The sequence below is a fragment of the Microcebus murinus genome, chromosome 28 (assembly GCF_040939455.1).
Source record: "Microcebus murinus isolate Inina chromosome 28, M.murinus_Inina_mat1.0, whole genome shotgun sequence".
In the NCBI taxonomy this organism is placed as follows: Eukaryota; Metazoa; Chordata; class Mammalia; order Primates; family Cheirogaleidae; genus Microcebus; species Microcebus murinus.
The window spans coordinates 1,713,896-1,780,062 of record NC_134131.1 but is presented as its reverse complement, the minus strand read 5'-3'; the positions used below and the strand labels follow the sequence as shown (position 1 = coordinate 1,780,062).

General features: G+C 60.2%; 4 protein-coding genes and 1 long non-coding RNA gene across 13 annotated transcripts in view; 3 read left to right on the top strand and 2 right to left on the bottom strand.

Annotated features, from left to right (window-relative positions):
• Nucleotides 1-9,885, top strand: part of PDLIM7 (PDZ and LIM domain 7) — a 17,535-nt gene extending 7,650 nt beyond the window's left edge. For 4 of the 7 annotated variants that reach the window (XM_075998511.1, XM_075998510.1, XM_075998508.1 and 1 more), the window contains 6 exons: nt 256-326; nt 488-725; nt 1,950-2,130; nt 9,118-9,238; nt 9,332-9,447; nt 9,547-9,885. In XM_075998511.1, the coding sequence (XP_075854626.1) occupies nt 256-326; nt 488-725; nt 1,950-2,130; nt 9,118-9,238; nt 9,332-9,447; nt 9,547-9,633 (814 nt within the window). In that variant the 3' untranslated portion in view covers nt 9,634-9,885. The remainder of the gene's footprint in view (nt 1-255; nt 327-487; nt 726-1,949; nt 2,131-9,117; nt 9,239-9,331; nt 9,448-9,546) is intronic. The other 3 variants (XM_012787346.2, XM_012787344.2, XM_012787342.2) reach the window with 1 other exon arrangement.
• Nucleotides 9,886-10,771: 886 nt separating this feature from the next.
• On the top strand, nt 10,772-11,632 carry LOC142865018 (uncharacterized). The gene is made up of 2 exons (XR_012915314.1): nt 10,772-11,246; nt 11,340-11,632. It is a non-coding gene; the product is annotated as an uncharacterized LOC142865018 (long non-coding RNA).
• Nucleotides 11,633-15,724: 4,092 nt separating this feature from the next.
• On the top strand, nt 15,725-31,241 carry DBN1 (drebrin 1). 2 transcript variants are annotated; one of them, XM_012787333.3, is made up of 15 exons: nt 15,725-16,006; nt 20,464-20,519; nt 21,149-21,261; nt 21,434-21,508; nt 21,646-21,792; nt 22,056-22,133; nt 22,341-22,492; nt 22,568-22,631; nt 27,198-27,257; nt 27,344-27,467; nt 28,145-28,282; nt 28,615-28,785; nt 29,157-29,836; nt 30,135-30,237; nt 30,390-31,241. In XM_012787333.3, the coding sequence occupies exons 1-15, from the start codon at nt 15,921-15,923 to the stop codon at nt 30,458-30,460; spliced, it is 2,118 nt and encodes a 705-aa protein (XP_012642787.2). In that variant the 5' UTR covers nt 15,725-15,920; the 3' UTR covers nt 30,461-31,241. The 2 variants fall into 2 exon arrangements, with proteins under 2 accessions (XP_012642787.2, XP_012642789.2); XM_012787335.3 differs by lacking the exon at nt 28,145-28,282 and having other exon boundaries at nt 15,764-16,006.
• Nucleotides 31,242-31,502: 261 nt separating this feature from the next.
• PRR7 (proline rich 7, synaptic) lies at nt 31,503-40,612 on the bottom strand. Its single transcript, XM_012787352.3, has 3 exons — nt 40,453-40,612; nt 32,278-32,921; nt 31,503-32,076 (listed from the first exon to the last, which is right to left on the bottom strand). The coding sequence occupies exons 2-3, from the start codon at nt 32,681-32,683 to the stop codon at nt 31,679-31,681; spliced, it is 804 nt and encodes a 267-aa protein (XP_012642806.1). The 5' UTR covers nt 32,684-32,921; nt 40,453-40,612; the 3' UTR covers nt 31,503-31,678.
• Nucleotides 40,613-44,562: 3,950 nt separating this feature from the next.
• On the bottom strand, nt 44,563-61,278 carry GRK6 (G protein-coupled receptor kinase 6). 2 transcript variants are annotated; one of them, XM_012787338.2, is made up of 16 exons: nt 61,061-61,278; nt 56,417-56,512; nt 55,331-55,443; nt 55,136-55,213; nt 54,728-54,828; nt 54,314-54,406; nt 54,129-54,192; nt 53,858-53,998; nt 53,433-53,623; nt 52,321-52,358; nt 52,151-52,240; nt 50,909-51,117; nt 50,683-50,820; nt 46,569-46,706; nt 46,353-46,487; nt 44,563-45,696 (listed from the first exon to the last, which is right to left on the bottom strand). In XM_012787338.2, exons 1-16 carry the CDS (start codon nt 61,110-61,112, stop codon nt 45,625-45,627), a joined length of 1,749 nt encoding a protein of 582 aa, XP_012642792.1. In that variant the 5' UTR covers nt 61,113-61,278; the 3' UTR covers nt 44,563-45,624. The 2 variants fall into 2 exon arrangements, with proteins under 2 accessions (XP_012642792.1, XP_012642793.1); XM_012787339.2 differs by lacking the exon at nt 44,563-45,696 and adding an exon at nt 45,721-46,175.
• Nucleotides 61,279-66,167: the final 4,889 nt, after the last annotated feature.

Sequence of the window (66,167 nt, the reverse complement as noted above, 5' to 3'; positions counted from 1 at the left end):
AGCCAGCTCTCTGGCATGAGGGGAGCCCCACGAGCTGCCCCACAAGTGGGACCCTACTCTATCTCCCGGCTCCAGACAGCAGTCCAGCTAGCTAGTGTGGCTAGGAGAAGCTGTCCTCCCCTCCTCCCCTGGGGGCACCTGCGGTCCAGCCCAGCAGCGCTCCTGCACCGGGCATCTCCCGTGGGGCCAGCTGGACCCAGGTTGGGGGGAGGGGCCATGTCAGGAGCCTCAGCCACGCAGGGCCTTGAATGGCAGATCTTGCAGCCAGGTGCCCAGGACGGAAGCCCCAGCCCCTGCCTCAGCTACACCCCAGGAACCCTGGCCTGGTGAGAGAGGGTGGGCTTGGGCTTAGGGAAAGGTATGGGGGGGCTGGGCTCCTCAAAGGGGTATGGGGGTGGTGTGCTCCTCAAAGCTGCCCTGGGCTCCACCCCCTGCCCTTTGGGGTCCCTGGGCACCCCTCTGGAGCCACTTTCCTTGGCCCTGGCAGGCCCTACCACCCCTAGCCCCACCAGCCGCCCGCCCTGGGCCGTGGACCCTGCGTTTGCGGAGCGCTACGCCCCAGACAAAACGAGCACAGTGCTGACCCGGCACAGCCAGCCAGCCACGCCCACACCGCTGCAGAATCGCACCTCCATCGTGCAGGCGGCTGCGGGAGGGGGCGCAGGAGGGGGCAGCGGCAGCAACGGCAAGACTCCTGTGTGCCACCAATGTCACAAGGTCATCCGGTGGGTGGCCCCTTCCTTTCCTACCCTCGCCTTGCTTGGCCTACAGTCTGGTCCTGGACTGTCTGCCCACTTGTTTTGCCTCAGCTGCCATGGGGGGAGAATAAGGATTCAATCCCCAGTTGGAGTGGGGGAGGGTAGGGACCTGGCCTGGGTTCCCAGATTCTTTTTTTTTTTTTTGAGACAGAGTCTCACTTTGTTGCCCAGGCTAGAGTGAGTGTCGTGGTGTCAGCCTAGCTCACAGCAACCTCAATCTCCTGGGCTCAAGCAATCCTCCTGCCTCAGCCTCCCGAGTAGCTGGGACTACAGGCATGCACCACCATGCCCGGCTGATTTTTTCTATATATATTAGTTGGCCAATTAATTTATTTCTATTTATAGTAGAGACGGGGTCTCGCTCTTGCTCAGGCTGGTCTTGAACTCCTGACCTCGAGCAATCCTGCCCCCTGGGCCTCCCAGGGTTCCCAGATTCTTAATCCCAAACTACATTAAGCAGTGGCAGCATCTGCCCTTGTGAAATGGCAGAAGGGGCCCCCCACACCGAAGCTGCACCCACAGACTTGCTGCTTGGGGCAAAGAAGGGCCTGCCCCAGCCCCTCTGTGCCCTCACAGCAGACCGGCCAAAGGTCCCGCCCTCTGCACTGCTCCCTGGGGCCCAGCAGGGTCACACGGACCTCTGGAATGAATCACTGCCAAATTCTAGAGGCTTCCTAGCTCTCAGCCCTGGCCCTGGCCCTCAGCCCTGGCCCTGGCCTGCTCGTGACTTTCGCCAGTTTTTAGGCAGAAGCTGTGCAGAAAATGTCCTCTTTCAGACACCCCTGTTGATCTGGGACATGCAGGCCCCTCCCCAGGCTGGGTGGGACAGGCGGGCAGGAACAGGGCGGGCACCAGGGTCCGCCCAGGTGTCCTAGGCACTCTGGGCCTCCTGCCCCCCAGGTGCCAGTTCCTCAAGGTTGTCTCCTTAGGCTCAAGTTGTCCGCCCCACTCAGTCCTCCCTCCTCTAAAACTGCCTCTCCTGTCTTCAGGCAGTACAGTGGGACAGAGCTGGCTCTCTGCAAGCTTCGTCGCTCTCACTGTCCCTCCCCACGCCTGTCTTGGACAGTGGGAGCACGAACTTCCCCACCCAGAGCTTCCTACGAGGTGGTGGGGAGACCCCCCTGGGCTCTGGCCAAAAGCCCGGCCTCACCTGCACCTGCTGCTCCCTGTGACGCCCTTGCCTCCCCGCAGGGGCCGCTACCTGGTGGCGCTGGGCCACGCCTACCACCCGGAGGAGTTCGTGTGCAGCCAGTGCGGAAAGGTGGTGGAAGAGGGCGGCTTCTTCGAGGAGAAGGGCGCCATCTTCTGCCCCCCCTGCTACGATGTGCGCTACGCGCCCAGCTGTGCCAAGTGCAAGAAGAAGATCGCTGGCGTGAGTGGGGCTGGCAGGAGGGTGGGAAGGCGCGTGCCCTGCCTGCCGGCTCGGGGGAGTGTTGAGCAGCTCCCGGCCCGGGGCTTTCCTTGCATAAGCCCTTCAGGGCCTTAACGGCCGATGAACAGGCTGCTATATTGGTCCCACTTTATATTAGACAGGATCCCCTTAGCCAATTAGACAGGACCTCTTAGCAAAGTCCCACGCAGAAGGGCTCAGTGGAAAAAAACAAAGGGATTGGCTCAAATGACTGTGAAGCCCAAGGCGCTAGTTTCAGGCCCAGCTGAACCCAGGCACTGAGGCCATAGGACGCTGTCGCCTGCTTCTGCTCTCATCTGCGTTGGCTCCTTCCCAGCACGCTTTGCCCTAGAGAAGGCAGCAAAGATGCTGCAGTATCTCCAGTGTCACAAGTCGCCGTAGTGCCACGGGCTGAAAGGGATCACTCTGTCCCAGGTGATGCCCCAGAAGTCCCTGTACCCATGCTCATGGGCCTGGCTTGGGTCACATGACGATCCCTGAACCGAGCGTCCGATCACCAGGCCTCGGTGAGCCCTAGCCCTGGAGCTGGGGGGAGCTGCCTGAGCCCAGAGCAAGAGTGAGGGAAGGAGCGGTTCCCTGTAATAAAAGCAGGGTGACACTGCTGTAAGAAGGGACACGCTAAACAAGTGAGAGGTGGCTGCTGTGTCCATTGGGATTGCATTCATCTGCGACAACAGAAAACCCCACTGCAGAGACTTAAACAGAGAGGCTTGTTTATTTCTTTTTCTTTTCTTTCTTTATTTTATTTTAATTTTTTTTTTGAGACAGTCTTGCTCTGTCACCTGGGCTAGTGTGAGTGCCGTGGTGTCAGCCTAGCTCACAGCAACCTCAAACTCCTGGGCTCAAGCGATCCTTCTGCCTCAGCCTCCCAAGTAGCTGGGACTACAGGCATGAGCCACCACGCCCGGCTAATTTTTTCTATATATTTTTAGTTGTCCAGCTAATTTTTTTCGATTTTTAGTAGAGACGGGGGTCTCGCTCTTGCTCAGGCTGGTCTCGAACTCCTGACCTTGAACAATCTGTCCGCCTCAGCCTCCCAGAGTGCTGGGATTACAGGCGTGAGCCACCGTGCTTGGCTGAGAGGGCTCTTCATTTCAATCACAAGAATTCCAGGGCTAGAGCAGCAGAGCAGCATGCCCTTGGGGGCCTAGGCTCTTCCCACCTTGTTGCTCCGGAATCCCGAGCATGTAGACCTTTGTTCCCAACCTTATCATGTAATGGTTACCAGATGGCCGCTCAAGTCCCAGGCTGCTGTTCTCACTCCAGGCAAGAAGGAGAGGGAAGGGGCAATGGCATTTTTTTTTTTTTTTTTTTTTTTTTTTTTTTTTTTGAGACAGAGTCTGGCTTTGTTGCCCAGGCTAGAGTGAGTGCCGTGGTGTCAACATCAGCAGGCGTGAGCCACCGCGCCCGGCCAATGGCATTCTTTTAATAGGTTTTACCTCTGCACTCCGGAACGGGCTTCCATCTTTGTGGCTTTGGCTGGAACTGTCATCCTGTGACTGCCCTGGGCTGCGAGGGCAGCTGGGAGATGCAGTACTTAGCTGTCCAGCCTCAGCGACAGGGAAAGCCAAAAAGGAAGAGGGTTGAGAAAGGCTTCTGAGAGGCCAATCCTCAGCGTCCACTGCACCTAGTGCTGGAGAAACTGAGGCTCCGGAAGATAACTTGCTGGGCTTTAAGTATATAAGGCTATTGAGTGGCAAAGCCAGAAATTCAGACGCAAAAATTTGTAACTGAGAATCCTCTTCGTCCCACGGAGGGTAAACACAGAGCGTAGTCTGACCAGGTTTCCTGTGGGAAAACCTGCCGCCAGTCAGGACTGGGCTTGGGACCTGGGTCAGTGCGTGTTAAGAGCTAAGAGTGGGCTGCATGTGGTGGCTCACACCTGTAATCCCAGCACTTTGGGAGGCCGAGGCAGGAGGATCCTTTGAGGCCAGGAGTTCAAGACCAGCCTGGGCAACATAGCAAGGCCCTGTCTCTACAAAACTAAAAAATAAAATAGCCAGGTGCGGTGGCACGTGCCTGTAATCCCAGCTACTCAGGAGGCTAAGGCGGGAGGATCGCTTGAGCCCAGGAGCTTGAGGCTACAGTGAGCGATGATCAGGCCACTTCACTCCAGCCTAGGTGACACAGTGAGAACCTGTCTCTAAAAAGAGCTAAAGCAATGGGCTGTCTCCACCCACTTGTTCTCTTTATTAGACGTGGACAGCATGCCAGGAGGTGTGCCCCACACTGGGCACACATGGACAAGATGGATGTGGGCCCTGCCCCCGGGAGCTCGCCCTGGGGAAGGGGACTCGGAGTGTGACACAGGCTGAGGGCAGAGCTGGCCATTGTCCCTTACCCTGGGGGACAAGGGGGCAAAGAGTGTGGGGTTGACAAGCTGAGTAGGGTTCCTGTTGGACATACATGGGAGCCAAGGCCCAGGGAGGGACAGAAACTTCCCGAGGCCACACAGAGCCTGGGGGCTGAGCCAGGAGCAGCCCCAGGCCCTCCTGATGGCCCCCCCATGCTCTTCCTTCCTCTCCCTTCCTCTTTATTTCTGCATCTAGAGGCAAGGTTTCCAGATGTGGCCAGAGAGCTCTGTGACGGGGCTGTCCCTATCAGTGAGGGTCACCTTGACCGAAGGGCGGGAAAACTCAAAATAGTGGCTACTTGTTTCTTACCTGAAATAGCCCAGGCGTGGACAGTCTGGGACTGGCATGGTAGGGTCCTGCATCCTGTTGCCCAGCTGTCGTCTCCTCCTGCTTACTATGCACAGTCCAAGGTGGCTCTTGGGGTTCAGCCAAATCGTCCACGTCCCAGCCAGAGGAGGTGGGAGGGAAAGAGAGGGGCCAGAGCCCCCCTGGCATCCACCTTCATAGGAGGCTGCTGCCCTGACTGTCTGCTTCCACCCCATTGGCCAAAACCCAGTCACGACCACACCGAGCTACCAGGGAAGCTGGGAAATAGGGTCTTTATTTTGGGCAGCCATGTGCCCAGCAAAAAATGGGGGTTCCATCAGTAGGCATGAAGAGGGGAAGGGACATCATCTGGGTTTGCTTCCTTAGATCAAAGTCCTCCTGTTGTCAGACTGCTCTGCTCACACTCTAGCTGCTAGCCCGGCCCAACCCACCCCGGCCAGGAGGGCTCGGCCCGCCACAGTTGAAGAGGTGAGGCGCACAGGGCCTGGCTGGCTTCTGGAGGGAGTAAGCCTTGGGGGGCAGGCCCTGCTGCCCCAGCCAGGCCCGTGTATCCACCTTCACCTCAGTGGCAGGAACTGTTGTCACGACTTGGTGCAAACAGCCCTATTTTCTTTTCTTTTCCTTTTTTTTTTGAGACAGAGTCTCACTCTGTTGCCTGGGCTAGAGTGAGTGCTGTGGCGTCAGCCTAGCTCACAGCAACCTCAGACTCCTGGGCTCAAGCGATCCTCCTGCCTCAGCCTCCCGAGTAGCTGGGACTACAGGCATGCACCACCATGCCCAGCTAATCTTTTCTATATATTTTTATTTGACCAATTAATTTCTTTCTTCCTTTCCTTTTTTTTGAGACAGAGTCTCACTCTGTCGCCTGGGCTAGAGTGCCGTGGAGTCAATCTAGCTCACAGCAACCTCAAACTCCTGGGCTCAAGCGATCCTCCTGTCTCAACCTCCCAAGTAGCTGGGACTACAGGCATGCGCCACCACGCCCGGCTAATTTTATATATATATATATATTTTTTTTTTTTTAGTTGGCCAATTAATTTCTTTCTATTTTTAGTAGAGACGGGGTCTCACTCTTGCCTCAGGCTGTTTTCGAACACCTGACCTCGAGCCATCCTCCCGCCTGGGCCTCCCAGAGTGCTAGGATGACAGGCGTGAGCCACTGTACGTGGCCAACAGCCCTATTTTCAACCCCTGGAGTTCACTCCTGTGGCAGTGAGATGGGACGAGAGGAAAGGCCCGAGGTGGATGTCATGAGCCCCCCCCCGCCCCCAGGCAGGGATCTAACCTTGCGCCTGCCGGTGTGGCTGGGCAGTCCCCATGCCCTTGCTCAGGCTGGAGCACAGGGACAGCAAGACGGGGGACGGGAACGTTGTGACGAGTTGGAGGGAAGTTTGGGTAGGGGGACACCTCAGGGACGTGGCCCAGTCGGGATGGCCTGGGGGTCCTGTGCTCTCGAGTCGGGTCACCCACCCCCAGGGCACGCACCTGCGCTCCCGCCGCGCCAGCCCCTTCCCTGAACCTCGGGCCTTCGCCCAGGCCGCCCCTGCCAGGGACGTCTGCACCACCCTCCCTCCTTGCTTCTCTTCTGTGACTTGTATATCACCTCCTCAGGAACACCTTCCCTGACACCCGCCTCCCACCGGCCCGGCCCGGTCCCCCACGCCGCCGTGCCCTTCCATTCCTCGCGGCCTCGCTTCCGCAGGGGTGGCTCCCGCGGGTTGAGAGCAGCGCTCCGTGTCCCACCAGCCCGTCAGGGGGGGTGCTCATTAAACACCCGAACGGGTGGCTGGAAGTGGAACACCAGTAGGAAGCAGCGAGGAGAGGGCAACGCTTGCGTCACGAGGTGACACCTGGGAAGAGTGCGAGATGAGGCGAGAGGCGGGCAGGGCTGTCAGGCTGGAGCTGGCGGCCGTGAGCCACATGTGCCCCGAAAGCCGCCTCTGGGGCGGGTGGAGCTGGAGCGCAAGGCAGGGCCTGCAGGGGCAACTTCAGTGGGTAAAAGGGAAATCGATAGCTGGGCCGCGGGTTCTCCTGGACAGCAGCAGAGCCCTGCGGCCCAGCTCGGCCCAAGCCCAGCAGCCCTCAGCCCTGCCAGACCCCTCCTCTCCCCCCAGCTCGGAGCCCAGACTCCTGCACTCCCTCTAGGGCCAACACTTCGCTCCTTTAAAAAAGGCATCACCAGGCCTGGCGCGGTGGCTCACGCCTGTAATCCTAGCACTCTGGGAGGCCGAGGCGGGCGGATTGCTCGAGGTCAGGAGTTCGAGACCAGCCTGAGCAAGAGCAAGACCCCGTCTCTACTATAAATAGAAAGAAATTAATTGGCCAACTAATATATATATAGAAAAATGTTAGCCGGGCATGGTGGCGCATGCCTGTAGTCCCAGCTACTCGGGAGGCTGAGGCAGAAGGATTGCTTGAGCCCAGGAGTTTGAGGTTGCTGTGAGCTAGGCTGACGCCACGGCACTCACTCTAGCCTGGGCAACAAAGCGAGACTCAGTCTCCAAAAAAAAAAAAAAAAAAAAATCAGATTTCATTTTAGTACCTAACCTCAGTTTCAACCTAAGCTTTCTAGGCAGGCCTTTCTGAGCGATCCTGGCAGCACCACCTAAAGAGGCAGAGCAGGGGCCCCTGTGACAGGAGGCTCTGCCTGGCCCCTGCAGGCGCTGGGTGTGGGACCCCTGGCTTTAATCACGGGGCCGTTCTCACAGCAGCCCTGCAAGGCTGGAGTTAGGTTCCCAGTTCACAAGGGACGGAACCAGGTCTCGGGAGAAGGTAAAGCTATTGGCCAAGTCACTCAGCTAAGAAGCAAGTTCTGGCCCACAGATCTCTGACCACCTCCCACCCCAGGCCCACACTGCCCCGAGCCTGCCCAGATCTGAATGCTGCTGGCCCTGGCTGTCCTGGCATCCTGGGGGTGGCCACCTCGGCCCTGGGACCCTCTACTGCCTCCTTCCCACAGTGAGCCCAGTTAACTGGCCACCGAGGGCCAGGCACCGTTGGGCTAGATCAGTTACTAAAACAGTGGAGGCCGGGTGTGGTGGCTCACGCCTGTCATCCTAGCACTCTGGGAGGCCGAGGCAGGCGGATTGCTCGAGGTCAGGAGTTCGAAACCAGCCTGAGCAAGAGCGAGACCCCGTCTCTACTATAAATAGAAAAAAATTAATTGGCCAACTAGCATAGATAGAAAAAATTAGCCAGGCATGGTGGCGCATGCCTGTAGTCCCAGCTACTCAGGAGGCTGAGGCAGGAGGATTGCTCGAGCCCAGGAGATTGAGGTTGCTGTGAGCTAGGCTGACGCCACGGCACTCACTCTAGCCTGGGCAACAAAGTGAGACTCTTTCTCAAAAAAAAAATAAAATAAAACAGTGGGTGCTTCATGCCCTCCTGGACTTCACATTTTAGCAGGAAGAAGGGGAGACAGGAAGTTACAGGCACAGTAAGTGGATTATCTGGGGGCCTGCTGGGAGGACAGGTGTTGCAGAGGGAAGCGCAAAGTGAGGAGCTGGGAGCACAGCTCAGGGAAGGCGGCTGGGGTGTGGACCCGCGCGGTCAGAGTGGGCTTCCTGGAGAAGATGGCCTCTGAGCTGAAACTTGAAGGCGGTGACGAGTGAGGCTGGGATACCTGGGGTGGAGTGATCCAGGCCCAGGGGAGGGCGCACCTGGCACGTCCGTTTTGGGCAGGATCCACTTGAGTGCGAGGGACAGCAGCAGCGACAGTTGCAGGGGGGCAAGAGCACACCGGCCAGCCTCTCACACCAGCCTTTTCCTCGGAGAAGCACTACGGGGTTTTGAGCCGGGGATGCGATGCAGCCTGGCTTGGGGCCGGAATCTTCAGTAGGGCAGGGGCGAGAGCACACAGGGCGGTTTAGCGTGGTCACCCAGGCCGGAGCTGGCTGTGCTCACGGTGCGCAGCAGGGGGGCCTGAGCAGCAGTCCGAATCCGGATGCAGGTGGGCACAGCAGGATTCGCAGGTGCACCTTGCTGGGGACCGTGAGCGAGAGCAGGTGCGGCTGCAGCCATTGGGAGGGGGAGCGGCCATCAGTGAGGGGGGCAGCCGCGGGGGGAGCAGACCGGGATGAGATCTGGAGTTGGGTTTGGGCAGTGGCAAGTCTGAGACGTGCCACTGCCCAAGTGGTGACCTCAGGCTTGCAGACGGAAGTGTGGGAGCTGTGTGTTATCAACCGTGAGAAGAAAGGGGGCCCAAGGCCGGCCTTCCTGTGTCCAGGGGAGGGGGCGGAGCTGCCGAGTGACTGCCTCCTCCTCCCAGGAGATCATGCACGCCCTGAAGATGACCTGGCACGTGCACTGCTTCACCTGCGCCGCCTGCAAGACGCCCATCCGGAACCGGGCCTTCTACATGGAGGAAGGGGCGCCCTACTGCGAGCGAGGTACGGGGCGGCCCAGCCAGGGCGAGGAGGGACAGGCGGGGGGGGGGGGCAGGTGCAAATCCAGGCCCTCTTCCTCTCTGCCTCCATCCCCAGACTACGAGAAGATGTTTGGCACAAAGTGCCGTGGCTGTGACTTCAAGATCGATGCCGGGGATCGCTTCTTGGAGGCGCTGGGCTTCAGCTGGCACGACACCTGCTTCGTGTGCTCGGTGAGAGCCCCACCCCCACCTCCGCGATGCATGACAGGTTGGGAAGGGGCCTCTTCTGCTGCCCCCGACCCCATGTGACTGGGCCTTCGCTGTTCCCAGATATGTCAGATCAACCTGGAAGGAAAGACCTTCTACTCCAAGAAGGACAAGCCCCTGTGCAAGAGCCATGCCTTCTCCCACGTGTGAGCCCTGCCGCTGCCATGGCTCCGCCGCTGCCATGGCTCCCCGGCCCAAGCGGCCCGGAGTCACGCCCAGCATTTCTGGGTCGAGCTGACAATGGTCGCTCCAACCCCGACTCCCGGCCCGAGCCCAGGGTTCCCTGGGCCCTGCCCCACTCTGCTCACCTCCCCCCACTTCCCCCACTACCATCACACACCGGTGCTGGCCACACCACCCCTGTTCACCTCCAGTGCCACAATAAACCTGTACCCAGCTGTGTCCTATGTGCCCTGCCCCCATGCACCAGGAGTGCGGGATCTGAGGCGTGTGGCAGGGTGGGGATTGAGACGGTTCTCCCGGGGCGGGCCATCTTGGTGGTCCTCATGATGGGGACGTGGAGGGTGCATGGTCAGCAGGAGGAGGTACAGGCAGGACCCTGCATGCTGGGCCTGGTGCCCACAGACCTGCAGGGAGCCCCTGGTCTGGCCTGACCTGGAGGTTGGAGAAGTTTGGGATGGATCTGCAGGGAAGAGAGTGTGGCGGCCAGGAGGGGGCTGTCCGCCACCCGCCATCCACCACTCGAGAACTGGAATGGAAGAAGGATGCTGGAGAGGGCAGTCTGCAGGTTCTCGGAGGCCACAAGTGCCAGCAAGGAGCCTGGACTGTCTCCCGAGGGCAGGGCAGGGCACAGCAGAGCTGAAACAGCGAAGGGACCAGTTCAGATCCGTGTTGTACGGAGAGGCCGCAGAGCAGCCGGGGACAGAGACAGGGAGAAGGGAGGGCAGTGGGAGGGCCAGGAAGGGAGGAACTGACACTGCTGTGGCAGAGGTGGGGGCCCAGGGGTGAGGAGTGGGGAGAGGAGGGGCGGCAGCTCTGCGAGGCCTCCAGTCCATGCTAGGCTTGCTCACACGGCTGTGTGGGACACTCCCAGCACCCCTGCGAGAGCCTCATCTTCCAGGTGAGGCTCAGAAGCGTTAGGAGGCCTGAGCGAGACCGCACGGCCACTGAGCCACAAGCCAAGCTAGGAGCCAGGCCTGGCGCTGGGTGCGCCATCCTGAGCGCCATTCCCCGGCAGGCGCCCAAGAGGCTCACTTCCGCCTGGTCCTCAAGGACTGGAGGCTTTAGGGGTGGCTCCATCTTCCTCGGGTCTTCCTGCTCTCCTCCACTGCCCTGGAGAGAGTGTCATCTCCCTGTCCCAGGCCTGGACTGGAGAGGAAGTGAAGAAAGGGCCCAGACTAGGCCAGGACAGCTCAGTGTGCCGTGGCCACCTGTCCTGGGGCGGTCCCTGGCCTGAGACCTCCAGCAGGTCCTCTGGCCAATCCCCTATAAGAGGTGAGAAGGGCTTCTCTCTTGTGATCTCTCTTGGCTTCCCCGGAGCATGCACGCAGAGCTTGGCCTGCCATGTTCAGCGTGTCTTGCCAGGCCCTAGAACCGGAGCTGCCGTGCGGTGGGTCCCCCATAAACGCGTGTTGCATGACTGCATGAGGTGCCTGTGGGACATTTAGGAGACAAATTCAGGAAGCAGCTGAAGAGTCAAGTCTGGATTCACCTCCGATTCAATTTGGACATGAACTCGGGACAGGTTCAGGGTGGTCAACGCGATCGATGTCCAGTGAGAGCCGGCCAGCGGGGCCACGCAGGTAACAGCAGTGGCAAAGCGGGTGGGATGTGGTTTCCTTTCGACCTTGACTTCCTTGGCGTATTAAGCATAGAGCATCTTTCACTTCCACAAGGAACTGTGCTCGCTCCCACTTCTCTTGAACCATGAAGCCCTCTCAGTCCGTCCTCGGTTTCCATGGATACAAGCGAGCAAGAGCACGGGGGATGGCAGTGGCTGTGGGGAGCCCATCTGGGGGCAGCCGCCCCTCAGCCTGCACAAGGGCTGCCCCTGACAACGCGAACGGCGTGGCCAGATCTGGTTTATCGGCAGCATCTAGAGGCTCAGATCTTTACGTGAGATCCGGCTTTTCAATATTGGCAACTACATTCAATTTTTAAAATCCTATTAAAAAATAATAAATATGAATCAGATCCAGCATGACGACAGCAGGCCCTCAGCACAGGGAAGAGAGGAGAGCAAGAGCATCACAGCGCTGGGCAGGGACCAGGACGACAGCCTCCTCCGGGAGCTCTGGGGTGGGGATGGGGGGCCAGGGCAGGGCTGGAGTGGTTTAAGAGGCTGCCAACAGTGTCACCCAGGCAGATAAGGCCAAGGAGTCCCCTTGGCATTTTGCAACAAGGTGACATTTGCCAGATCAGTTTAGCAGAGAGCTGGGGCGAGCTGGAGCAGCTGCCAGGGTTAAAGAGGAAGGAGGGGGGAGGCGGTGAGGATGTGGACTGAGAGAGTGCAGACAGCTCTTTCAAGAGGCTTGGCTGGGGTGGGCCAAGAGGATGGCCAAGGTTAGCTGAGAGGCCAGGATGTGGGTGGGGAGAGCGAGCTGGGAAGTGCCTGCCCAGGATGGTGGCTGTGAGTGGGGAAGGAGAGGGGAGGGAGACGAGCAGAGAGCAGGGGCCGGGTCCTGCGTGCAAGGAGCAAGCATCATGCACCTCCCCTGAAGGCCACCTCACTCTGGATGCCGGACACACAAGTCACTTCAGTGTCATTTAATCATCATAACACATTTAGGAGAGATTTTATGGGAGGCAACAGTGTTTCAGAAGAGGGAACCGAGGGGTCAGAGAGGACAAGTGACCTGTCCAGAGCCACCCAGCTGGAATGGCCTGGGGCTGCTGCTCCAAGGATCCAAGACCAACGCACCCCCCCCACCCCCCAGCCACTCGTGTGCCCCCATCACAGAGCTGCAAGGATCGCAGTGTTCCAAAGCTGGGGTGCAAGTCTGTGTGGGTGGAGGCCATGGAGACTGGGAAATGAATGTCCTCCTGCCAGGCAGGGGAGGCCATTAGCATCCTTGGGGGGGTGCAGGCTCCCAGCCGAGGGGGCAGAGCCCGTGGCAGGGGGCTGAGTGGGCAACTGCAGAGGCAGCAGGCCCGGGAGCGGGGGGAGGCCGTTCCCAGCTCAGGAGCAACTTGAGCTCATTTGGAGTCAGCAGGGAGAGAGGCGGTGGAGGGCGAGGGACCGTTTCGCCCGAGTACCCAGGAAGGAACTGATGATTCTTGCGCTGCCTCCTCAGTGCTGGCCCCACAGGGACTTGGTACACACAGAAGGTACACGCACAATTCCGGAACTCTCCTAGCAGCCCTGCTGGAGGCAGGAGCTGATGGGCTAGAGGGCTGGCCGCAGGTCGCCCAGGGAGTGGGGAGGGCTAGGACTCAAACTTGAGTAGGCCAGAATGCAAAGCGTGCCCCATGAGTGGAGGACAGGCCCCTCCGTAATTCGGCCCTAAAGGGAGGAGGGCAGGGGCCAGGGCTCTGGGGACATGGGGTCAGCTTGCTAGCTGAGAGCCTGGGGGAGCAGCCGGGAGCCAGGGCCAGCCGCCTGGGAGATTGTGCAGGGAGAGTCACTTCCTGGCGGTCAGCAAGCACCCCAGGACCAGGCTGGGTCCTCCTGCTCGGGGTCCAGGCACTGGAAGATCAATTCAGGTTTCACCCATGTCCCCCTTGTCACTGACAAAACTGACCACTACTTGGGGACCAGGTAGATTAGGAAGGACTCTTTCAGCTGCAATTCAGGCTAGTGTAGGCAAAAAGAGCTCATTTGACTGAGAGAGTTACTGGCTCCAGACCCGGCTGGACCCAGGCACCCATGGGTGTCACTGGGAATCTCTCGTTCTCGCTGCATCTCTCTGCCTTCCTGGGCGCTGGCTTTGTTCTCAGGAGGCTGTCCCCATTATTGGTAGGGATGTTCCCCACCAGCAGCAGGCCCTCACTCCGCCAGCTCAGCAACCTCAGTGGACAGAGAGAGCCTTTCTTAATGGTCCCAGCGAAAGTCCCAGGGCCGACACCCGCTGGACTGACTTGGGTCACGAGTCCATCCCTGAAGTAGTCACTGGGTTGGACCCAACCAGGCCTGGGCCACATGTCCCATCTGGAGCCAATCGCGGGAAGTCCACCAGAAGACAGGCGAGGCTGAGCAGGCCCTTGCGCCCAGGGCCCCACCCCTGCTCCCCCTTCCTGGACCTCAGGAAATTTTCCTCACCGGACTCCAGGCCAGCGTAGCCCCTGGGTGTGGAAATAGGGGTGTGTGTGGGGGCACCGGGGAGGGTGTGCAGTGTACTAAAGTGACATGGGACAGACGTGGGTTCCCATCAAGACATTGCCACTCACCAGCTGTGTGACTCTGGGCAAGTCGCTGCCCCTCTCTGAGCCTCAGGTGTCCCATCTGTAAAACAGCAGTAACAACCAACACATGGACAGCACCTACTAAGGACTGTTGCCATTTTAAGCACTTTCTAGACGCTTTTTTAAAAATCCTCAAACTGACCTCAGGAGGTAGGTCCCCTCACGGCCATCCCCATGTTACAGTCCAAGACGAGCATCCGGGATGGGCCTGGGCTCACACCATCAGCAGCAGGCTTGTGGGAACAGAACTGACGTGGTGAATGCGAGTGCCCGGCCGGCCGCGGGGCCGCGCCCTGCGCACCTGGCGGTGAGCTTGGCGCTTGGCGGGATCTTGCAGAGGCAAGATGAGGCCAGAGAAGCTCCATCAGCTGGTGCTGGAAAAGTCTTGCAGCCTCCCCTCAGCCTGGAAAGCTTCCCCAGAGGTGTGGGGGAGCAAGAACAGGAAGGTGGGGGTGGAGGGAGGAGGGTGGGGCCGTGAGGAAGAGGAGGGGGGGTTCTCCTTTCTAAGCCTCCAGCCATGGTCATGTTTTACCCTCACAACAGGTTATCAAAAGGAAACTCAGAGAGGGGAAGCATTTTAGCCAAGGTCACAGAGCAAGGGATCAGTTTCTGCACCTGCATCCTCCCTGGCTCTCGTCTTTCCTACGCAGGGGATCCAGAAGCCACTGGATCGCAGCGTGTGGGATCCCAGCCTCCCAGGGTGTGGGGGCAGACATGTCAGTAGCTTGAAGGGTGATCAATCCTGGGGGGTGGCAGACATGAAGGCATCGTGGGAGGCACCTACCAGTCACCTGCCCACCAAGGAGGCTGGGTGGATGGGTTTCTGGGGCAGCCGGTGGCTGAAAGGAGGCAGGCTCTCAGGGGACAGAGTGACCGGTGGCCACCCACTCCCACCAGTCAAGGTACATGGGAACTACACGCGTCCACTGAGTTTGCCAACTTAGGGATCCCTGGTGATCTTGGCCCCAGAGCAGGTCCAGGGAAATGGGGATAGGAGGAGACAGACGTCTCTATACATCCTGTGGAAATGACAGGACAAAGATGATGGTGGAAAGGGAAGGGCGTGAAGACCGATGGGGAGCCCCCTTGGTCCCCTGAAAACAGAGTTTATTTTAAAATATTGGTGGCAAGGGGTGAGAGTGGGTGTGGCTGGAGAGTTTCTAGGTGGCTGGTGGGGAGGCAGGAATTTGAGGAGGAGTCTACTTAGGGCTTCTGTTTTTTGGGGGATGTGAGATGGGGAGCTCAGGAGGCTGGCGAGGGAGTTGGACTGGCCTGAGGTGACAAGGCCATGGGGCAGGGATGGAGGAGGGTGGTTAGCAGCTGGATCAGGCCAGGCCTAGGACAGGAGGGGGGTGCAGCCAGGGACGGGGCGGTGATGGGGGAGACCTTGCTAAGCATGGGGTTGGGAGTGGGGCTGAAGCTGGGACTGGAAAGGAACTGGGATGGATTTGGGGTTGGGACTCAGATGGCAGTGGACAGCGATGGGACCGGCCAGGAACGGACCTTACTTACTTTCAGGGCCAGAGATGGGCTGCAGACAGGCCAGGAGTGGGCTGGCACGGGATCTGGGTTGGGGTTGGGGGTGGGGATGGACCGGGCGATGGGGTGAGGTCAGGGTGGAGGTCAATGAGGCAAGTGCGTGGGGCTGGACCAGACTGGGGCTGGGTTTGGGGCCAGGAAGAGAAGGAGCCTAGGTTGGAGTCAGGGCCGGGCCGGCCGGGCAGAGGAGGGTTTGGGGCGTGGGGGGCACGGGCCCGGGCAGCGGAGGGGGAGGGGCGCCGCGTGCGGGGCGCGTGGGCGAGGGGGCTGGGGGCGCCCGGGGCAGGCCGGGAAGGGGGGGCGGGCCTCCCCCTGGGCCGGCCCGGGCGGCGCTAGGACCGAGCGGGAGGGAGCGAGCCGGGCGGAGCCAGCGCCCCCCGCCCCCCGCCGGCCGGCTCCCCTCCCCCGGCCCTGGCTCGCGCGGCTCGCGGCGCTGCAGAGGCTCAGAGGCGGCGGCGGCGGCGGCTCCCTCGTCCCCTCCCTCCTCCTCGGTGCGTCCGTGCGTCCGTCCGCTCGGCCTCGGTCCGGCCCGAAGCATGGCCGGCGTCAGCTTCAGCGGCCACCGCCTGGAGCTGCTGGCGGCGTACGAGGAGGTGATCCGGGAGGAGAGCGCGGCCGACTGGTGAGCCCCCGCCCCCGCCCCGGCCCCTTTGTCCCCGCCGCGGCCGCCGCGCCTTTGTCTCCGTCCGGCCCGCCGCGGGGCGGGGGGGAGACCCCGAAACGCCGCAGCGGGCCGGGGGGCCGGGGAGGGGCCGCCTTTGTGCGCGCCGGGGGAGGGGCCGGCCGGCCGGGCGGGGCGCTGCCGGGGACCCTGGCGCCCCGGGCGCCCCGGGCGCGCGCGCGGTGGGAGCGGGCGGCCGGACGCGCGCCGGCGCGACGCGGGGTCCAGGTGTGTGGCCCCGCGCCGCGTGGCCCTGCGGGGGCCCATCCCCCACTCCCACCGCCTCCCTCCTCTCCCGGGCCCGGGGGACAGGTGTGCACGGGGCGGCCAAGGGCACCTTCGCCACCTTCCAGCGTGTGCGGACCGGGCGGGGACGGGGCGGGGACCGAGCTGACGGAGCCGGCGCAGCCTCGCCTGGCTTGGCCGGGCCGGGCCGCAGCACAAAGGAAAGCCAGGGCGGGGGAGGAGCGCGGCGGGCCGGGGGCCGGGGCGCCCCGCCCACCGGGGACCTCTCGGAGTTGGCCTCCTTCCCCCCAACCTGGCTGGAGTGATGGAGGGCTGCCCGCTGCCACATGGCGACTGCAGAGTGGCCCCCGTGCCTCTCCAGGGTTGCTGAGGAGGCAGGGATGAGCGCTCTCTCCCCGACCTGAAGGGGGACCTGAAGGGGACGGCAGCGACTGGGCAGCTGGGCTGGGGGGCCGAGGGGACCCAGCTGCTTGTCTAGGGGCCAGCCGAGGTCCCTGGGAGAAAGCCTTACGGAGAACAGCGGAGGGAGCCCCCAAAGAGGGATGAGGGGGCCGAGTAGATCCCTTGGGTTCCTAGCAAGGGTTACTGGGTCCCTGATGGGGGCGGAGCTGGACTGCCCCTCTCCTCCCTCCCCAGCTGTTGTCTCCCCCCCCCAGGGGGAGGAGGAGGGGGAGGATGCGGACCACCTGCTCTGGGGCTGGAGCCCCTGGTGTGGCAGGGAAGGAAAACCAAGGGGTTCCACAGTGCCCCATCCTGGAATCCCCCCAAAATACTCTTCTTAGGGAGCAGGTGCCCATTCCGTTCCTAGGCCTGCAGGCAGACAGGAAATAGGCTCTTCTCCTGGAGGAAACCGAGGCACAGAGTAAAGGCAGGCCTGAGGGACCGCACTTGCGCTGGTCTCACCCTCACGCTGGGAGGGCAGCCACGCAGGGACGCTGACCTGGGGGCTGGAGAAGGGGACAAGATGGCCAGGCGTCCATGCCACGGTACTGCAGCACTGGCAGGCAGCCAGCCTGGAGGGCTGGACTGGGAGACGAGCTCTCGTGTCCTGCGGGTCAGTCACAGAGGCCAGCGCAGGCTAAGCAGATAGGCGGCCCACCCGTTGTCCCAGCCCTCTCCCTGGGGTGCTGAGATCATGGGAGGAGTTCTGGGCAAGCGGCTGGCTTGGCCCGATGCAAGAGCTGGCCTTGGGATAAGGCCCTGCTGGGGAGAGGCGCAACTCACCCCCGAACACCTCCCTCAACCTCTGCGTCGGAGGGTGTTGTCTACCACGACCCTGTTTCCTCCTTGACCCCCCAAAAGCAGAGCTCTGGCAGCCGAGTGCCAGGGCCACACGCCACTGCTGCCCCACATCCTGCTCAGCAGAGGCCTGGGCTCCCAGCACCCAGCATCATCCATGTGGCCAAAGCAAGCTATTCATCACTGGCATGCGTCACCCCCATCTGGGTTGTGTGTGGGACCCACACAGACGCACACACGCACCCCGCACATGTACACTTGCTCACTCCCAAAGGCCCAGATCGCATTTGAGGAAAAGGCCGTGAGGACCACATCCTTAGAAGGGGCCCACGTGTCCCCGGCACCCAGCGCAGAACCAGAGGTGCCCGTAAGGTCTCCAGACTCGAGGGGTAGACCCTGCGCTTCGGGTCTGCCCAGAGGGAGGGGCATCTTGGGTACAATTGCTAGCTGCCCTTCCATGCCCTGCTTTGAACAAGGGAGGGGGTGATTGGGGGGAGCTCACTCCCAGGTGGCAGGGTCTCTGGAGTGAACCCCTGCCCTGGCACTGGGAGCAGGGGACCCAGAAAGTCAGGCTGTGCAGTGAGAAAGGGCACCGTTGCCCTCGTTGTGCTGTTATTCACTGTGTGACCACAAACAAAGTCTCTGGTCTTCTCTGGTCCTCTTGGAAGGAAGAAGAGAAGATTGGGCTCAACCATATCTGGGCCACCCACGGCCTTCCCAGCTGTAACATCCTGGGGGTGGGATTGTCCCGAGGGGTCTACCTGCTCTCAGCCCCCACTCGCAGCTGACCCCAGCATCTCCCTGGAACTGCCGCCTCACGCTAGTCCGGTTTCTCTGGCCTGGATGGTTTCTAAGAGTGTCACTGTCACAGACACATACTGGCGCTGCTCCGTGCCGGGCCTGGGGCGCAGAGAGCAGCGTGTTTGTTGGCCAAGTCAGAGTTCCTGCCTTCAGGAAGCTTCCAGTCTGGGGCGTTATCTGTCCCCAGGAGTTGGAGCTGGAGAGATGTGTAGATTCCTGGTCCTCCCTCCCTGCCCCCCAGAGCCCCCCCGGATGCCCAGCGGATTCACCGCCAGGCCCAGGGTGCCTCGGGCGTGTTTGAGAAGCACTGGCCTCACGCCCTGCTGGGTGTGGTGGGTGCCCGGGGGGAGGTGCGGCTCGGGCAGACTGCCTGGGGAGCCGGCACTGGGCCCCGAGGATGAGGATGGAAGGATTCCGTCGGGGCAGAGAAGCAGACCTGGCCTTCCGTGTGAGAGAACCACACGCAAAGCGTCCGGAGCGGGACCTCTCCGGGCTCGGGATGGGGAGCCACCCAGGGTGGCCCAAGTGTGTGACGTGGGTGCAGAGTTCCGACGGAAAGGCAGGCCGGGGTGGAGCCGAGGGAGGTGGGCTGCTGAGGGGTTGGACTGCGGGGTGGGAAGGGCTGTGGCCGGAGCGGGAAGAGGTGACAGGAGACGGGCGGGCAGGGAGTGAGGATGGAAGGGGCTGTGGAACCTGCGCAAGGCAAAGACAAGTCGTCCCAAATTGGGGTCATGTCTAGAGCAGTTCCTGGGAACCAGGATCCCTGGGCTCTGCCTCAGTTTCCCATCTGTGAAAGGAGAGGGGCAGACCCTGCTTGTGTGAGGGCCCTTTGTTCCCAGGGGTGGGAGAGGGCAGCCAGACAGGTGGTGGGACAGCTGTGCTGGGAGGCAGCTGGCGGGGCCGGCCGGGCTGGGGCGACAGTTGGATCGGGAGCTCCCAGCCCACAGCCCACCTGCGTCTTTCTGGAGGTGGGGTGGGGTGTTGCTGGGGGCCCTTTGGTCCTGGCAGTAACCTCCTGGGGCTGGGGCCAGACATCCTCCTCCCCTCCCCTCTTCATTTCCTCTTCCTCCCCCTTCTCCTGTTTCTCTTGTCTTCCTCTCTGCTTCCTCTCTCTGCTGCCTCCCCTTCCCACAGCCTCCTGTCTTGGCACTGGGGGATAGTTTGGGGAGGGGTCTGAGCCCTTCTGAACCGCAGGGACAAGGCCCTTCCTAGGTGGCAGGGCCTTCCCTCCCTCCTAGCGGGTCCTCAGCCCTGCCTGGTCCGGGTGGGAGGCGTCTCCTCTGCACTCCACTCACTGCCGGCATGCGGAGAAGGAGCCAAGGAGCCGGGCCAGACAAAGCCAGGGAGGAGGAGGAGGAAGGAGGAAGGCTGCTGGGTCAGCTTTCTGGCCAAGCTAAGGCAGACGGAGAGGGGCAGTCCCAGGAGACCTCTGTGGGTTGGAGGCAGCCTGGGGGCTGGAAGGCCAGGAGAGCTCAGCTGCCCCGGGGCTAGAGTCTGGGCAGAGTGACTGCAGTGACCTCATCCCCATTTCAGAGAGGCGGAGATTGAGGCTGAGGGCGGGTCTCCAGGGTCCTTTGTGTTCCAGGAGAATGCAGCTGGGGTGGGCCAGTCGAGTGCCAATTGCCAGGTTGCCATGGTTACTGGGGGATGCCCAGAGCTGTGGGTGCACCAGGTTCTGTCTCCTCCCCTTGTCTCCCCGTGGGGGGAGGAGCAGTGGGTACCAAGACACGTGCCAGGTAGGTTCCTGGCACTGGCCAATGGGGGATGAGGATCGTGGTAGCCAGGGAACGGTAACCAAGGAACCGTCGCCTTGGAATCTCCATCGCACACCCGCTCCACTGGGTTGTAGGCTGCCAGGGCCAGGGCCGGGACGCGCTGAGCTCGACCAGGCAGCAGTTTCTCCTCTCAGTTCCTGCTCCCCACCTGCCCCAGCCCCCCACAGGGCTGCGAGTGTACACCCTGCGCCGGCTCTCACATGAAATGGTGCCTGGCCCTGTTGTCACAGCAACAGCAGGAGCCCCCCCCTTCTGTTCTCTCCCCTCTGTGTCCCTCCTCCTCCCCAGAGCCATCCCCACCCAGAATTGGTGGCCTGGGCCCTGACAGTTTGATGAGACGTCCCCCTCCCTTCCCAGGGCTCTGTACACGTATGAGGATGGCTCGGATGACCTCAAGCTTGCAGCCTCGGGGGGTAAGAATTCCGGCCTCTCCCTCGCCTTCCTCTCCGCCCCTCTGGTCGCTTTCTTCCCCACCCGCCCGGCTGGGCCACTGGCCACCTTCCCGCCTGCATCCAGCAGACCCGCGCTGGTCTGGCGGGTGTCCTTCCTCCTTCCTCTGGTCATCCCTGGGGTCCCCAGTGGGGATGGGGGGGAGCCTCGTCTAACATTTGACTTCTGAGAAGACCGAGCTTCGGAGAGGGAAAGTGACTTGCCCGGAGTCATGTGGCTGAGAGGGGAGGGGCCTGGCAGGGCGGCGCTGGACCCGCGCCACCTTCTCCAGAGCTGGGAGGCTTTATTTTACCCCACTGGGCGCTAGCACCTGGTGAGGTGTGATGATGTGCGAGGAGGAGACAGGAGGATGTGTGAGATACAAGCGCTCCCCCAGTCCTACCCAAAGCAGGCCCTGGGGGTTCTGAGGCAAAGCCACCGTCTGCCCCTGACTGCACTGCACACCAGCAGAGAACTAACTCTGCAACCTCTGGCTCTCGGGGGCAGCCGGAAGCCCCCCCTTGCGTGTGCCTGCAGAGCCCACGAGGAGTCTTTAGGTTCCAGGCACTTTCCGGGGTAAGGTTTGGTCCTGACCCTCTCCCGACTCCCCCAGAAGGGGGCTTGCAGGAGCTTTCGGGCCACTTCGAGAACCAGAAGGTGATGTACGGGTTCTGCAGCGTCAAGGACTCCCAGGCTGCGCTGCCAAAATACGTGCTCATCAACTGGGTGAGCAGCTTCGGGCTGGGGAAGGGAGCTGAAGGCCCAGAGCTGTCACCCTCCGCCCGCCACCGCCCTTCGACACCTGCCGGCCCTAGGGAAGGTCGTGGGGGGCCTGGCACCTCGTCATGCAGGGCCCCTCACGTCCTCTCCTGACCCCTCTCTGCTGGGCACTTTGCAGGTGGGGGAAGACGTGCCTGATGCCCGTAAGTGCGCTTGTGCCAGCCACGTGGCCAAGGTGGCCGAGTTCTTCCAGGTGGGTATGGGGCCGTGGCTCGTAGGGGCGGGGACGGCCCCCCGGGGCCCGGTCTGCGTGCGAAGGGCGGTCTGCGAGCGAAGGGCCGTCACGGCAAGGAGCTGTGATGCCGCCTGAACGCTGCCTTCTCGCGGAAGGGTGTCGACGTGATCGTGAACGCCAGCAGCGTGGAGGACATCGACGCGGGCGCCATCGGGCAGCGGCTCTCCAACGGGCTGGCGCGGCTGTCCAGCCCCGTGCTGCACCGGCTGCGGCTGCGCGAAGACGAGAATGCCGAGCCCGTGGTCAGTGTGTGCCCAGGCCGCCCGCGTGTCCCCGGCCCGCGTGTCCCCGGCCCGCGTGTCCCCGGCCCGCGGGACCCCGGCCCGCGTGTCCCTGCCCCGCGTGTCCCTGCCCCGCGTGTCCCTGCCCGCGTGTCCCTGCCCGCGTGTCCCGACGCCCGAGTCTGGCCCGCCGGATCCCTCCTAGTGCTCGCCTTTTGCATGTGGGGCTCCCGGGGCGCCCAGCCTGCTTCTCCGTGCTCACGCCAGCCCCGTGGGCCCTGCAGGGCACCACCTACCAGAAGACGGACGCAGCCGTGGAGATGAAGCGGATCAACCGTGAGCAGTTCTGGGAGCAGGCCAAGGTATGGGACCCCGCGCCTGGCCTTCGGGCCGCACGGGGAAGCCCTGAGTCCCTCCCTTGGGACAGCAGGAAAGAACAAGCCTTCTTGGCCTTGTGCCCGCGCTCCCTCCTGAGCCCTCAAACTGCTGGCTCCCCAGCCCTGGGCTAGGGAGGGCGAGGGCCAGGCCAGGCCCCAGGCTCAGGGCCTGCCTTGCTCTGCGGCCTGCAGAAGGAGGAGGAGCTGAGGAAGGAGGAGGAGCGGAAGAAGGCCCTGGACGAGCGGCTGCGGTTTGAGCAGGAGCGGATGGAGCAGGAGCGGCAGGAGCAGGAGGAGCGGGAGCGGCGCTACCGGGAGCGGGAACAGCAGATCGAGGAGCACAGGTGAGCCCGCACACACGGCCACTCGGTCCCCAGGCCCCCTGCGGGGGTGCTGGCTGCTTATATCTATTGTTCCAGGAGGAAACAGCAGACTTTGGAAGCTGAAGAGGCCAAGAGGAGGTTGAAGGAGCAGTCTATCTTTGTAAGTTCTTTGCCAGGGCTCCTGTCTCCTGATCCAGGAATGAGGGTGGTCCCTTTGCTCCTGGGCCTCGTGGGGAGTGGCCTGGGGACAGCACGGGTGCTCCGGGGACCTGCATGGGCATGGGGCGCCACGGAACATCCAGGCTGGGTCCCCATCGTGTTGGCCTCTGGCCTCTGGCTGTGCAGCAGCTCATGCTCTAGATTGAAAGAGAAAATGCACCTTGGCCCAGACCCTCACTGACCAGCCTCCCCGTCCCCTCCCCAGAGGGGCCTGGGGGACCCAGGTGGAGTAGACACACTTCCTGCACTTGGGCCGGAGGCCTGGTCCCCGCCGGGAGAGCGCGGCAGAGCCGCAGGTGCGCGCCGGGCGGTGCTCTGAGCACCTGTGCTCAGCCTGCAGCGTCCCCTCCGGAGCAGCCCCTTCTTCCAGGGGTGCCGTCCGAGCCTCCAAACCCTGGGAGTGGCCCGTGGGTCCTGTGGATTGGTCCCTGAAAAATCACAGTGCAGTCAAATGTTCATGCTGTACACTGAATTTAGTGTTTCAGAAATAGCTGCTGTCGTTGAGGGCTAAACGTGGTTCGGTTCAGGAGGGGAGGTAGCGTCAGACTCCCCTGGGTTGGGACTGTGAAGGGCAGGTCTTGGGCCACGGGGACTCAAACAGGCTTCACGGCCACACTCACAGGAGGCTAAAAGGGAGGAGGCAAGACGGTCCTGTAGGCCGGGCGCGGTGGCTCACGCCTGTCATCCTAGCACTCTGGGAGGCCGAGGTGGGCGGATTGCTCTAGGTCAGGAGTTCAAAACCAGCCTGAGCGAGAGTGAGACCCCGTCTCTACTATAAATAGAAAGAAATTAATTGGCCAACTAATATATATAGGAAAAAATTAGCCAGGCATGGTGGTGCATGCCTGTAGTCCCAGCTACTCGGGAGGCTGAGGCAGGAGGATCGCTTGAGCCCAGGAGTCTGAGGTTGCTGTGAGCTAGGCTGATGCCACGGCACTCACTCTAGCCTGGGCAACAAAGCGAGACTCTGTCTCAAAAAAAAAAAGAAGACAGTCTTGTAGGCACCAGCATGAAGTGGCTGTCGTGGGTCACTCCAATCACATCAGCCCCTGGACGGGTGGAGGTGGCGTGTGGTTGGTACCTTAGCCATCCATTCAGCAGACACTTGCCACCTGCTGCACCAGGTGTTAGAAGTGAGGTGGAGAGCAAGATGGGCAAGGTCTTTTTTTTTTTTAAATTAGTTGATTCATTTATCTGTGTTTAATTATAAAATATGCATAACATAAAACATAGCATTTCAACCATTTTGAAGTGCAGAGTTCAGTAGCATTAAGTACATTCACAGTGTTGGGCGGCCATCCCCACCATCTATCTCCAGAACTCTTCCCTCTCGCAAAACTAGAGCTCTGTACCCACCCAGCGATGACCCCTCAGGCCCCTACCCTCCCAGCCCCTGGCGGCCACCATTCTACTATCTGTCTCTACGAATTTGATTACTCAGGGTACCTCATATAGGGGCCACCCTCTGTGACTGCCTTATTTCATTTAGCGTGTTTCCCCAAGGTCCATCCGTGTTGTAGCACGTGTCCGAACGTCCTTTTTAACAGCTGAGCAGTATTCCATTGTGCGTACATACCACATTTTGTTTATCCATTGCAAGGTTTTTCTTTTTTTTAAACAGTGTCTCGCTTTGTTGCCCAGGCTAGAGTGAGTGCCGTGGCGTCAGCCTCGCTCACAGCAACCTCAAACTCCTGGCCTCAGGCGATCCTCCTGCCTCAGCCTCCCGAGTAGCTGGGACTACAGGCATGCGCCACCGTGCCCGGCTAATTTTTTTGTTTCTAATTTTAGTTGGCTGGCTACTTTTTTCTATTTTTAGGAGAGACAGGGTCTCACTCTTGCTCAGGCTGGTCTCAAACTCCTGACCTCTAGCGATCCTCCCACTTGGCCTCCCAGAGTTCTAGGATTACAGGTGTGAGCCACCATGCCTGGCCCATTTCAAGGTTTTTTGAAAAAGCTTATGCTAAAATCAAAAACACACGCACACACACGTATACACATATAGGTAGAACAGTATAGTGAACCGCTGAACTAACTGCTCATTTCCACCAATTATCAGTATTTCAGGCAAAGTTTGAGGGGCTCACACCATTGTGTCATAGTCCCATCTGGCCCGTCAATGTGGTATCCCAGTTTCTCTTACGTGACAGTGACAGTGGACATTCCAGGTCAGTGTGTTGGCCTTGTAATAATTTCAGGTCCTCTAAGGAAGTTCCCGTGTGAGGGACTTTGAGATTTAGCACCATAAAATGCTTTCTCGTGGTTTAAGGACCTGTTCTGCCTTCTCTCCCCTATTAATAAGAATTGTGTTCCTTGTCTGGGTTCTCTTTTTGCCTGGGCTGCCGGGGAGCTCCCATGTATCTGAAAATGCTTAGGCACAGCAGTGCTCTTGACCTGCATAGTTCGTGTATTGATCTCTCTTACCCACAGCCCTCGTTTCAGTGTTGTTCACGTGGATGATAGTAAAGCCTTTGTGGGAAGCTGCCTCTGGCCTTTTTTTTTTTTTTGAGATGGTCTTGAACTCCTGGCTGCAGGTGATCCTCCTGCCTCAGTCTCTCAGAGTGCTGGGATTACAAGTGTGAGCCACTGTGTCCAGCCTGGTCCTCTTTGTGAACGAGGCAGAGGAGCCTGGTGAGGTTACACTGGGCAGGGGCTGGTGGTATGCACGTGTGTTTATGGGCAGGCAAGGAGCCCGGCCGGCCTGGAGCCCAGTGGGCTGAGGAGGACGTTTGGTAGGGAAGGAAGGGCAAGGTCAGAGGGGGAGTGGACACTTCACCCTGGAAGACACAAAGTTACTGTTGAAGTGACAGCCCTCCCAAGGGGATACTGTCATACGGAGGGCCCTTCTGGTGCCCTCTCACGATAAGTTCAAGTTCTAGGTTACGTGCTCAGAAACAAAGAAGCCCCGTCCCATCGCCTCGCCTGTAGCGTCTCCTCGCTCTGCAGTCCCACCTGCCCCACCTGCCACACGAGCAGCGGGGGCGGCCGAGTAAGAGGGCTCAGGTGTAGTGAGTCAGTTGGACGAACGTGCCGACCTTGTGCTGGCCGCTCACACAGAGCCAGGTCCTCATCCTGTGCCACTCACAGGGGGCGTGGGATGCGACCCCAGACACAGGACATCGCGATGTGATGTAGTCTGTGGCGGTTGCCAGGGACGCCCAGGAGGCAGTGCCCAGGCTGAGGCTGGAACCAGAGGGCAGGACGTGGGGTGGGAGTCGGGCTGAGCGGGGAGAGGCGGGCTGCCGTGCGAGGCACAGAGGCGGGCACGGGCTTGGCGCTGGAGCTGAGGACTTGACGTCAGAGTGGGGCAGGGGCGTGTTGGAGAGGTGACAGGCTAGGTCAGGTGGGGGCAGGGGAGTGGCTGCCTCCCTGTACCCCTGCGTCGTCCCAGTCTCACAACAGTGCGTGAAGCCGCAGGTGAAGCCCGGTGGGGCGCGGTGGGGCTGCGGTGAGCTGGACAGGACACACGGTGACAGGCGGCTGCAGCGCCACCCTGGCCCACAGCTGCTCTGGGGGCATGCGGTTAGCGTTGCCAGGGCCTGTGGCATTTTAAGAGAAACTGGGATCCCAGTTTCAGTATGAGAGTTCCTGATTTTTAAGTAGTGGCAAATAATTAACATGGTTTAAAAATATCATACCAGCAAAACAAAAGCCATCTGTGGGTCATACTCAGCCAGCGCTTGCTGCAGCTCATGGAGAGTCCTGCGGGCTTTAAGCTCAGGAAAACCATGGTCTGATCTGGATTTTGGAAAGGTCCTTTTTTTTTTGAGACAGAGTCTCGCTTTGTTGCCCAGGCTAGAGTGAGTGTGCCATGGAGTCAGCCTAGCTCACAGCAACCTCCAACTCCTAGGCTCAAGCAATCCTGTTGCCTCAGCCTCCCGAGTAGCTGGGACTACAGGCATGCACCACCATGCCTGGCTAATTTTTTCTATCTATGCTAGTTGGCCAATTAATTTCTTTCTATTTATAGTAGGGACGGGGGTCTCGCTCTTGCTCAGGCTGGTTTCGAACTCCTGACCTCGAGCAATCCTCCCGCCTCGGCCTCCCAGAGAGCTAGGATTACAGGCGTGAGCCACCTCGCCCGGCCTGGAAAGGTCCTTTGAGGGCCTATCGAGGGGAGCTCAGTGTGGAGAGCAGGGACCAGCGAAGAGCCTGGGCCATGATGCCAGGGTCCAGGAGGCACCTGCAGGAGCGTGGTACAGGGCTAGGAGGGCCGAGAAAAGCCAGTTACAAAGCAAGGTGTACTCCTGGGTGGCCCTGGGTGCCTGCTCAGATGTAGCGCAGCCAGCAGGTGCGTGAGCCGGGTGTCCAGGGCCTGCCCAGCCTGGAGATGAAGTAGCCAGGGGCCTGGAGGGTGGGGGGAGGGGCGTGTGCCCCGGGGGGCGGGAGGGCAGCAGGGGTGCTGCCTCTGAGACCCTTCCCGCCGGACATGGAGGAAGCATGCAGGCTGTGAGAAAGCCAAGAGTCCCTGCAGGATGGGTGCCCAGGACACTGTCCCTTTGGTTTCCAGGGTGACCAGCGGGATGAGGAAGAAGAAACCCAGATGAAGAAGTCAGAGTCAGAGGTGGAGGTGAGGGGGGGCCCGGGACGGGTGAGGTGGGCGGGGCTGCCTCCACCGGGCCGTGCCCAGCCCAGCAGCAACCCTTGTGCCCTCAGGAGGCAGCAGCCATCATTGCCCAGCGGCCCGACAACCCCCGGGAGTTCTTCAAGCAGCAGGAGCGAGTGGCCTCGGCCTCCGCGGGCAGCTGTGAAGTGCCCTTGCCCTTCAACCACCGGCCAGGTAGTCCCAGGCTTCAGCCCCTCGCCTGACCTCACTCCTCAGGTCCTGGCCCCGAGCCTCTCTGGGACTCTTTCTGGAAGGGAGGCCTTGCCCAAGGACTGACTCCCTGGAGAAGGCGAGACCCTTCATCCAGCGTGCTTCCACCCGCCGCTTCCCAGGTGGCAGGGCCCCGAGAAGGGCCGGGGCAGTGTCTGCGTTGGGCCTTGGCTGAGCAGTGGGCGGCGCCAGGGCCCACGGGCAGCTCTGGCACGGCTGGGGGCGCACCGCCAGCCGCAGGGAGCAGCCCTGCTGGGGCCAACTAGGCCCGGCCTGAAGGTTGGGGGTGCATGTGGGGTGGGTTCTCGCCCCGGCTGAGCTTGAGCAGCCTGGACCCTGCACCCGGGCTCCGTGTCAGCCCCTCCCCCAGCTCTGCGCCAGTGCTCTCGCACCCTGTCTGCCGGTCTGGCGTGCTTGGCCTCGAGTGTGTGGGCTGTCCCGTTGTGCTCTGCTTAGAGGCTGGCTGTGCGTGGCAGGCTCCTCGCTGTGTGCTTGCTGCCCGGCTTGGCTGAGTGTGCATCTGGCTGGAGGCGGCTTGGACACCCAGGGCCGGCCCTGGGGGCGGGTGAGGCCTCGGGCGGGGGTGGGGGAGACTGACCCTCTCTTGTCCTCTGTCTCTCTCTGTCTGTCTCTCTCGGCAGGTCGTCCGTACTGCCCTTTCATAAAGGCATCGGACAGTGGGCCTTCCTCCTCCTCCTCTTCCTCTTCCTCCCCTCCACGGACTCCCTTTCCCTATATCACCTGTCACCGCACCCCAAACCTCTCTTCCTCCCTCCCATGTAGGTAGCAGCCCCAGGCCTCGGCGGGGGGTAAGGAGGGCCCCGCTTCCCAGCAGCCCCCCGCCCTCACTCCCCCAGCCTGACCGCTGATCTCTGGTGTCTGTCCCCCAGAGCAGGTGCTGCCTGCCTCTCGCCCCCGGCCCTGTGGGGCGCCGGCCCCCGGGGGCCTGGCTTATAGGGTCTGGAGCTGTAGTCTGGCCCCTGGGGGGCCTGGGGAGCTCCCAGCCCCCACTCAGACTCCAGAGAGGAGGTGCTGGCCAGGTCCCAGGTGGACAGTCCTGGTCCTACCCTGCTCCACCACCCTCACTGACCAGCCTGGGGCTTTCCCACAGGCAGCCACCTGGACAGCCACCGGAGGATGGCACCTACCCCCATCCCCACCCGGAGCCCATCGGACTCAAGTGCAGCCTCCACTCCTGTCACCGAGCAGGTCGAACGGGCCCTGGATGAGGTCACGCCCTCACAGCCACCGCCACTGCCACCACCCCCCCTGCCAGCCCAAGGTGAGAGAGGGACCCCACCTGCACCGGGCCTCCCGTCATCCCCTGGGCTGCAAACCCCAGGTTGCCATGGTAACAGCTCCCCAGGGATCTGGGCCACTCATTTTCACACCTGTACTGTCCCGGAAGTGGGACCTGCACTCCCCGAACCTCAGCGCCTTCCTCCTGGGCTGCTGTGCAGTTTACAGACGCTAGGTAGAGGGGTACTGGGGTGCACGTCGGTGCTGAGAGGAACCCTGCGTGGAAGTCCCCAACTCCCTCTCTCCTCACTGGGTGGAACGGGGTATTGTAGGTGGCCGCCCGGGGTGGGGTCTCCATCCTTCCTCCCCAAGGGAGCTGATTGGCATCTGTCTCCTCCATCTGTGCTGTGACAGAGACCGAGGAGCCCAGCCCCAGCCTGGACAGGGAAGAGACCAGAGCCGCAGCCCCTCCGGCCTGGGCTGGCCCCATGGAGGAGCCCCCTCAGGCACAGGTGCCCCCCCGGGGGCAAGGCAGGCCTGAGGAGGACTTGACGTTCTTGGAGGAGTGTCCAGAGCAGGCTGTCTCGGCCACCCCCATGGAGCCTGCCGCGGCCGACACCACTGTGGCTGACACCTCGGTGGCTGATGCCAATGTAGCTGACACCAGCGAATCTGCTGCTGCCACTGCTGACACCACTATTGCCAACAATGTCCCCCCCACCACTGCCAACCTCATCAACCTATGGCCTGGTGACGGGGAAGGGGCCTCCGCACTCCAGGCTGAGCCCCTGACCCCCACGCCGTCTTCGGGTACTGAGGTCACCCTGGCAGAGGTGCCCTTGCTGGATGAGGCGGCTCAGGAGCCCCTTCCACCAGTAGGTGGAGGTTGTACCAACCTTCTCAATTTTGATGAGCTGCCTGAGCCGCCTGCTACCTTCTGTGACCCAGAGGAGGAAGCAGAAGGGGAGCCCCTGGCTGCCCCCCAGGTCCCAGCTCTGCCCTCAGCTTTCGGGGAGCTGGAGCAGGAGCAGGAGCCAGAGCCGGAACCCCACCTGCTGACCAATGGCGAGACCACCCAGAAGGAGGGGACCCAGGTGGGGCAGGGGCAGCCTGGGGGAGGGCTGGTAGTCAGGCTAAGCAGGGGGGCTGGCTCTGCATTCCTCAACCTTGCAGCAGTACCCCATCCTCTCTGTGACCCTCATTATTTGGGGGGATGCTCATTCCACTCCCCCTCCCTGGACCATCTCTGCTTTTGTTCCCAAGGCAGGCTTCTGTGTTTCCCTAGCAACCACTGATGGGATCATTGGTTGCTGAGGAAACTGGGCTCAGGCCTGATAAGCCAGCCCTAGTCCTGCTGGGTGGGGCCCAGTGACCTGGTGCTTTCCCCTGCAGGCCAGTGAGGGGTACTTCAGTCAGTCACAGGAGGAGGAGTTTGCCCAATCGGAAGAGCTGTGTGCAAAGGTTCCGCCTCCTGTGTTCTACAACAAGCCTCCAGGTAGTCCTGGGGGGATTGGGTGGCGGTCTGGGTCCTAGTGTGCGCAGGCAGCCCCCCACACACACACACTACCCGCACAGCTCCCAGAGGTTGGGGACAGAATCATGCATGTGCTGGGCCATCTCCTGAAGTCCTCTCCTCTCACACCACAGAAATCGACATCACCTGCTGGGATGCAGACCCAGTACCGGAAGAGGAGGAGGGCTTTGAAGGTGGCGACTAGCGGTGGTGCCAGCCCTAGGTGCCCTTGCCAAGGCCGCCCACCTGTGCCACCTCTGGCCAGACGGCCCGCAGCGCGTGCACTCACAGCAGCTCCGCCTGGCACCTACCTTCTCCGGATTCCGGCCGTGGCCCAGGACTTGGCTGCTTCCCCACCCACAGGGCCTGACTTTTACAGCTTTTCTCTCTCTCTTTTTTTTTTTTTTTTTAAAGTTGATAGGAGACTTGTACAGTTGACTGGTTTTCCTCCCGTTGGTAGTTGAGCCGCTGTTGCAAAATTCCACCCTTCCTGCCCGGTCCAGACTGTAGCTCTTAGTCCTTCCTGCTCAGCTGGCCGGGAGCAGAGGCCTCACCCTGCTTGGGGCCTGGTGTGGGGGGAGCTCTGGTGGGAACATGTCCCCCCACCTCTTTTCCTAGTTTTATGTTTCTTGGAAAAATATCACTTTGTATTCTCTGTCCAGGGCTTCAGATATTTTGCACGAATTTTAAAACATGGCAATAAATGGCTCATGGGCTCTGGCTCCCTGGGACCCCCCTCCCTGCCTGGCCCAAAGGAAGTAGCAGGCCCAGCTGGGGCCCCTCGGCTACCCCGCCCTCTCCTGCCGGGCAGGTCCCAGGCTGGAGGCCCTAGGCGAGATTCAGGTCGGGTCTGTGGATGGGGCTCCTCCCCAACTCCTTCCTCTTTGCTTGGGTTCCTTTTTCACATTCAGTAACTGTTTTTTTGGAAAGCACAAACTTCTGTAACGGGTCGTGCTCATGTCTGTTAATAAAGAAGTCCAGATCCCTTTGGGCCTGCTGCTCTGGGCCACCAGGGACTGATCTGGTGGGGGCCACGCCCCGGCCCCCATTCCCACCTCCTCTGCCACCAGGGGCGCCCTAGCCGCCATCGCCCAGGCAGGCCAGGTGGCGGTCGGGGCTCCCAGGACAACCTGCCCTGGTCCCGGAAGGCGGCTGTCCCTTCGGGCTGGCTCGTGACGCGCTCACGCTCCTACCTGCCAAGGACCCAGCGTGTCTGGCCACCAGAACCCTGGGCGCAAGCAGTGGGTGCCCCCTCCGCTTGTACCAAACCAGATCACACACCTTTATTATCCTCAAAATGTAACAAACGGGGTAAGAAATCCCTCCCTCCCCCCGCCCCTCCCCGCAGTCCAAGGGAAGCATTTAAAAAGCCCCGCAGTCAGGCCAGGAGTGCGCCGGCGGGGCCCGGGCGCCGGGCGCCCCTCTATACGGCTGTAGTCCTCCCGAACAAGGGGATGGAGACCGGCAGGCGCCAAGCTCCGTGCTCCAGGGGCTCGCGGCTGCCGAGCTCCGAGTCGGTCCAGCTGGGGAAGACGCGGCGGGCGCGCTCGGCCTGCAGACACAGGGCGGGGCAGGGCGGCGCGGGCCGCGGGGCGCTGGGCAGGTGCAGCGCCGAGGTGTAGCCCCGGTCCAGGAAGAGCGGCTTGTAGCTGGGCGGCGGCTGCTCCTGCTTCTCGGCGCTGTCGCGGCGGCTCAGAAACGGCGTGACGATCTTGCGGTAGAGGCCGCGCGTGTCCGTGAGCACCTCGCTGTAGGGCGGCGGCGGCTCGGCCATCAGCACCGCCTCCTCGTAACACGGCGGCTTGGACATGTCCGACTCCGCTGTGGGACGGGAAGCGGCCCGGGGGGGGGGGGTGAGGCCGCCGGCCCCCGCCCCCGCGAAGGCCCCGGCCTCCTCCTCCTCCTCCTCGGCTCTGCGGGAGGCGCGCGGCGAGCCCGCCCCCGCCAGGCCCCCGCCAGGCCCCGCCAGGCCCCGCCGCCCCGGCAGCCCGCCCGGCCGCCCCTCGCCCGGCCCCAACTCACTTTGGCGCGGGTAGCTCCAGGGCCGCGGCGGCACGGAGAGGTGCGGCGGCGGCGGGTGCGGGAGCGCGTGGTGGTGCGCGTGCGCGTGCGGCTGCGCGGGCCCGTGGTGCAGCAGCGGGTGCACGTGCACGTGCGGGTGCGCGTGCGCCGGCGCCTCCAGGCGGCTGCGGTGCGGCGGCGGCGGCGGCGCCAGGCCCGGGGGGCTCCCGGCCAGGCTGCCCTCCAGGTCGAGGGGCTCCAGCTCCAGGGCGCGCAGGTTCTGCTCGCGCAGGCGCTCCTCCTGGCGCCGTTTGAGGCGGCGGCGCAGGAAGCTGCAGAAGCAGCACAGCAGGACGATGAGCCCCCAGATGAGCCAGAAGCCGGCGAAGCACGTGAGGAACGTGTAGGTGCCCTGGGACATCACCATGGCGGCGGCGCGGCGGCGGGTCCTCGGCCGCCTCACTGGACGCTGGGCTCCTCCGCGCGGCCCCGGGCCCGCGCCACGCTCCCAGGTGCCGCCGGCGTCGCTCGGGGACCTGCGGCCGGGGGCTGCCCGCGGCTGGGCTCACGTGGTGCGCGCGCCGGCGGGGCACAGCCGCGGGGCCCGCTCCTTCCCATGGCGCCGGCGGGCGCGCGGGCGTGCCTCACCCGGGGCCGCGCGGGACCTGCGGGCAGACAATGCGCAGTGAAGGCGCGCCGCGGCCCGGGACGCCTTCCCGGCCCGTGCCCCGCCCGAGCCCTGCGCAGGCCCGGGGAAGCCTCCTCCGAGGGAACCCCCGCGCTCCCCGGGGGCATGGTGACGTCACCGAGGAGGGTGACGTCACGCCGCGAGGTTCCCCAGATAGGGTTTCCCCGGATCTGAGACCCGGCGGCCGCCGCCGAGCCCTGGTGCCGAGGGGACCCGAGGCGGGCCAGCAGGGGGCGCGCGAAGGCCGGGCTCGGGCTCCGAGCCCGCACGACTGGTTCGCCACCCGCAGCCCCCGGCCACCAGGTACCCAGGGCCCAAAAGATTTCAGAGGCTCATAGGCACCGGGGCGCTGAAGGGGAGTCTTGGCGCGGTCGCTTGGCGGAGGGGAAACGGTGGTGCACCTCCTGGAAGCCCGCAAGCAGCCCGCCCGGCGCCCTGTGCACGCGCCCGGCGGTCCCTGCTGCCCAAGGCATGGAACATGCAGCCTGCGCTGCACCGCGCTCTCCCAGGGTGCTCGGGCCGCTGGCTCCGACTGCTGGTGCGGGCCACGGGCCCTGCCTCTGTCCGCGCTTGGGCGCCGGGCGTGGGCCTGCTCCAACTGCGCCTCCCTGCCGCCTACCCGTGCGCGGCCCCGCTTGGCTCTGCCGCTCTAGCTCCAGGCCCGGCTTCCTCTCCCTCTGCAGCAGGGAGGAAATCTAGACGAGCCTCGGAAGCCTGGTCCTGCACTCAGTCCAGATGGGCAGCTCTAGTCCCTCCTCCTCCCCACAGCTGGGCTGAGGGGAAGCTGGCACCCTAAGAGGAATGTAGGAGGCTGCCCTGGCTCCGGAGTGACGGGCAGCAGGCAACTGCTACCAGCCCCACACAACACAAACGAGCCTCCCTGCAGGCCTCACACCCAGGGCCTCTAGCACACAACCCTTTGGGGTAACTGTAACGATTCCTACTTTCCCCTATGAGGAACTGGGGGAGCAATTGGCTGTATAGAATGGCAGGTGGCAGAGCCATAATTTGAACCCAGGCCTGGCCACAAAACCCTAGCCTGAGTGGGGTGGGGGCGTGCACCTGCCTGGGCTACTTTGTGGGCCTGTTCGGGGAGCCCCGTGGACCCTCCTACCCCAGGTATGCCCAAGGCGCAGCACACACTCTGCTTTGAGGGCCACAGTGAGTCTGAGCCCCAAGTTGGGGGGAAGCCGGGCCATGGGCCACCCCACACTTCTCCCCAGATGGCTCCTGTCTGACTCCACAGCTGCCTTCAGCCATGTGCCACTTGGTGCCCGTGCCAGTCCCTTTCTCCTGGGCCTGCCGTTCCAGAACAGACAATGGCAGGAACAATAGCTCTGCCCGCCCCCTCCACAACCCTGCCATGAGGCTGCCATGGCGACGGAGCCCAGATAAAAACACGATGCTGCCAGTCACTGAGAGTTAATTAAATCTGTTATTCTCCTTTTCCCCAGCCATCAGGACTGCTCTGAGGAAACCGGCACTAACCAGAGGTCCCCCTGGTCTGCAGAGTGGGAAGAGCTCTGGGTCAGAAATGGCACTTCTGGGGCTAAAGGCGATGGGGTTTAGCTGAGTTAGAAATATCTGCCTCGTTCTAGTCCCTTTCTGTGCAGGGGTCCCGTCATCAACACCATCTTGTCACTGATGGTCATGCCCATTTGACAGATGAGACAGGCTCAGAGAGGGAAATGACTCGTCCCAGGTCACACAGCTAATCTGTGGAGGAGCTAGGATTTAGCCTGAGTCTGAATCCAAACTCTGTGTCAAAACACTTTCCTCCTATGTGACAAAGGGGATGTAAATGAAAAGCCTGGTGTTCGTGAGCATTCAGTACATGAGGACTCGGCGCTGGCTGGGCAGGACGGCCGGCTAGCAGCCGGAACGTGCATTCCTGTTCCTTCCCAGCCAGGCCTGGCAGGCCTGGCCATCAGCTCTTGGTGGAACAGCTCAGGGGTGGGACAGGGCTCTGGGGTGAAGGGGAGATGGAATGGCAGCTCCAGGTGAGACAAAGGATAGGGACCCGCATACATACGCTGAGGGTGCCCAGCTCAGGCTGGGCGTTAGGCCAGACCAGGGCAGGCCACCCCCAAGATCCACTGGGTGCCACTGTCCCCCCTAAGCCAGCAGCCAGGGATCATTGGTGCATTCTACAGACTAGGCAACTTTGGGCCAGAGAGAGGAAGTCTCTTGCTTAAGATCTTGCAGCTGAGCTGGACCTCTGGCCGCCCCCAGTCTGGCTCTGGTGCTCGGCTGGCGTAGGTGGAGGTCGATGCAAGACACTCGTCTGTGTCGCTACAGCAGGCCCAGGGCTGCAGTCCTGTCTGAATCTCCCTCCTGGTTGCTCAGCAGTCTCACAGAATCCACCATGAATGCTCAACGCGTGAGATTCACACCCAGACCTTTCCAAATGCTGCACCTGACCAGGCCAAACTTCTCAAAGCAGCCGAAAGAGCCGGGCCACCTCCCTGCTCCTTGCGAGCTCCTGCCCTGGCCGTGGCCACCACCCTCGGCCGCCGGCCCTGCCCGCCCCTCTCCAGAGTCTCCAGCCAGTAGGCACCTGCCTCTTGCCCGCTCTGCTTAGTGTGTGCAACAGCCTGCCCTTCAGACGGACTTACACCTGCCATTTTATTACCCAATTTCTGTTTCCTCCACCTCTCTTACTTTCTTGCAGGTTACTTGAGCATTTTTTAGGATTCCATCTTGATTTATTTGTAGCGGTTTTTGAAGTGTATCGCTCTGTATGGTTTTCTTAGGCCACAAACTAACTGGGAACACGGCAGGGGGACAAAAGCAAGACCCTGGGGAGAGGTTCTTAACCTCTGTGTTGCCTCAGTTTCCTCATCGGTGAGGACTGAGCTGATCCAAACAAGGAGCTCAGAGATGCCCAACAAGCACTCGCCCTGGTGACAGTGGCTTCTGAGTGGGGACCCTGACGCAGACGCCCTGTGCTGCCAGGGCGCTCCCTGCCTGGGGCTGGACACTTTACAGACAGTTCTCACAGTCACCCTAGGAAGCAGGTTGGCATTCTTTCCGCTTGACAGATGAGAACACTCGGCTCAAAGAGATTAAAGGACACCCAACGGCACACAGATCTTACTCGAGGGCTTGGTGGCAGACACCTGCCACATTGGCCCTCTGCACAAAGAACCCCAGCACCTCCACCTTAGAGCCCAGAGATCTGCTACTGCAGGGGTCCTCAAACTTTTTAAACAGGGGGCCAGTTCACTGTCCCTCAGACCGTTGGAGGGCCGGACTATAGTTTAAAAAAAAAACTATGAACAAATTCCTATGCACACTGCACATATCTTATTTTGAAGTAAAAAACCAAACGGGCAAAAACGCCCGCATGTGGCCCGGGGGCCGTAGTTTGAGGACGCCTGTGCTACTGGGTCCTGTATCTCAGTCAAGGGCTTGCCATTCACCCCCTCCACCAACTTCTGTTGTTCCTGCCCTCTGCACTGTCTCATCCGTGCACTACCCTTGGTCCTCCCGGCACTGTCTCGGCCACGCCGCCATCACCGTGCTTGCCACTGTGCTGTGCCTGCCCAGCTGAGCCGCTCCCCCCGGGCCTCCCCTGCCTGAGCCTTCCAGAGCCACGCCACCGCCTCAGTCCAGCGCTGCAGCACAGTTTAGACCAGAGCCCTCACACCTGCCCTTGTTAGAATGCAGAGTGCCGGGCCCCGCTCCTAGCAATGGGCTCAGGGGGTCTGGGGTGGGAGCCCAAGAGCTTGCGCCTGTGAAGTTCCTGGCAGATGCCGCTGGTGCTGGCCCAGGGAGCACACCATGGGGACCACTGAGCTCGATCAGGGCGTCCAGGGTGAGCTCCTGCCAAGGCCTCTTGGCCTCACCTGGCGCTTCCCAGGACAGGCCAGCCCTGAGCCACCCCACCCCCAGGGGGGGGTTGAGGGGCCCAGAGATGTCAGAATGTTCTGGGCTGGCCTGTGTCCAGCACCACAGGCTGCAGCTCTCTTATCAGCTGGCAGACGGCGCCTCAAGAACCACTAGTTGGAGGAGTGACTGGAGGTAGCCAGTCACCTGCTTGGTCTTCTAGCTATAGGACAGGAAGTACCTCAAGAGCTGGGTCTGTGTCCAGTTCACTCTCCTGAGGAATGCCAGCCATTCACCAAAGTGTCACTGAGAGGAAGGTCACCACCCAACCCTCTGTCCTGGCAGGGTGGCTTATAAGCAAGCTGACCCCCCATAGGTCTGGGTGGAAAGAAATGGCTGCACAGGGGCCCTGGGGCGGGGAGAGGAAGTCCCAGCCAGCACAGCCTCTGGGTCCAGCGGCCAAGCCCTGGCCGTGAGGCTGTCCTCAAGTGAAGGGACAGAGACTCAGGACAGGAGGAGGGAGGGAGGAGAGTGTGGTGTGGTGTGTGCTGGGCGGGGGAGGGGTGCCGGAGCAGGAAGGTGACTGTCAACCTGTCCTCAATACTTTGCATGTGTGGGGCCTGCCACTGGCCTCTACCTTTGTTATCTCAGCAACACCCGCGGGGCGTGGCTGTTGCCATCCCATTCTACAGATGAGGATGTAGGCCCAACAAGGGGCAAGGCCAGGTGGCTGTGAAGCCCAGCAACTGCAAAGCCTAACGTCCTGGCGGGAAGGGAGGGCATTTCGGGGAGGCGCTGGTGATGCTTGTACACTCTGCCCACACCAAGACAGATGTCAGAGAGCAGACAGACAGACGAGCACGGAGCTGGCCAGAACCTCACCTCCACCTGGGCCAGGGCACTGAGTGACACCCTTGCTTCCAGGCAGCATCTGTGACCCAACCCTGACACCAAGCCAGCAACCTAGGGCTGGGGAAACTGCCCACAGGACAACAGAGACTGGGGTCCCTGTGGGCTTAGGGCAGCATCTCCTACACTCCGGCCCTCTTGAGGGGGGCCTGCGGGACAGCCTGTTGAGACCATGCTCCCCACTGAAACCTCAGCCTGTGGCTCTCCGCCTCCTTCCTCGCATCCAGCGTGGGAATCACTCTCTGGCCCTGCAAGAGAGTTGGCCACACACACAGGGGAAGCCGATGACACCCGCTTGTGGGGGGCAGCCCCGGCTCAGATTCGGCTTCTGCCCTAACAGAGCCACACCTGACCCAAAGTTCCTTCACCTGTAGGGCAGGGATGGTAAGACCGGGCCACGAGGAAAGCAGAACTCTCGAGGGATGTGAAATGCTTCAAGCCCAGCCCGCCCAGCTGCAAGTGACCAACCAAACACCAGCACCTTGCACACCCAAGAGGCCCAGATGCGGAAACCAGCCCATGGTGCTACCTTGTAAATCTGCTGTCACTTTACCATGGACCGCAGGTCTCAGATTCAGGAACCTCAAGTGGAACACAGCTCATGGACATGTTTTGTTGGCTCACAATCCATTTTTAAAAATATTCCGATTAGTTGCCAACATTTAAAACCCAGGAGATTCTAGGTCTGGATTTCTGGCTCATCTTGAAAATCGGACAGTCTGGTCATACCAAGTCCATATGTCACATGGTGACAAGAGATTGGAGCCAAGCAGCTCCCTGGGCCACCTCAGTCATTCCATTGGCCCCTGGCCCCTGGAGGCATTTGGGTTTCAGTCTCTGAGCTAGATTGAGCACCTACAGGGTCCAGCACTGCATGGGCCCATCTTTGCTAAATTCTCTCTCCCGAGGCCAGGACTGCAAGCTGATCAGGCCTCAGAGCCCATGAACTGGGGGCTAGAGGGTTTGGGGGCGTCCCAGGGTCTCAGGCAGCCCTCACTGCTTGGTCTCACCCAGAGAGAGAAAATGGAGGGAGGGAGAGAGGAGAGGAGGGAGGAAGCCAGCCCAGTCCTATAAAGCATCTGGGGAGCAAGAATCTAGCTGACTTTGCAGGAAGGAAAGGTGTACCAAGGCCTGAAAGACATAGGGAATTTCCTCACTGGAGGAATGTGAAGGTAGATTAAGAATGTTCCTCTAGAAGGCTCTACGGTTCTTTCCTGCCTGGGTCACAAGAGATGTCACATAGCAGACGTTGCCAGCAGAGAAACCTGCACTAGAAACTCAGCTCTACCCCTTACTGGCTGTGTGACCTTGGGCGAGTCACCTCACTTCTCTGAACCTAAGAGCCTTTATCTCTGCAATGGGGACGATAAACTTACCTTGTGCAACTGTTGCAAAAGTTAGGAGATAATGGATGCAGAGCGCTCAATACAGGTCTCACGGAGCAGTGACAGAACGAAAGGAATGACCCCAGAGGCAGCCCTGCCTGTGGGGGACTCAGGCTTGGTTTCCAGGGCCCCACCTATCTAAGAGCTTCTCATGCCAAGGCCTCAAATGCCCCAAGTACTGGTCACCTCTGGTGCCCAAGATACCTCCTTGGATGAGAAACCCAAGGGTGGCTGTGGTCCCTGGCATGCTGGGTCTGAAGCCTGTGAGCGGGGCTGGCATCTGCTGAGTCAGGGCTGGGCGAGCTGGCGGGAGGGCCCTTTCTCTCTCCAGCACGCTGCCCGCAGGAGGGGAGGCTGGGAGGGAAGCCAGAGGTCATTTCCTCTGAGTCAGAGGCCATCCACCTCCCAGAGGAGCTCCCCTGAAGGACTGAGCACCTCCATGTGGTGCTGGCCTCCCTGCCGGCCAACCTGCACGCCACCCAGCACAGTTGGGGCATTGTGCTCAGACAAGAAAGGGGCACTTGTGGTCCAGATGACGGGCTGGGGCGCTCCCGTGTGGCCCGGGCTTCAGCTTCCCTGGGTCAGCAATGTCCTTTCCTCTGCTCCTGCCCACTCTGCTCCCACCCCTCCCCGGAGAACGGTGGCCAGGAGCGCCGAGCGGACTCACCGCCGGCCCGTGCCTGGCCGTCAGGAGGAGGGATGCGAGCTTCTTGCCTCTGCCCTGGTAAGGAACATCGCCTCCGGGCAGCCAGCGCGGGTCAGGCCATGTCGAGGGTGGGCGGGAGGCGGCTCTGGGTGGTGCCCGCGGTGGGATGGCCGGCGGAGACCCCAGACTGAATCTCCAAGGCTCCTCCTGCCGCGGCGGGCCCAGGGGCTGGGCCGCCCCCACGTTTGCAGCCACCCCAGGAGCCCCGCTGCGACGGCCGCAGCCACGTGGGAGCCAGCTCGTGCCCACGGGCCGCTCGCCCCCGCCCCCACCTCCGACGTGCCCTGGAGGCAGGCGGGCACGCCCAGACTGGCCGGAGAGGCGACGCTCCCCCCACCGCGCACCCCTCTCCCCCTGTGCCCCCGAGCTGCGGCCCCCCGTGGGGGGAGGGAGGGGGAGGGGCGCCGCCGCCTCGCAGTCGCGTTGCTGGGGAGCGCAACCCCGTTGCTGTGGCAACCGTTTCCAAGCGAAGTGGTGGCGGCTCGCGCCCGGCTCTGGCTCCCTCGCTCTCCCTCCCTCCGGTGTGGGCTGGGGGAGGGGCTGCCCGCGGCCCGGGCGGGGGTCCGGGCCGGCGACCCCGGGCCAGGGCGCAGGGCCGCCCACAGCCGAGGGTTCAGTCCTGGGACCGTCTTCCGCCCGCGCTCCGTGCCCGCCCGGCCCGCAGCCGCCGAGGTACTCACGGGCCCAGGCATCCTCCTCGAGCTCGTCCTCCTGGCCCGGGCGAGCGGCGCGAGCCCAGCGGACAGAGCCCCCGGCCTGGGGGCGGCGGCGGCGGCGGCCCCGGGGAGCAGACAGCGGCAGCGAAAGCGGCTCCGAGCGCTGGGCTGGAGGCGCGGGGCGCGCGCACGGGCGCGTACACGGCGCGGGGCGAGCCCGGCGTGCGCGCGCGCGGCTGCCACCAGAGGGCCCCCCACCCCCAGCCACTGAGGACGCTGCCCCACGAGGGAAGGAGCGGGAGCACGGGGCGCGCACCTGCCGCACCGAGACCCGGCACTGAAGGGCGCCGGGCTCACACCGGAGGGCACCTGTACAGGAAATGCACGCCCGGCCACACAGCTTTTAGCGACAGGCCGTCTGGCCGGGCACACGTTGGCAGCCCTGGTGCACACACAGCAGCCAAGCAGCTTAAGTCTGGAACCCCGACGTGCTGCACACAGCTCAGCCTGGAGGGCACACGCACGTCCCGGCCCCAGCCACATCCCGACAGGCACTGCACACACGCAGTGGGCAGGGGCTGCAGCAGGGAGCAGGCGAGCACCCCCATGTGGCTCCCTCCCAAATCACGGCCTCTCCCACTGTGTCCCCAGCAGGCATCAGTCACATGTCTACTAGGAAGCAGCACAGGCAGGAGGACCTAGTGCTGTACCCACAACTCTGGCCTCCGTGGGCGTGCTCCCCTGAGGGAACAGAGGTGACCCCTAGAGGGGCCCTGCCGTCTACCCTTAGGTCCAGGCTTACAGAGGCCACTCTCCACCGGGCTGTCCATTAGCCTCTTAGCTGGATTCTCTGTTTCTAGTCCAATTTGTGTACTGCACTTAAGGTGTTTTTCATCAGCTGAGACATTGGGGTTGCAAGTATCAGAACCCCAAAACAGGCCAGGCGCGGGGGCTCACGCCTGTAATCCTAACCCTCTGGGAGGCCAAGGCAGGTGGATTGCTTGGGGTCAGGAGTTCGAAACCAGCCTGAGCAAGAGCAAGAGCCCCGTCTCTACCACAAATAGAAAGAAATTAATTGGCCAACTAATATATATAGAAAAAATTAGCCTGGCATGGTGGTGCATGCCTGTAGTCCCAGCTACTTGGGAGGCTGAGGCAGGAGGATTGCTTGAGCCCAGGAGTTTGAGGTTGCTGTGCGCTAGGCTGACTGACACCACGGCACTCTAGCCTGGGCAACAAAGTGAGACTCTGTCTCAAAAACAAAACCCAAAACAAATAGGTTTGAGCTCAGGGGCGATTGTTCATGTTCACTGGCAGGTCCTGGGGTAGATTCCAGCTTTGGTCACAGTTGGTTCCAGGTGTTCCAGCAACAGCATCAAGCATGCGCCTGCTTCTCCCCACTTTGCCTGTGTGGGTGCGTCACTCTCAGGCAAGTTCTCCCCACGTGGTGGCACGGATGAGCCCTACTGCTCTAGGCTCATATCCTGCCATCCATCCCCAGAGGAAAGAGAACCCCAGTTCTTTCCCAATAGTTCGAGCAAAAAACCAAACAAACGAACACACAACTCTACAACTGACTCTTCTTGGACTCATTTTGGCCTAGTGTCCATCAGTGAACCAATCCAAGTGGCCATGCCTTGGGGAGGGGATATATCTTCCATTTGGCCAAAGGGAATGGCCTCACAGTTTCTATTCCCTTTTCTGTGTATGAGCACCCAGATTTCATCTGGGCAATTACCGTCCTCAAGGCGGACTGGTGAACCGAGTGCCCTTCTCCCTCAGGCACAGGGAGAAGGCCCCAGCCTGGCCATTCCGGCTCCTTGGGTTTGGAGTCAGACTCAAAGATGCAAAAACACAAATGGCTGTAGCATCTCGCTTCTTGTGGTCATGACCCGGTGAGAATGGGAACTGCAACTAAGACCTTAGAGCTGCCCCACATCCTTTCAATACTAAGTTAGCCGGAGGACAGTCCTGTCGCTTGAACATTCCCACCTGGCTCGAGTGCTGTGAGTGTGCGTGGCATGTGTGCACACAGTAGGCAGAAGCCCAGCCCCGTTTAAACCACATGGATGGAGAATGGGCGGTTCCCCAGAGGAAACTTGGGGTGCCATGACTTTCAAAGCTGGCCACAGCCAGGCGTGATGGAACACACCTATGATCCCAGCTTCTCGGGAGGCTGAGGTGGGAGGACCGCTTGAGCCCAGTGGCTTGAGACCTGCCTGGGCAACATTGTGAGACCCCGTCTCAACTAAAAAAAAAGGAAGAAAAAAAGCTGGCTGTGTCTTATGGACCTCAAGCTCCAGCCACTCCTTTCTTCCAACCGCCCCCATGCCCAGCCACTCCAGACACTGGAGGCCATCCAGATGTGCTCCCCTCCTGGGAACACCCTCTGTCCTAGAGCACACTAACTCTTAACACCTTCGTGGTCAAAGGGCCTACCCTGTTTGGTGTTGCCCCCACCCCCACCAACTGGGGTCCCCTCTCCCACAGTGCCAGTCATACTAGGCCCCCTGTTCCCACACCTGCCTCCCTGCCAGACCAAGCTCCAAGCTGGCAGGGGCCTCTTCTCTGTCTGGGTCCCCAGCTCCCACCATAGAGCTGGGCTGGGAGGAGGTGAGCTTAGGGAAGGCTTGTTGGGAAATGCATTCTGGTTTTCTTTGCCAAGGATCCACTGGGGTAAGAGCTGTAAGGTGGGCTTAACCCTAGCCAAGAAGTTCCCCGATGCCTCCCTAGCCCAAGGACCAGCCTGGCCAGCAGGTCTGGCTCCACTGTAGGCAGAGTGTCCCAGGGTCCTGCATGTCCACCTGGCCCCCATCCACCTTTGCACACCTGCCCTGGTAACTGCTTAATAGGCACCACCCTCAGCCCCCTAACACAGCCTGGGGCAAACACATCTTGGGCTCCAACCTCAGGACAGACACATGGGCAGTATCCAGCTTTTCCATTTTCTCCTGGCTTCCTCCCCACCCCGCAATGGCCAGCTGGGAGACCATGAGCAAGCACAGCCCCCAGTCCCATTTCCCTGAAGTTGATGGGAAGCAGAGAGCTCTCCACACGAGCTGGGCCGGCACAAAGGCCCCTTCTGCCAAGCTGGTGCTAGGCACCTTCCGCTACCCTTAAGACAGCCGGTCAGCTTGGCACTCCCCCCGCACTTGAGAGTCCCATGGTGCCTTGGGGGTTCCAGGGGGCCAAATGGCTGCTTCAGTGAAATCTTATAGCTGTCCCGGGAGGTGATGGACACCTATCTTTCCAGACAGGGGCCTGTGCACAGCCAACTTGAAAAGTGGCCAGGCTGAGACTTGAACCCAGAACTGTCAACTCCAAAGCGCATGTGGCTTCTGCAGCACTGGATGCCCAGCCCAGAGGTAAGGAACAAAACGTTATGGAAGGTACACGGTATTCTTGGAGGGGCTGGGGACACCGGGAGGCTACGGAGCAGCGATGGGTTTACCAAACCTGGGACAGATTTGTGGTCAACAAGCTCTCACCCCAAGTGTCTGCCTAGGAGGGTCCCCGGAAGGCTCTCCCCAGTCCCTCCCCCAGGTGAAGGCCCCCTTCAAGGCCTGGCTCAACCACTAATCTTGAGATCCCTCCCTGATGCCGCCATAGCCTTCTTCCCAGTTGTCACCAGCATTTAGGCCTCTGCTTGCCCACACGGCATGCTTGGAGGGCAAAACAGAGGGATGGTTCTGATGCTTGTGTCCCAGGCCAGCGCCAGGTGCATGGCTGGTGTCTAGGTGAGACAGCCCTGGAGCAGATGTCCCCAACCGAGCTTCCCACTCACTCACCAGGCTGCTCCTAGTCCACACCTAGCAGCCAGGCCACCTTGGCTGGGGCTGCCTCTGCAACACAGAGACAGATGGGACCCAGTGGGCACCCCAGGCCTCTTTCCTCAGGCCTCACCCCTTTAGGAAGTTGAGAAACCCTCTGGGTAAGCCCAAAGGCCAACAAGGCCTGGTTGCCTAGAGAGGCTACCTCCAGGTCAGCCCTGGGGACTCCTGGGCTCCAGAAGAGCAGCACCCTGCCTCCCACCAGGTCCACCTCCAGTCCCTTCCCACTGCCAGCTGGGCCAGGGAAGCAGGAAGAGCCCGGGAGCACCAGAAGCAAGAAAGAGGCAGGCAGGGCCGCTGGCCAGGCTTGTGCTCGGACTGTATTCACACAGACACGTGGCAGCTTACACTGGACAAAATGAGTAAGAAAAATTGGCTTTAAATATGGAAAAACCAGGGCCCTGTAATCCCACGCTACCCTAACTGGGACCAGGACGGACATCATCACAGTCTGGGAAGGGCCAGGGCTGGGGCCTGGGGCGCAGGCGCAACCTCACCCCGCCGCCCTCACACGCTCACAGACGCACGCTCACGCACGCACCCCCACACGCACAACAGGGAGGGGCGGATTATTGCTGGGCACATGTGTCTGTTGTTACGAGGGGAGTCCGGAATGTTTGAGCGTTGGCCAGGGACACCCCCACCCACGGCCTAGGCTAGGGCATTTCTGAAAGAGGCATCTTCAGGACAAGGCCCAGCATCAGGGTCGACATGCCTGGGAGCCGGAAGGCAGAAGCAGACCCACCTGGGACAGGGGCTGGTGGGCCTCAGGCCAGCCAACCTCTGCTCACACTTTGGCATAGGCCTAGGGGACACAGAGGCCTCAGATCCGGCTCTGGCAAGCGCTGAGAAGGGACAGCACTGGCTCCCAAAATGTGGCAGCCTGAGCCCAGGGTGGCAGGGGCAAGAGCCTCACTCAGAGGCTGGTGGTGGCCAGCACAGTGCTGGGCATTGGGGGTCCAGTCCAGTCTTGGCCCATCAAGCTGGGCCTGAGGAGCCTTGAGTTTGGCAGGGGCTCCTCCGCCAGCTCCCGCTGCCCGAGCCAGGACCCACTGCCCTGGGCAGCTGGGGCAGAGGCGCCAGGTCCAGGGTGGGGTGCTATGTACATTCATACAAATACATAAATACAGAAAGCCCAGAGCTCTATGGAGAAGAGCTGAAGGGACGCACCTTTGTCCCAGCGAGGGCCCGGGCCGTGCCAAACTCAGCCAGGCCAGAGGCTGAGGGCAGAGGACACAGGGACAGCTCCGGCTGACCCCCAGGCCACGACTCGAATGGACAATGGGGAAGACCACTGTGCAAAACTGTAAACAGCGCCCAGAGTAGCTGCTACCGCCAAGTGCCGGTGGGGGCCTCAGGCTCGGGGCTAGAGGCGGGTGGGGAGCTCGAGGCGGGTGGGGAGCTCTTCCTCACTGTCGCTGCAGTTCCCACAGCAATCCTGGAGGGACGGGGAAGACACGGAGGGAGAGAGGCAGAGCGGGCGCCATTAGCCACCAGGGATGTCACACAGGGCCAGCCCTGCTAGGGCAGGCCAGGAGCTGCCCAAGGTCGTGCTCTGGGGAGGGGCTCCCCAGGAGGGGCCTGGAGCAGCAGCTCAGGCCACCAAGGGTGGGCGTCAGTGCAGAGGCTGCTGGCAACAGACTGAAGGAGGTCTGGTGGACCCCAGGGTCTGCCAGGGCCAGGCCTCTCTGCCCAGCCCTCTCCCTGGGGCCGGTGGAGGCAGAGCGTGGGGAGAAGACTAAGCGAAGCTGGCAGCTCAAAGGGGCCAGGGTACGGGGAACCGAAGCAGTGGGTGGGGTAGGGGGCGGGCACCAGACTTCTTTCTCCCACATCTCGCCTCTGCCATGGAAGGGCTGCCTGTGGCTCCCCGGGGCCAGGCAGCAAGGCCAACCCACGGGGAGCCCACACTGCTCACCTCTGGAAAGAGAAAAGAGGCCGTGAGCCCAGCCAGGGGTGGGGGACAGGTGGGAATGAGGCCAGAGACCCTGGGCACCGCGGGCGGGGCTGAGGATGCGCATGCGGGCACCAGCTCTGCCTCCCACCCGCCGCCCCCTGGAGCCAGCTGGGGCCCAGGCAGCACAGCGCTGCGCTCACCTGCCGGCTGAAGAGTCTCTGCAGCAGCCCCTTCTTGGGGGGTGCAGGTGGCTGGCCCTTCCAGTCCAGGTCTGGGGGGACTGAGCCATCCAGCCCGAAGACATTGAGCTCCTGGAAGCACTCCGTCTCCACCATCTGCCGAGGAGCAGGCAGCTGTGAGGGCTGCCCCAGGGCTGCTCCCCCAGAGCCCACCCCCCCAGCAGGGTGGGCCCCCACCTCATTCTGCCAGGGAATGGGCACACTGCCCGTGGCAAACTTCTGGTAGAAGTCCTGGTCGGTGGGCTCCAGCTCCACTCCCTTGACTGTGGAGAACTGTTCGATGTCCAGAACGTCCTTGCAGTAAATGGCCTGGGGCTGGGGGTGGAGGGGAGGGGCAGCGGTCAGACAGGACACACACAGAGGGAGGCAAACCTGAGTCTCACTGTGGCCTTGGCCTGGTGCTGCCTCGACACCAGCAACTCTCTGGTTTGGGTCAAAAGCCAGGAGGCGGCCGGGCGCCGTGGCTCACGCCTGTAATCCTAGCTCTCTGGGAGGCTGAGGCGGGCGGATTGCTCGAGGTCGGGAGTTTGAAACCAGCCTGAGCAAGAGCGAGACCCCGTCTCTATTATAAATACAAAGAAATTAATTGGCCAACTAATATATATAGAAAAAATTAGCCGGGCATGGTGGCGCATGCCTGTAGTCCCAGCTACTTGGGGAGGCTGAGGCAGGAGGATCGCTTGAGCCCAGGAGTTTGAGGTTGCTGTGAGCGAGGCTGACGCCATGGCACTCACTCTAGCCTGGACAACAAAGCAAGACTCTGTCTCAAAAAAAAAAAAAAAAAAAAAAAAAAAAGCCAGGAGGCACATGCACGTCCTAAGCATGGCAGCCCTTTTCTCCAAAGCCCAGTCTCTCCCTCTGCAGACCAGGACTGTCACCGTCCCCCACTGCTCAGTGACTGCATGAGACCGCGTGAAGGCCAGTGCTGGGTGCCCCTCCTCACGCACGTGGCTCTCTGGATGTGCAGCTGGAGCGGGGAGAGCAGGCCCAGTCTCGCTCAGCTGGGCCTTGGCTAGGCACTGCCATGCAGGGGTGCCCTGGGATGTCCGGGGCTTCCTCTGTCCCCTCTCCCAGCCAACCAGATAACTGGCAGTCTCCCACCGCTCCAACCCCAGGTCCCTCCTGAGCCCACCTCAGCCCTAGGAGGCCACTTTCTTTTTCCTCTTGATGTTGTTTCCTAAATCCCTCTATTAAGGATGTCTATTAAAATATCGTCATCACAGGCTGGGCACAGTGGCTCACGCCTATAATCCCAGTACTTAAGGAGGCCAAGGCAGGAGGATCGCTTGAGGCCAGGAGTTTAAGACCAGCCTAGCAACACAGCAAGACCCCATCTCTATAAAAAAATAGAAAAATTAGCCTGGTGTGGTGGTGTGCACCTGTAGCCCCAGCTATTTTGGACGCTGAGGCGGGAGGATTGCCTGAGTTCAGGAGTTGGAGATCGCAGTGAGCTATGATGACACCACTGCACTCTAGCCTGGGTGACAGAGCAAGACCCTGTCACTAAAAAAAAATTTTTTTTTTTGAAAATATCATGTAAAATGGTACAGCCGCTTTGGAAAACAGTCTGGCAGTTCCTCAAAAGTTTAAACATAGTTACTACACGACCTAGTAATTCTACTCCTACCTATATACCAAGAGAAATGACATGTAGCCACACAAAAACTTGTATCTGAATGTTCATAGCACCATTAGTCACAATAGCCAAAAAGTGGAAACAACTCCAATGTCTATCAATGCTTATGAATAAATAAGCAAAATGTGGTATTATCTATACAATGGAATATTGTTCAGCCTTAAAAAGGAATGAAGTACTGACGCCTGCTACAACACGAATGGACCTTAAAAACAGTATGCTAAATAAAGTAAGTCAGGGCCAGGCACGGTGGCTCACGCCTGTAATCCCAGCACTCTGGGAGGCCGAGGTGAGAGGATCATTTGAGCTCAGGAGTTCGAGACCAGCTTGAGCAAGAGTGAGACCTCGTCTCTACTAAAAATAGAAAGAAATTAATGGGCTAATAGAAAAATATATAGAAAAAAATGAGCAGGGCGAGGTGGCACATGCCTGTAGTCCCAGCTACTTGGGAGGCTGAGGCAGGAGGATTGCTTGAGCCCAGGAGCTGGAGGTTGCTGTGAGCTAAGCTGACGCCACAGCACTCTAGCCCGGGCAGCAGAGCGAGACTCTGTCTCAAAAAAAATAAAAATAAAATAAAGTAAGACAGATACAGAGGACCCGGCAGGACTGCATATGTAGGAAGCGTCCAGAACAAGCACATGTACAGAAATAGACAGCAGATGAGTGACTAACAGGGGCGGGGGGTGGGGGGGAGGGAGAATGAGGAATGACTGCTAAGGGTATGGGGTTTTTGGGGGGTGCTGGTGATGAAAATATTCTAAGATTTATTGCGGGGATGGTGCATAACTCTGAGGTCCTACAAAGCCAACGAACTGTATACTTTCAATGGGTGAATTGTATAGTATGTGAATTAAATCTCAATAATGCTGCTAAAAAATACATCATCATCAAGCTTGCTTTTCATCTCCTGCTTCTGAAAAGTTAAACTGCAGGGCACCGAGTTTATTCCTAACTCTGAAGGGCAGATCAGAGGCAGTGTGATTGTTTCGAGGTTAAATGAGATGATGTGCACAAGCAGCAGGGACAAACCGAGTGGCAGCAGCAGCCCGAGAGAGGCTGAGGAAGGTCAGGCTCCCTGGGTACAAGTGCCTGTGACAGCCAGCCTTCGGGGCCCGCAAGGCTGGCGAGAGGCACAGGCCGGGGCTGGCCTCCCCACTTCCACTCACACTCCCCAGGGCCCCCTCCCCACCTCACATTCCTGCCCCAAATCCCCAAAGGTCCCCTGTCTCACGTAGAACGTGCCCAGACCTCTGTGCCTGCACAGCCGACTCCCGCCACACAGGCCTCCTGGCCCTGCCTCGGAGCTGCAACGCCTGGCTGTTCCCTCTGCCTGGAACGCTCACCCCCAAACCTCCAAACCCCCAAACCGTGGCTCAGCTCTCTCCTTCACGTGTTTCACGTTTCTGCCCAACCATCAGCTCGTCAGAGACCACCCTGTCTAAAAATACCACCCCCCCCATCATTTTCTGCCTTCTTCTTAGCCTGCTTTAAGTTTTCTTTGTCACACATAAGGTTACCTGAAATTCTTTCTCCTTTATTGGTTCATCTGGGCGTGTCTCCCCACTACAACGTAAGAGCAGGACTGGGGCCTGTGGCCCTCATTATTCCCAAGGTCTGGGACAGAGCGCACTCAGCTATTTGTTGAATGAATAAACAAACGTGTGTGGTGGACAGTCATCAACCTGGCCTGCACATTGCCTCTGGGTCTCCCCGGTGTTCCCAGTGAACTGTCAATCATAGGACCCAGGCCTCATAGATATGGGAGGGGCTGGCACATGACCTAATCTTGGCCATTGGAAATTTTTCTGCGACTTTACGGACAGAGAAGCCTGAGTTCAGTGGGAGGGGAACAGTCAACAGGTAGAAGCAGAGACAGAGAGCCCTGGGAACACAGCACGAAGCCCTGGTGTTGGCCCTACTCTCGGACTCCCTGGCCAAATGAACCAATAAACTCCTTGTTGGGCTCAAGTGAGTTTGAGTTGGGTTTCTGCCACCTGGAATCTGATGACTAGAGGACATTCTTGCCTGCTGGCCGCCTGATCCACTGAGCTGCTCAGCAGACGCAGTAGACTCTGTAAGGGCGAGTGTCCCGCACACAGCCGGTGACCAGCTCAACATCCCTTGCTGCACCGCGTCTGGTTTCTCCCTGGGGGACTGACCCCGCCACTCACACTGGCTCAGGTGGGCCCAGGATCCAGGTGTGGCCAGTGAGGGCCTCTGAGCCACCAGAGGCAATGAGTGCCAACCTTAAGTCTCTTTCCCCCTTTAGGATTTCTTTTGAAATGATTGGGCAAGAGGTACTCTTTGTCTACGGGGGTGGCTGAGCTGGAGAATGGGGGCCTGAGCTGCTGGGGGCCAGCACTGCCACACCCTAGGGACAGCTGCTCCAGAATGAAGACTACACGTTAGCTGGCACAGTGGGAAGCGGGGCTAGAGACAGAGTTCCCACAGCGCTGCAGGAGCCCCCGTCTAGGTATGCCAAATGCTGGACCTAGCCTGGGGCTTTTAATTTTTGTGAATACTCCTTTTTTCTTTGGCTAAGCCACTAGATTAGTTTTCTGACACTTGCACAGTAAGTGTCCCGGCCAATACTCCAAGAACCCCCAGCCCCAGCCCCGGCCTGGCCCTGCCCCGCGCAGGGTGGGCAGCACTCACGTCGGGCTTGAAGGGAGGCTCCAGCATGCCGGCTCCCAGCCGCTTGAAGTTCAGCTTCTTGAAGAGGGGGTGCTCCTTCACCTCGCGGGCGCTGCCCCCACGACACCCCAGGCGCTCCTCGGGGTCCTTACAGAGGAGCTGCGGCAGTGCAGGGGCGGTGGGTGGGTGGGAGAGGCGCGCACCCCCCCAGCCCGGGCCAGGCAGCCATCCGTCCGTCTGTCCGTACCTGGGAGCAGAGCGAGCGGGCCTGCGGGGAGAAGCGCTCGGAGTACTCCTCCGGCACCTCCTTCACCAGCCGCTCCACCTCCTCCCGCTTGATCTTCTTCTTCCTCTGCTGGAAGGGCGACTGGCCCGCGATCATCTCGTACAGGAGGCAGCCCAGTGCCCACCAGTCGGGGCTGAAGGTGTACCGCTCGTTCTTCACCACCTCCGGAGCTGGCGGGTGGCAGGGGGTTAGGGCTGGGCGGGAGGCGGGAGCAGACCCTCAGGCCCCGGAACGCCCAGGCGCGTCCAGTCAGGATGCGCTCAGACGGCCGCTGGCCAGGCAGGCGGCCGTGGCAGCTAGGCGAGGTCCCCACCAAGGACAGCTCCTGGGAGTCAGAGCGAGTGGGTGTGGCCCAAGGCAGGCCACACCCAGGATGCCCAGTCTGAGATTTTTTCAAGAGGAGCCAGAAATCCGCACTTTTTATGATACACTGTGTGCCGTCTGGCTTATTAAATGTTGGCAACCAATTCAAATTGTTCTAAAAACAATTTGATTTAAATACAAATGTAGGCCGAATTGGGCCCACGTGGCTACCAGTTTGCAACTTCTGGATTTAACATCAGAGAGGAGAGAGAAGGAGGAAACTCCTATTTTCTGAATACCTCCTACCTGCCAGCGCAGCCACGTGGGGAAGTTTCCCTCCACTACATCTTTTCATCTTCAAGGCAACCCCGAGAGGCAGGTATGACGATAGCTTTCTAGTCCAACAGAGTGAGGCTGGGACAAGTGGAGTGGCTGTCTGGCTCAAGGCCACACAACAGGCAAGAGGTGGCGCCTACAGAGCCAGGACTCTGTCTACTTTGTCATACCGTCCCCAAGGGGACTATGCGACCACACCGTGGCCCCTCCACTGGCCCCCTCCACAGATGGGCATGCCCACTCCAAGCATGGGAAGTTTGGGGGCGGGTAGGGCTGGGGCCGCAGAAGCAGGTTTGAGTCCCTCTGCTCCAATCTCAGGTGGCCAGGCCCAGTGAATGGAGACAGACTCAAGTGAACTAGGGGTTGGTACGTATTTAGTGAATCATGAGGTCCAAACTGTGGGACCCTGGAGGAGCCTTCGTCTCCTCATCTGTAAAAGGGAAAGGTCCACATGGGACCTTTCTGCTGAGGGAGGGAGGCACGGGAGACTCCCAAACAGGAGTGGGTGGGGTTGGGCCCGTTGACAGTGAGGAGGCCTGGGAGGCCAGTGGAGGGGAGACTCACCCATGTAGCCCACAGTGCCCACACGGCCTTTGATGGTCTGGCCCTCGGGCACATGCACAGCCAGTCCCAGGTCGGAGATGCGGATGTGGCCTGAATGGAGGAACACAGTGGCCCGTTAGCAGGCCAGGCCTCCCTATCTCACCCGCCCGCCCCTGGGCCTTCCCACCCACCGTGGTCATCGAGAAGAATGTTCTCTGGCTTCAGGTCCCTGTGGGGAGAGAAGGGCAGGGAGAGACGCTGCTCAGCTTGCCAGGAGCCGGACGGGGCCCCAGCTCACTTGCCATCCTTGGATCGGATGCGGAGCAAGATGCACGACCTGTTTTCTGCCGGGGTGACAGACAGCCCGGACTCATGGGAGCAGGGACCTCCAGAGCCAGGACTCCAGGACGGGCCTCGCTCACCCCGGTGTTGAGGAGCTCCTTGCCCTTTGGTGGCTGACTCTACTGTCACCCCTTTCACATGGGCTGCTCATCTGTCCCTCACGGGCTGCTGCAAGGCTCCCATGAAGTCACTGCCGATAACAATCACAGCCACACTCTCCACTGCCAAACGCTGCGCGCCAGGCTCTGTGCCAGGGACTGTTTTTCTAACCACCTTATCTCACTGGGCCCTACAACAATCTGGGAGGTAGGAATTATAGTTTCTTTCTTTCTTTCTTTTTTTTTTTTTTTTGGAGACAGACTCTCACACTTTGTTGTCCAGGCTAGAGTGAGTGCCGTGGCATCAGCCTAGCTCACAGCAACCTCAATCTCCTGGGCTCAAGCCATCCTCCTGCCTCAGCCTCCCAAGTAGCTGGGACTACAGGCATGCACCACCATGACTGGCTAATTTTTTCTATATATATCAGTTGGCCAATTAATTTCTTTCTATTTATAGTAGAGACGGGGTCTCGCTCTTGCTCAGGCTGGTTTCGAACTCCTGACCTTGAGTGATCCGCCCGCCTCGGCCTCCCGGACTGCTAGGATTATAGGCGTGAGCCGCCGCAGCCGGCCAGGAATTATAGTTTCTGTTTCCCATAAAAGAAAACAGTATGGGGAGCAGGGCGCTGACTAGCCCAGGGTCACACAGAGACAGTGACCAAGCAGGGATTCCCACGTGGGTCAGCTGGACCCGAAGCCTAGGTCTGAGCTGCTCGCGTCTGCCTGGTGTGTGGGTACCGACACCCCCCCCCGCCGCCCCCCGCCAGCCAGCACCAGCTTCATGCCTGGCCACAGCCCCAGCCCAGCCTTCTGCCGTGCATCCTCCCGGCTGCAGCCGCGCAGGGCAGGGCCAAGGCGCCCACCTGTACACGATGCGCTCCCGGTGCAGGTCCTCCAGCCCGCAGCAGATCTCGGCGGCATAGAAGACGGCTCTCGCTTCCGGGAAGCCAGCCTGGCCCATGTGGTAGATGTGGAACTTGAGGTCACCTCCATTCATCAGTGTCAGCACTAAGCACAGGGCGTCCTTGGTCTCATAGGCATAGGCCAAGCTCACCTGTGGCCGGGGGAACCCGATCCCTTAGGCAGGAGCTGCCTGGCCACCTGGTGGCGGGCTAACACCAGCCACCCAAAAAAGATCCTTCTCGGTGCCACTCCTTGGGGCCCAGCCTGCACCCGAGGCCTGGCATCAACACCCCTGCCGCCCTTCCCAGCAGCACTCGCCGGCACGGGCGGGGCGGGCGGCGGCCTGCGTGGCCGGGGGAGGGAGAGGTCTCCTTTCTGTACTTACTACAAACCTACTGTTCACTTTCTCCAGGATCTGCTTCTCGTTGAGCGCCATGGCCTCCCCCTTCCGCTTCTTGATCCGCTTCTTCTCCAGCTTCTTGCAGGCGTACATCTTGCCTGTTGCCCGTACCTGGCAGGCGCACACCTGTGGCCAGGGTAGAGGGGGCACAAGGGGGCCAGCTACGCCCTTGCTGGGGTGCAGGGGCTGGTCCAGGGCCCATGCTTCCCGCCCTGTGCACTCGGCCGAGGGGGGGGGGTGCCGCCTGCCCACTCACCTCCCCAAAGCCGCCTTTGCCCAGGACTCGGTACTGCCTGAAGGTGTTTTTGGTCACCGGCTGCCTGTGGGCATGGGGTAGGAGAGCAAACACCAGCTGAGCAGAAGTCCAAGGCCCACAAAGGGCCCCAGCAACCTGGCCTGGCCTGGCCCGGCCTGCCCTGGCCCGGCCTTTAAGGAGCTCACCTTTCTAGCCACTTCCACTGTAGGAAACGGTTGAAGTAGATGCTATCGAGGTAGTCGGCAAAAGGGGCCACGCTCAGGTATTCGTGGGTCACCCTGTTGAGGGGAAGAAGGCCCAGCTTGGGGTCAGCCCTGACACCCCGGGCTCCCGGCTTGCTGGGCCAGGCATCCCACTACGTGCGTGTTCAGCCCACAGCAGCACCCTAGGCCAGGCCTGCCGCTAACCTGCCAGGCAGGGAAACATCCCCGCCGAAGCTGAGGATGCTACTGAGATGGGAGGCGACCTGCCAAGGCCACAGGGCAGGGCCAAGTGCAGGGTGGGAAGCTGAGCTCCCCGGCCAGCCACCGTCCACACGCTTCCTGACCCGCAGAGCCCGCTCCTCTGGGCACAGTCCGGGGCTGTGGGCGGGCGCTTACCTGGTGAGCTCCTGGAACAAGTCTTTGCAGGGGCCCTGCTCCAGCCGCTGGGCACAGTTAGTCACCAGCTGCCGAGGGACCTCAGGGATGAGGTCAGGACCCTGGGGACGGGCCACAGACAGGTCAGTGCCAGTGCAGGGGGCTCCCATGGATGGCTGCCCGCTCCCAGGGCACAGACGTCAGATATCTGAGGCCGGTGCTGCGCCCGCCAGCCAGGCTGCTGAACTGCCTTTCCCAGGCAGAGCGGCTGGCGGCCGCCCCGCCCCAAGCCCGGCCCTCCCCTGGGGCTGCACGCCTGCCATGCTGCCTGGAGCAGCTCCAGGGCACTCCCTGCCCAGGCTGTGGTCACTCTTCTCCCTGTCACTGAGCTCCGCCCACGCTGTCATCTCTCCATCACTGCTCACTCACCGTGTGGCTCAGAAAATTCTGCACTAGCCGCCGCCCACACGCCTTCCGCTTCTCATCAGGGGTCACTTCGTACTCGGCCTGCAGGGGGGAGGCACAGGAGGCTTGGGGTCTGGGTGAGCACCAGGTGTGGGGAGACGGGACACACGGAGCCGGGTCCTCTGCCCGCCCTCCTCGGCGCTGGGCCGCCGCACTCACCACCCCGTCCAGGAAGGCAACGCAGCGGGTCAGCTCAGGCCTGGTGGCGCAGAACTCGCGGAACAGCAGCCGCCCGATGGGCTGCCGCTCGCACAGGCTGTGGTAGTCGCGCTCTGCGGGCGGAGACGGCAGCTGCTGGGTCCACAGCCCTCGAGCCTGCTGGCAGGGAGCTCCCGCCCGCACCGCCAGACCCTGGGCCCCAGCTACAGCTTCCAGCCCCGCAGGAAGGGCCGTGGCCATTGACTCCTCGCCACAACTCTGAGGTGGGCCCTGCCGCTATTGTCGGCATAGCTCAGGACGGTGAGGCCCAGAGAGGTTAACCGACTAGTTCAGTGTCACACAGCCAGGAGTCTGGCTCCAGAGCCCAGGCCTCCATACCCTCCCCTTCGCTGGCCCCTGGCTGACACGACTTGCGTATGTCACAGTGCTGGGGTTGGGTGTGGTCTGTGAGGTTCCGGCCCATCCTGGCTGGGGCCAGGCCCACACCTGCTGCTTGCCTGGCGAAAGTACGAGAGGAAGCTGTGGCTTCCGGTGTGCTCTCAGCAGGGCCTCCTCCCCAGGAGGTGGAAGCAGCCATGGCACATTCTTTGCCCACGTGCCATCAGAGGGGCCCGGGCCACTCTGGGTGCTGCTCAGACCTGGGGCCTTGGCGAAGTCTGGGCCCTTCTGCTCCCTGCCAGAGGCAACCCCATCACACTGCCCCAGCTGGGGGCTTCCGGGCAGGGCTCTGCTGGGCACCACCAGGGCTGGGCGCCCAAGGCAGTCGACCTGTGGCCCCGCAGCACCCTCTGCTCCCTCTGTCCTGTGGGCCTGCTGAGCCTGGCTGGCTCTTTCCGGCTACCCCGACTTGCCCCTGCCCTGCTCTCTGCACCCACCTTAGCCACGCCCGCAGCCCCTGTGTGCGCTTTGCCCTCCACCATCCCGAGCTCAGGAACTGAAACTGTGTGGGGCGGTGCAGCCTCCGTTTTCCTGCTCACCCGACGCCCCCAACCTGCCCCTTGCCCCAGGGCATGGTCTGAGGGGAGGCTCCCCAAGCACCAGCAGGGCCCCTCAGCCCTGCACCCCTAGTCTCCACCCAGGTCTCACCGAGACTGAGCCGCAGCTCTTCGCACTGGCTGATGTGGGGGAACTGTAACATCTGCCGCCATTTCTTGCTTTTGCCTTTGCGATTTCCGCCACCACCTGCAGGAACAATCAGGCCCTGGGTCTCAAGTCCTGCCCCACTGCCTTCCCTGGACCCTAGCATGGTCCAGAGGCCTTCAAAGCCCAGCCAAGGCATAGCCCACACCAGGAGGAACCTGGGGCCGTGCCTTTCCACGCTGCAGCATGCCCTTGCTGTGTTCTAGACAGGCACGGGCCACCTGGGCCTTCCTGCTAGGGGGCTCCTAGGCTGGGAGAGCCAGGAGGGTTAGTGAGGCCACCGAGGGGAGGAGGGTGTTCCACATAGCTCCAGCAAAGGGTCTAGCCTCAGCTGCTTCCCACCACATAGGGGTTCCGCAGGTGCAGAGAGTAGAGAAGGGCGTCACAGCGGTGGGAACTGTGTAAGTCAAGGCTGGAAGGGAAAGATTCCAGGACACATGGGGCACACTGAGGCACAGGGCAGCCTGGCGCCAGGGAGGTTCCCAGGCCTCTATCAGAGAGCCCCACATTAGAGCTATCAGAGGCTCAAGTGCAGTGCGACACGTGGGCTGGCACTCAGGACCCCCTGCCCTACATACAAGGGCTTCCCTGGCCCAGATGCCTGCCTGGTTTTAACTAGCTGAGCCCCATCAGTAGCTGCTGAGATCATGAGCAGCCCGAATGCCTACAGAGCCCAACAGGTACGGTAACTGTGGGCCAGATACAGGACGACAGAGTGGAGGGGAGTGTGGTGAACTGGATCGGTGAATATCCCCCTGGGAGGGGCAGCTGCAACCCTCCTCCGGGGATTGCCTGATTGCTGCTAGGTGGGCTTCGGGCTCAGTGTGGCCAGCTCTCCTGATTTTTCAATGGTGGCTACAAATCCAGACTGATACATGAAATATTGGTTCCTATTTATTTATTTATTTTTGAGACAGTCTTGCTTGTTGCCCAGGCTAGAGTGAGTGCCATGGCGTCAGCCTAGCTCACAGCAACCTCAGACTCCTGGGCTTAAGTAATCCTTCTGCCTTAGTCTCCCGAGTAGCTGGGACTACAGACATGCGGCACCATGCCCAGCTAATTTTTTCTATATATATATTTGTTGGCCAATTAATTTCTATTTATAGTAGAGACTGGGTGCGGTGGCTCACGCCTGTAATCCTAGCACTCTGGGAGGCCGAGGCGGGCAGATTGCTTAAGCTTAGGAGTTCGAAACCAGCCTGAGCAAGAGCGAGACCCCATCTCTACTATAAATAGAAAGAAATTAATTGGCCAACTAATATATATCGAAAAAATTAGCTAGGCATGGTGGCACATGCCTGTAGTCCCAGCTACTCGGGAGGCTGAGGCAGCAGGATCGCTTGAGCCCAGGAGTTTGAGGTTACTGTGAGTTAGGCTGACACCACAGCACTCTAGCCAGGGCAACAGAATGAGACTCTGTCTCAAAAAAAAAAAAAAAAAAAAAAATTAGGCCGGGCATGGTGGCTCACACCTGTAATCCTAGCACTCTGGGAGGCCAAGGCGGGAGGACTGCTCAAGGTCAAGAGTTCGAAACCAGCCTGAGCAAGAGCGAGAGCCCATCTCTATTAAAATTAGAAATTATTAATTGGCCAACTAAAAATATAAAAAAAAATTAGCTGGGCATGGTGGCACATGCCTGTAGTCCCAGCTACTTGGGAGGCTGAGGCAGAAGGATTGCTGGAACCCAGGAGTGTGAGGTTGCTGTGAGCTAGGCTGACGACACACGGCACTCTAGCCCGGGCAACAGAGTGAGACTCTGTCTCAAAATAAATAAATTAAATTAAATTAAAAAATTCACTGTAGCCAAATAAAATGTGTCAGAGAGTTAGCAAGATATGGGCTGTGGCCCCAGGCTGAGAATGGTGGAAGGGGCCTGAGTCTCGGAGTCCCACAGACTTGGGTTTGAGTCTCCAGTGCACACTTTAGGTCCATCACTTGCTGTTTGTGAACCTTAATTTCTCTAGGTCTCCACTACCTCCAGGGATGCTGTGAGGGTGAACAGGAAAGTCCGTGTCCAGCACCCAGCGGGGCTGTGGCAAGAGTGGGCCCAGCTCCACCAACTCAGTGGTGACCCCAGGCAACCATTCTTTCCCCTAACCTCAGTTCCCCTCGGTGTTTCCAGCTCTGCTTCTATCTGGCCTGGGTGGAGGCCAGTGGTGCAGGGGGAGGAGCTGCCTTCTAGGGAGTGGGCAGGGCTGGGGGCCTCGGTGGCTCCCAGATCTAAGCTGCCTGGAGGAGGAAGTGCTGCAGGGGCCCATTGAGAAACCTGCCAGCGGCCCCCTGCCGCCTGCATATCCCACTGGCATTGCCTCACTGTGAGTGAGCAACAGACCCCCACCCCCACCCCGCAAGGCCTCCCCAGAAGGGGAACTCCTCCCCCCACCCCAAGGTCCCTCGCTCAACCCTCCATCCGCCTAACTCCCCCCACCAGTTACTTCCTCCTCCCCCTCCTCCAGCCACATCAAGGCAGCAGGGAAGAGTCACATGCAAATATCCTGTCCTGGGCTGGACGCTTGTCAGTGGGGCTTCTCCCCACCCTGCCTCGGCCCTCCCTGCGCCTCTGGGTGCCTGGGAAGCAAGGAAGGAAGGAAGGAGGACTGAGCGAGGGCTCACAGCCCGTGTCGACCCTCTTTCCTCACAGCAACTCCGCCAGACCAGGCCCAATTTCATAAGAAAACTGAGGCCCTGAAATGAAGAATTAATTTGCCCAAGATCCGAGAGCCTGGAGGGGACAGTGGCAGGATTCATACACAGCTCCCCACAACCCAAGCTCCTTTCCCAACCCTAACATCCCTGGCATCTATTAGGTGCCAACTGAATACATATACCAAGGGTTCCTGGACCACTTAGGGCCTCTGATCACTTAGGAGGCTGGCAAAGGCCCTGGCCCCAAGCTGTTAGCCAGCTCATGAAATTACTCTCATGCAGCCAGTCCATGGGCCTAGTTCAGGACTCAGTGACAATCAGGATTTTCTTTAGTCTTCATGTCCCACCCCAACCATTCCACAGAAAGGAATACTAAAGATCAGAGAGGAGAGACTTGTCATGCAGGTGGGAAAGGCAAAGCCAGTTTGGAGTAAGGGTTCTCTAGTGGAGGCACCAGTCCCAGTCTGGCCATACCACCCTGTGCTTTGCCCAGGGCCTGACAAAGCTGGTCCGAAGGCACCCACACTCTCTGGCCAGGCAAGGCAGTGCCGCCAGCAGGCCTGAGGCCTGAACTGGCTATAGTTCTAGGCTGGGAGGCCTGGCTGGGCTCTCCCTCCCTCCTCCCCGGCTGGCTAGATGACGAGGCAGAACAGTATCTGCAGATGCCCCCAGAGGCTGGGAGGAAGGCCTAGCCCCTGGACTTGATAAGTGACAGGAGATAAGACAGGCTCCCTGGTCACTAAGGACCCAGCCAGCTGTGTCCATTTCCAGGCAGCACCTCACCAGGGTGGGCAGCGGGTACCAGGTGCGGTGGCCAACTGGGGGCTCCTCTGGGCTTCCTACAGACTGGCTGGGCATCCCGTGTCCTAGGCCTGGGTCAACCACAACCTTGCTGTGTGACCTGGCACTAGTCCCTGGTCCAAGCCTCAGTTTCCCACCTGTAAAATGGGGCAGAAAGGTGAAGCAGGTGCCTCTTTCAGCCTGGAAGCCCAGCAAAGAGTGGAAAAAATGCCTTGATCTCCCTGCCCTAGAGTTCTTAAAAGAAAAGTCTTGTTCACTGCTGGTTCCCTAGCACCAGGGCATGGTGGGGCACAGGGTGGGTGTCCAGTGATCACGTTACTTAGAGGGGCTGTGGCAGGTGAGGGGCAGACTGACGACAGGGCAGTGAGACCAGGTCTGGACCTTCAGTGTCCCCAGGACCCTCACGGAGCAGGTGCCTGACAACACCTGGGGTGGGAGCCATGAGGAGTCCCAGACACACTCAGCCCTCCAGACTGGCTCCCCCAGCCAGGCCTTTGCACTTACAGTCCTCAGAGCTCAGCATGCTCGGCACTTGATTGTGTCTGTGCCTGTTAGCCCCACGGGACCGTGGGCTTTCTGAGGGCAAAAACTGTGACTCATTCCGCTCTGTCCTCAGTGTCCTGAGGCGCCAGGCAAGTGGCGGTGGTGCTGGCAGCATTTGCGACCAGGAGTTTCCCCGAGTCAGGCAGGCTGTGCCATGCAGAGGCTGTATTCATTCATTCTCCAACCTTTACCTATCACCAACTTTGTGCCGGTCGGGGCTCTGCGCCCGAGCCTTGGCCCAGGGCACGTGGGGCATCTTCTCACCTCTCACCTGAAACAGGCCTCAGAGACGCTCTCCTGCGGCTCAGGTCCCACCCTACCCTCTTCCTCCTCCTCTCCTCCCCGCATCCCGCGACCCCCTCCCCCGCCGCCAGGGCGGCGGCCTGACCCCCGCCCCCTCCTGGGCCCGGGATCCCGGGGGCAGGTGCGGAGGAGGAAGACTCCGGGCCGGAAGGGCGCGTGTCTGCGCCGGGTGCGGGGCGCGGGGCCCGCGGCGCGTGGGGACCCGGCAGCCGGGGCGCCCCGCGGAACTACGAGGCCGCGCGCCCGCGCTGCCGGCACCCGGGCCCGCCCGCCCGCCCGCCCGGCCGGCCGCCTCACCTTCTCGGGCCTTGAGGAGCACCGTGTTCGCTACGATGTTCTCGAGCTCCATGGGCAGCGGCGCCGCCTGGCCCGCTGGGCTGCGCCGCCGGCCGGGATCGCGCGCGAGAGCCGGGCCCGGATGGCGATCAGCCGGCCCTCAGTGACCGCGCCGCGGCCTCCCCGGCCTCCCCGGCCGCCGCCGCCGCCCGCCGCGCACACTCCGCCCCCTCCCGGGGCCACCCGGGCGCCCGCCCGCCCCGCCCCGCCTTCTGTTTACTTTGCTCGACCAATCAGCGGGAGGACGCTCCCCGCGCCGCCTTCCCATTAGCCAGCCTTTTCATCACCCCCCGCCCCTTGAGCCAGGGATTCGCTCAGGGGAGCGCGGGGGGGCGGCACTTATTACGTCACCTCTTCCTGGTTGGTCTTTGGGCGGGGTTCAGCCCCTAGGTTCGAATTTCTAGGCTTTCGTAGGACACCCAACTGCCAATTAGGGACGAGCCCTCCGCGGAGACGGTGGAGGCGGGTCCTCTGGGTCACGCCCAAGGAGCCGGATGTGTGATTGGACGAAGCGAGCGTCGGTCATCCCCAGCAGTGCCTCCTTACTGGGCCGTCAGTGGGGGCGTGGCCCGGATGCCTCAGGCCGGCCGAGGGCTTTTGTAGGGTTTTGCTGGGGACGCGCTCGGTGTCCGGGGCGTGCGGCGGGCCGCCGCGAGCCTGCGCGGTCCGTTCGTCCTGCCGAACTCCCCCGGGCCGGCCCGTCCCGGAGCGTGCAGGTCGGAGGCGGGGAGAGGCCCAGAGGAGGCCGGCGGCCCCCCGCTCCGCCCCCGCGGCCGGATGTTGTGACTTCTCTCCTCCCACTCGGCCTCACCCTCCCGCGGCCTCTGCTGCCTTATAAGGCCGCGCCGCCGCCCGTGGCCGAGCGGGTGAGCTCACGCCCAGCACGCAGGTGCGGAGCCGAGGTGTCGGGCGTGGAGAAGCTCCCCGGCCGGAGACTAGGGGAAAACAAGGCCGAAGTGTTGCAGCACCTTCTAGCTCAGCGAGCCCGCTTCCTCCACCCCTTCTTCACGCTGCAGGAAGCAGGGGCCTGCCCAGACTCAGCGAGTAAGGCAGAGCCTTTTCTGGTCCCTGTGCATTCATTCATCCAAAAAAAAAAAAATACTTACAAAGCACAGGCTTTGTGCCAGGCATTGAGCCAGGTTCTGGGAACACTGTGGGGGCAGCAAGATAGCCAAGCTCCCTGCTTTACATGCTAGAAGTGGGGACGATCGAGGTAATGATCCTGTAAATAAACAAATAAATAGACGGCTTCAGGGAGTGACAAACGCTATTAGGACATTAAGACAAAAATAAAGAGAGGTGGGGGAAGGGTCTCAGGGTGTGGCATTTGAGCAGACTCCGCAGAAGCAGCAGCAAGTGCAAAGGTTCTGAGCGTGGAGTAAGTTTGGTGTGTTCAAGATGGCATGCGCAGCCCCAGGGCCCAAGTGGTCTGAAATGAGACAGAAGGAGAAAGGATGCTAGCTAGATCATGAAGGGCTCTCTGTAGACCATATCCAGGAGTTTGAGGGTTTTTTTTTTTTTCTAAGCGAAATGGGAAAACGTTGAAAGGATGACACACTTTAAAAAGATCACCCTGGCCAGGCGTGGTGGCTCATGCCTGTAATCCTAGCACTCTGGGAGGCCCAGGAGGGAGGATCGCTCAAGGTCAGGAGTTTGAGACTAGCCTGAGCAAGAGTGAGACCCCACCTCTACTAAAAATAGAAAGAAATTAGCTGGACAGCCAAGAAAATATATAGAAAAAATTAGCCGGGGTTGGTGGCGCATGGCTGTTAGTCCCAGCTACTGGGTAGGCTGAGGCAGCAGGATTGCTTGAGCCCAGGAGTTTGAGGTTGCTGTGAGCAAGCCTGACGCCATGGCACTCTAGCCCAGGCAACAGAGCAAGACTCTGTCTCAAAAAAAATAAAAAGATCACCCTGACTGGTGGACTCTTGGAGGGCAACGAGTAGAAGCTGAGAGATAGCAGGCAGGAGGCTACAGAGTTCCAGGAGAGAGATGATAGTGGCTTGGACTAACAAGGTGACCATGGAGATGGAGGAAAGTGGATGGATCTAGGATACATTTGAGAGTTAAGATATAAGTACCTTGGATGCTGGGCACAGTGGTTCATGCCTGTAATCCTACCACTCTGGGAGGCCGAGGTGGGAGGATTCCTTGCGCCCAGGAGTTCCAGACCAACCTGAGCAAGAGCGAGACCATCTGTACTATAAATAGAAATAAATTAGCCAAACAACTAAAAATAGAAAATATTAGCTGGGTTTGAGGTTGCTGTGAGCTAGGCTGACACCACAGTACTGTAGCCCAGGCAAGAGAGTGAGACTCTGTCTCAAAAAAACAAGAAGATATGAGCTGGGCGAGGTGGCTCACACCTGTAATCCTAGAACTCTGGGAGGCTGAGGCGGGCGGATTGTTGAAGGTCAGGAGCCTGAGCAAGAGCAAGACCCCGTCTCTACTATAAATAGAAAGACATTAATTGGCCAACTAATATATATAGAAAAAATTAGCCGGGCATGGTGGCGCATGCCTGTAGTCTCAGCTACTCGGGAGGCTGAGACAGGAGGATCACTTGAGCCTAGGAGTTTGAGGTTGCTGTGAACTAGGCTGACGCCACGGCACTCACTCTAGCCTAGGCAACAAAGCGAGACTCTGTCTGAAAAAAAAAAAAAGATAAACATCTTGAAAAAGGTAAACCCGGTGGCCAGTGGGATATAGGGCAGGTACCTCACTTACTGAAGCCTGTTGTGTCCAAGTGAAATCTAAGGGTTAAGTGAGAATATGCAGGTTTTGAGGTCTCTAGAGTGGGGAGAGAAAGAACCTTCTGGACAGAGGGCTATTACCTGTTCAAAGATCTGTCGAGGGAGGCAGGAAGGGCTCATGCATTCAGCACGGGAGGCAAAACATTGGGAGAGTTTAAAGATGCACAGGCTGCTGGGCATGATGGCCAAGAAGTGAGGCTGAGGCCTTAGGAGGGGCCTGAATCAGGGAGGTCCTTGGAAGTCAAGTAAGGAGTTTAGACTTGCTTTTGAGGTTAGTGGGACATTGTCAAGGAGGTTTTAAGCTGAGGAGTAGGGTGATCTGATTTGCTGTCACAGAGAGCTCTGGACTGCACCGTGGTGGATAAGCTATGGGTCAGGTCTTAGGGGGATGACTTGTTTTAGTGCCCAGAATCTGAACACCTTCCCCTTTGGAAGGTGTCCTATGAGCTACAGAGGCAGGCTCTGCCCTCCACTAAGGAAATCAAAGAGGGGAGGCAGAATTCCATCTCCCAGTTGTCTGGTAGCTGGAGCATGATTCCAGTGTTTCCAACCAGGTCTTTGAATCTGGAGCAAGTGGTCAACACTACAACACTAGACACTGGGGGATCATTTAGAATTCATGTGGAGGTGGGGGAAGGGAGGCGGTCAAAGCCAGGTCCTTCCTGGGGAGGGGAATTCAGCAAGCACCCCAGAAACTGTCCAATCAGTTCCTTATCTACGAAGTTACCCAGAATTGGCTTTGCTGTTTGCAGCCAAGTATCGTAAGGCAGGTGGGAGACCTTTTAGGAGGAACCATTAGAGAGAGGAATGATGGTGCCCTGTGGAACTGGAATGAATAGGACTTGGCACTTGGCAAGGGGTCAAGAGAGGAAGGCGTTACTTACTCTCAGGTTTTGCTTCTTCAAACCATTCTCCACCTATAGCCAAAGTGATTTTTTTTTTCTTTTAAGGGACAGGGTCTTGGTATATTGCCCAGGCTGGCCTTGACCTCCTGAACTAAAGCAATCCTGCTGCCTCAGCTTCCTGAGTTGCTGGGACTATAGATGTACCCACTGTGCTTGGCCTCCAAAGTGATCTCTTTTAAGCAGGAAATCTGCCACCAGCCATCTGAGATATGCAGTTCTAAGACTTTGTCCTACAAATCATTGCATTTAAGCAAAATAAGAAATGCTCAACCTAGCACTCTGGGAGACTGAGGTGGGCGGATTGCTCAAGGTCAGGAGTTCAAAACCAGCCTGAGCAACAGTGAGACCCCGTCTCTACTAAAAATAGAAAGAAATTAATTGGCCAACTAAAAATATACAGAAAAAATTAGTGGGGCATGGTGGCACATGCCTGTAGTCTCAGCTACCCAGGAGGCTGAGGCAGGAGGATTGCTTGAGCCCAGGAGATTGAGGTTGCTGTCAGCTAGGCTGATGCCATGGCACTCTAGCCAGGCAACAGAGTGAGACTCTGTCTCAAAAAAAAAAAAAAAATGTTCAAGTTGACTCATTGCAGCATTGTTTCAAAAGATGGATTGCACTAATTGTCCTTGATATACACTGGTTAAGTAACATGTGGTCCTTTCATACACAGGGATACTATGTATCTATTTTTAAAAGTGTGGAGGTGTTCATTTGCTGATATAAACAATCTTGAAGATTTTTTTTGTCTTTTTAAATTTATTTTTATTTTAGCGTATTATGGGAGTACAAGTGTTAAGGTTACATATATTGCCTGTGCCCCCCTCCCCCCTTGAGTAAGAGCTTCAAGTGTGTCCATCCCCTAAACGTTGCACATCTTACTCATTTGGTTGTGTATACCCATCCCCTCCTCCCCCCTCCCACCCTCCCGACACCCGATAAATGTTACTCCTATATGTCCACTTAGTTGTTGATCCTTTAATACCAACTTGCTGGTGAGTACATGTGGTGCTTGTTTTTCCATTCTTGAGTTACTTCACTTAGTAGAATGGGTTCCAGCTGTATCCAGGAATATACAAGAGGTGCTAGATCACTATTGTTTCTTAAAGCTGAATAGTACTCCATGGTATACATATACCACATTTTATTAATCCACTCATGAATTGGTGGGCACTTGGGTTGTTTCCACAGCTTTGCGATTGTGAATTGTGCTGCTATAAACATTCGAGTGCAGGTGTCTTTTTCTTAAAGTGACTCGATCTTTTGGGTAGATGCCCAGCAATGGGATTGCTGGATCAAATGGTAGATCTACTTGTATCGCTTTGAGGTATCTCCCTATTGCTTTCCACAGAGGTTGAACTAGTTTGCAGTCCCACAGCAGTGTAGGAGTGTTCCTCTCTCTCCACATCCACG

Coding starts and splice junctions, on each gene's coding strand:
- DBN1 (XM_012787333.3), top strand. CDS start 15,921: ATGGCCGGCGTCAGCTTCAGCGGCCACCGCCTGGAGCTGCTGGCGGCG. Junction 21,262..21,433: donor AATACGTGCTCATCAACTGG/GTGAGCAGCTTC, acceptor GGCACTTTGCAG/GTGGGGGAAGACGTGCCTGA. Junction 29,837..30,134: donor CCCAGAAGGAGGGGACCCAG/GTGGGGCAGGGG, acceptor TTTCCCCTGCAG/GCCAGTGAGGGGTACTTCAG.
- GRK6 (XM_012787338.2), bottom strand. CDS start 61,112: ATGGAGCTCGAGAACATCGTAGCGAACACGGTGCTCCTCAAGGCCCGA. Junction 50,821..50,908: donor CCCGCTCGCTCTGCTCCCAG/GTACGGACAGAC, acceptor GCACTGCCGCAG/CTCCTCTGTAAGGACCCCGA. Junction 46,707..50,682: donor AGCCTCCCTTCAAGCCCGAC/GTGAGTGCTGCC, acceptor CTCCACCCCCAG/CCCCAGGCCATTTACTGCAA.
- PRR7 (XM_012787352.3), bottom strand. CDS start 32,683: ATGGTGATGTCCCAGGGCACCTACACGTTCCTCACGTGCTTCGCCGGC. Junction 32,077..32,277: donor CTGGAGCTACCCGCGCCAAA/GTGAGTTGGGGC, acceptor CCCGTCCCACAG/CGGAGTCGGACATGTCCAAG.